Here is a 72,089-nt window from a genome sequence, read left to right on the forward strand (position 1 = left end):
AAAATAAAGGTACATTATACAATATATACATACCTAATAGAATATATATTTATGCCATTATAAATATCATAAAAAAAAATTAATATGTCCACTTTTTGACATAGTTTCATAATCTTTCATGAGTTTTAATAATTTTGAAACAAATTTTTCAACAGAAGTTTTCTTTTTTACCTTATTGCCTCCATCATTGATATTAAACATAGAACTGTAAAATACATTTAAATAATTAAATAATTGTTAGTATAGAAATTGTCATAAAATACCAGTTACCTTTGGAGAAGCTGTAAAATACCAGCCAATTCCTTTAGGTATTAAATGTTAAATACGTAGAATGACATAAACATTATTACAATTGCTTTTTAAACTGCTAGTGGTTCACGCCATAAAAATTGTTCACAAAGACAAAGCATTATGAATTTGACCAAATATTACCTATGCATTTGTTACATTATTAATTATTATTAGGGCTCAGAAGTTGATGCATTTTGCATTTTTTTAGAACTTTTTAGACGATGCTCTCCTGGCCACAAATGTGATTCTTAAGCATGTGAATCTGAACAACTAATTTTTATTTTGCATCTTTTAGTGTTTATTAATATAAGTCATTTTTCGACATTTTTAGGTCATTTTCATTGATTTCATATTTGTTCACTTATTATTATAATGCCGATAACTTACTTAGAACTTTGAAATTACTACGGACTAAGATTAGTAACTATCAAATTTTATCCCACTAATTACAGTCATCATTGTCGTGTTGTAGTGAATATTATTATACCAAAATTTTATAATTTTTTTTTGTAATATTTTATTTAATTTTAAAGGATACTTATTGTAATTTTTATGTCATATTTTGAGTTATTTGTAAGCTTTGATAAATGTATATAGAATTGTATAGTAAAATAGAGTACAATTTAAAAACAATAACTGTATTTTTTTTAAGTCGTTTTTAATGTTTTTAAGGTCACCAACTTCTAACCCTAATTATTATATATATAACATAAAAATAGCAATTAACAATTATATTTAAAATCATCAAAATATCCAAAAGTACTTAAAATTTTAAGAGTACTCTATTAAGCTTTTTAAAATTCAAAATTAGATATATTGCAATGATTTTAGAGATTTGTTCAACACAATACAATTGCTAGTATCAATATTATGACTTATCTCAAAATTACTCAAGAGCTGTTAATATTTAATCTAACAATATCTATGTTGGAAAATTGGGTCTAAGTGTGAGACATTTTTATTCAAGAAAAGAAATTGTGTTTATTTTATAGGACTAAAATCTTACCTGTCTTCTTAGACAAGCTACAACAGGTGTTTGAAATTATTTTTTCATTTGATTGAACTTCATCAAGACTACAGGTGTCCTATAATTTATTTTAAAAAAAATATTTAATTTTAAATGAATTGATAGAAAAATAAAATGATAAGCTATAGGTAGATAAAATATTAATATTAATATTTACTTCAAACATAATAAATATCAGCTCAACATTTTCTTTCATATATCCATGTAACATAACATTCATATTGTCAACAAATCATTGTAGTTATTGTTATTCTTATTGTTGCTTTTAATTATAGCCAGTAATCTTGCTTACAGGTTATTATCTTTACACTTTATTTAAGTTTCTGCCAGGACAAACTTCAACACTGTCGGTATTTTTTATTTAAAATTATTAACTACCGTATCTTCTAAATTGGTTAGGTAATAGAAATGGTTCTTCAAAGACAGTTCCTATAGATATTTATATAACATTATATGTAATGACTTACAACACTATGTTTTTAAAATAATTAATAAATAATAATAAAATCCATACTATAAACAAATATTACCTTGAAGAATGGCCATTCCAATAATATTGTATATATTGGATCACAATTTAAAGTCATTTGTCCCTGTGCAGAATATGTAGTTTTCATATAACTATAAAAACATTTGATTTAATATTAATGTACAAGACATTAATAATTTAAAGGTTTTTCAACAATTTTGCATAGAGGTCCATGGTATTTGGACACTATAAATACTATTTTAGTACGATACAATACTTATAAATTATAATTACTTATTTTATTGGACTTGAACTAATTATCACAAAGTATACATGAATTCTTCATGAAACGAACTTGTAATCAAATTTCTTTCATTTTTTAATTTATTATAGTTTTAAACTAATTAGTTCACTTAAATATTATTAACATTCTACCTTAAGTAGTAAGGTTTATTATTTGGACGAATTGATCTATTATCAAACATTATCTGAGATTTTTAGAATATCAATTATTAAGAGTGTTGTGAATTTTTATACGCATACTTAAATCTTGCTAAAAATTTAAGCACCATAAAAATCGATGAAAAATTGAGAGCGCATACAATTATTCTGAGGCGTTTATGCCATTTGCAGTATATATTATATTTACGTGATATCATAAAATAAATTATGTGATAACATTGATAACTGATAAATAAAAATAAAAATTTTGACGCCGTAATCGATGTCCCAATGATAACTACAGTTAATGATAAGATGATGAATCCTAAAGACCTAAACCGGAAAAGTAACGAGAGCTAAGTTGACTACGTGCTCTCAATACTTGTCCAACTTACTGCCTGCCGCCCAAGGTCTTTAAAGATCATTATATATTATAGAGATATTCAATAATTAATATAGATCTTGATTCTTGTCGACAATGACGCTGCTCATGATCATCGTATTACTACTGTAGGTATATTCTGACTCTTTCTAATATTATTATCTGTACGTTTTACCGTCAAATTGTTGATTGAATTTAATATTAATCGTTTAAAAATTCAAATCATTTTTGTTTTAGCAGTCACCAATTAAAACACAGTTCTGTTTCATCAAGTTCTGTCGTGCTCACTTTGTACATGCCAGAGAAGAATACAATTAGAATTGAACAATGATTTAGTAAGAAATAGCACTGTGGATTGTAGAGTTGTTTACCTGGAGAGTGTAAATGCTACAGGCTATAACAATATTATAATCTCTGTCACTGAAATTAAATTTCACTATTTGTGATAATTACTTCGACGTCACTCTATTCTTGTTTTTATTTATGTAGCGTTGTTGTTTGTTGGGCGTCTATTGCACCACATTATTGATGCTGAATGAATATACAGTTTGGCAGCAGAAGCATCAAAGTAAAATCAAATTTGCATTTCATTGCTATATTAATTAAAATTAATTGTTGGCCAGAAAACTGGTTGAAAGTAAACTTGTGTGCGAAAGAAAAAAAAGGATAAGGAAAAAACCACATTTTTACTAATGATTGGTCTTAATACAAGATTATTGTTTATGCAATTAGATAAGTATACCTACTAATATTCAAATTCAATCATATTGTTATAGATAGTTTTATAGATAAATAATTCTACAGCAAATGGGAATAGTCGAGTAAAATAATAATAAATATAGTTAATAAAATAATATATACTTTTTAATTATTTAATTTTCGAAAAGATTATAGACTACGTTGAACACTTGTTCGTGTGGTGGCCCAAATATAATATTTAATCAATTTTTTATTACATACAATTCTTAAAATAACTATTAATTCATATTAAACTATGCTCTTAAAACTGTTTTGGTTCACATTTGTAAATCATATATTCTTGCTTATTAGTTATTATTTTATAATAAATAATATAAAACCAAACTTTAATTAATAATAATACATCAGTATGTGAATTATTAATTAATATATTTGTTTATTAACTATTAATGAATTAAGTAATTGTTTTCAGAATTTAGTTAACATTTTAATATAGTTATCAGATGGTCTGGTTAATAGTAAATTGTAGTGAAATACAATTTTTTCTGACATATTTTGTTTCATAATTATATACCAGAAATGGCAAATCTGTGACACATGGCCCCGAGTTGGCAAGTGAAAAATTAAAATATTTTTACTATATATAATAAGTAAAAAATATTTTGAGCATACAGCTTTTATTGGTCAATAACAATTATTCAATTTTATCTATAGATAAAATAATAATACACTATGTCTAGTATATTATCTTTGTTTGTTGAAAGTAAGCTGCCAAAATATATATTATATTATTATTATTTAATTTACTGATAAAATTGAATAATCGTTATTGATTGATTAAAGCCGTATACTCATAATATGTATCTACCTCAGTAAACACTAATCAGTACAACTACGTACATAATATTTTTTATTGCACGTTCGAGAAAAAAAAAGGTAAGTTTTGGTATGTAGTATTCAAAATAATTGCCATCCTTGTTATATACAAAAATTTCTTGGTAAAAATGTATATTTTTCATAATAATGATGCTATATTTTTGGTATGTGTGAATTTAATAATAGTCTTAATAATAAAATATAATGTTATTTATTTACAACTGTTTTGAATAATATATTTATTTCAGTGTTTTTCTATCAATGAATCAACCAACAACTACAGTGGATTTAAGATTAAACATACTTTCATCAAACTGATGTCTACAGTAGAAAAATTGTTCAACTAAAAAGTCATTTTAGCTATTTGCCTATTTATAAATAATATTTATAATTTATGGTTTTGCTTAAATATTTGTAGTATAGTAAAGGTAAATCAAATCAAACGGTCTTGAATATGGTATGCAAATACATATTGAGTATATTATATTAAGTATAGAAAAAAATTAAAATTAAAAGATTCGAAGAAGAATTGACTTCTAATTGTACAGGTTAGTTCATTGTATTCATCTGCATGAAGTTGTTCATTGTTCTATAAATTTGATTAAAAGTTGATGAGTTAAATTCTTGCATTTTACCCATACAATACATTGTTATTTTTTCTTAAAATACTATAAGCATATAGGAATGAAAAAATTACTTAAAAAGTTTCTTATCAATTTTTCTATTATTTTCAATTCACATTGAAGAATTTAGGTAAGATATTTGATTAATGCTTAAATTAAATAAATTTAGGCACTAAAATATAAATATAAAGTGATTATTAACACATCAAAATTTAACGATATACTCTGTAAAATTGAATAACATATTATGTCTTATAATTTTATAAACTAAATAATGCTTATGCATTTATGCGTTACATAACTTACATAAATTAAAAAAAAAAATTGATTTTCTTTAAACACAAGGTTGTATATTACATATTAAGTATAATGGAATCAATTTTAGATAAGTAAATAGTATATAGGTACTGAAGTAGGGTTGGGATTTTAATGCCCTAAAAGCTCAAAAAATGCATTTAAATTATAATTATTTTAGCTTAAAAATTGGAAAAAAAATTTAAAATTATTATTATTTTTTTTTTTAATTGTATATTGTTATCGACAGCAACTTGAGGAATTGTCTAGCTATGATAAAATTATTATCGATGATACTACATATAATTTAATATTCGTACCATTAGCAGTTTGTCGAATGTGTCTTGTGAATCGCAACAATTTTTATTCATTTTATGAAGAAATTATAAATATTGCTGTGAAAGCTAAAAAATGCACTAAAATAAAAACAAAAAAAAGTACTTAAAAATAATCAAATCGCCCAAAACACACTTTATACTTACGGACCAACATTTAAAAACAGAAGAAAAAAATATGCCTTTGCATCAAAATCCAAGCCCTACTTATCAGAAATAGTAACTTTATATAATTAGGTATTAATAATCCAGTCAAATAATGTACAAATATTGTACTTCATTGTATACTTAAGAATTCATAATTAAAATTTTTTTTTTTCCATACTTTACTTCTTCTTTTTTCACTTATTATAATTATTTTGTTTGATTTGCAGTCTTGATAAATATTCTGATACTTTAAACTTTTTTTTTTTTGTAGTTTTTGTTGTAAAATTATACTTAAGCTATTGATTTTCATGTTTAACTATTTAAATTTGATTTCCAAAATCGCTTTTTACAATGGTTCTAAAAATGAATAATACATAAGCTTTCATCAAATCATTAGAATAGCTAAATAGTATACCAATGATTGAAGTTTAAGTTGATGTGATTTATTAATATTTATATTATAATAATAAACTTCTGAAATTCTTGAATCTATTAAAATATGACATATGTATTAATTATTTAATTCAAATATTTATAAATAAGTTAAAATACCTATTTATTGAACGTACGAATGTAATAAATTAAAGAAAAAAGTATTTGATAAGTATTTTGAAGACTGTTAATTAGCATAATTTAGCGATTATAGACATTTATAATTGGAGATTGTGCTTAGTAAAATTGGATTGTCAAAATTGTATAAATTAAAATATTTTATGTTTGGTTAGCAACAATATTGTTAAGAGGATTATACCTACGTCTATTGTCACCATCTGATTACTGTGTAACAAAGCAAACATTTTGTTAAAAATCTGTTTAACTATGCAATTTTCAATAGGAACCATGGTTTTAGTTCATATATTTTAGCTTTAAATAAGTTATGAAAGTATAAAAATTAACAAAAGCTTAGAACTAAAAGGTTAAAAATATAAAAATTTTATAGAGAGCAATTTTAAACTTCAAACTGTAATTTTTACTTTTGTAATGAAATATAAAATAAACAGAATTATTCCATATTAGGTAAAAATTGCTTTTGTTTTAAATAAAAAAAATAATAATAACTTGAAGAAAATTGCTATATATAATAGATTCTGTGTTTTCTTTTTACTTAAAATTTGTTTTTTCTGATTACCAAAAAACAAAAATTTGGTTAATAAATAAAAAATAATGTCATGATGTTAAAACCAATGATGTAGAATATTACTTATAAAGTTATAAAATTATTGTTTTGTTGGTAAATGTACTTATTAATGTAATTATTGATAGTGTTCCTTAGTTTTTATAAGACAATAAATATAAAATATTACTTTTTGGTAATCAATTGGTACCTAATTAACCATAATATAGAATGTAGATTGATTCTATTGATTTAACACTATATGATGTATAGTATATGAAGTTGAAAGGTTCTATTAAGGTAAAAACTATTAAATTATTTAACAATTTAAAAAATCGAGTTTTCAAAAAATCAATAAATTCCTTTTGGTATTGAGTTTACACATTTATAAGAAAAGCTAGTTAAGAAGACATTTTAAACTGCTTATTTTATCTTGCTAAAAATCTTTTTTTCATTTTAATTGATCCATCTTATTATGATATGATGAAATGAAAATTGATCAAATTACTAGAAAAATTATTTAAAAACATTTTGTTCAAAAATTACCTATACAGAATTCCTTTTATAAACAAATCATATCAATGAAAATAATTAATCTAAATTATTTAAACGCAAGTGAATGTTGAGAATGTTGAGTTGTATATAATCAACAGTATTCAGTATTAACAAACAATACATTTTGCTCTGAAAGTATTCTATTTATATATTCTTTTATATTGTTAATAAAGAGAAAAATTATACTAAAAATATTGACTCAAATCAGTTAAAAATGTGTTTGTTTTATTTATAAATTATTACCTGCGTCACAGTGATAGTGAAACTTACAAACATTTTAATATAATAACCTAACATTTTATTTTCACTTAATTTTTCAATGATCCTGGTGGTCGTAGATTGTAAATAAGTAGTTGATGACATCACATTTAATATACTGACGATTAAACAATAAAAAAAAATTAATTTGTTTTAACTCCAAATATGAATAGCATAACTTTTACTTAATACACTCGTATTTTTTTTCAAATGAACAGAAAAAGGTAAGCTATTGCAATGAATAAGTACTTTGATGTCATTAGAAAATTAGAAAATAAACTACTTAGACTGACGTATAAATAATAAATATATAAAAAAAAGAATTAAAACTATAATTACTAATTAGTATTAAATTTTTCATATTCGGGTAATATGAATCAATCTATTTACTTGATAGTATCAGACTGACACCGAATACTAAATATTATAGAGTACGGAAAACATGACATTTCTGCAGACATGACTAAATTGCCTTATAAGTTGCCTACTCGAGGCCCCTTATTTATTTTGTGATAGAATCATTATGATCAATAATATAATATACATTTATAAGTTATAAGTTATAACTTATAACATACATTATTTATGTGTAAAATTGAATATTTCAGTTTTAAATATTATTAATTTAGTGTAGTTTTTTAGTGGTAAATAGGTATTAATGTATTAATGCTGCTAAATTGATAAGTGCGTTACAAATATATCTACCAAAATATTTTTGAATTTATTGCATTAAAATAAAAAATACAATTTATATTTCGGGGCTGATAGGCAACATCGGTGAAATTGTGCGCTATCGCCAGCAATCTTAAACAGATCTTTACTCTTTACTTATAAATATAAGATACCATACTGAAACTCTTTATAAGATTTAAAATTACTATCCATAAAAAAAATAATATTATAAAGCAATCCGTTATATTTCTAAAAAAAAATAATATAATTAACACAATAGCATCAATACCAGATATGCTAAAAAAGATTTCGTAATAAATTGATTAAATAAAACCACATCAAGTAGGCATTATCAAATAATAGGTCCAAAAATAATACATAAAATACCTTATGACCTCCTAAATCTTCCTCTTAAACTTAAAGCATTTAAAAAAGGAATTTCTTTATGGTTATTAGATGTAAATGCAATTATATGATAAATAATAAATTGTTATATTATAAATAAATATTTCATAATATTTATGTAGGTATATATTGTATATCAACGTAGTAACGTAGGAACGTAGGTTAAGAAATTATATGACGGTTAGGTATAGGTATAAATAAGAAATGTGTGAATACAATTTCGTTATTAAATCAATGTTTGTATGTATAAGTGATATTTTGACATATTACCGTGAAGATGACATTTGAAGTTTACATATTGTGTACGCGAATAACTTGTGTTGAGTAAATTTGGACGTGTACGACAATAATATTATGTTGCATTACTGCGTAATTTTGAGTGAGCGTTGCAAGAAAAATGTAAGTTTCTGTTTTAAATTAATAGAAACATAATGGTTCGTGTGTTATTTGTTTATTCTTATTATAAACACTACCTTTCTTATTTAAAAAATAATATGTTTGTTACAAATAAATCGTAATATTATACCCACTGCGCCACACTATTATTTTTCTTATTATTTTTTTTTTTAATACATTATTGTAATATTATTATATCTGTATAGACTAAAACAGTAACTGATATTTTTATCTTATAACAATTACATGGGCCCTAAATTAAAAATAATTAATATTAATTGTCTTTTTTTTTACATAATACCTTTATGTACTGTAATTTTTGTGTATCTGTAACACTGGCACCCAGGAAATAGTTTACTACAGTTATTTATTTTAATAAAATAAAAAATATATAAATATTTCTAGTAATCTGCCCTGCTAAACATAAGTGCCGTAAAAACCAATAATATATTAGTTTTGAGAAAAATGCAGTATTGTATTTTTCATTTTTTTATACTTTTATTATTTGTTAGTCTATTTGATTTAATATAAAAAAAAGCCACCTTTATAGTTTTTTTGACGAGAAATGTAATGAAATAATAATTTAAAAGTATTATTTGCTTATTATACGAATAAAAGTTACTTTTATGTTATTAATTTTACTTACTAAGAATAAATGTCGTTAGTAAATTGTATGGCATTATTGCTTAATAGAAGCAAGAAGTAGAAGTATTATGCGTAAACACTGTACCTATCTACAAACATATTTACGACGTTTATGCTTAGTGAGTGTAAGATGTGGCATTCTTACTTAGTACTTCTAATTTTTTTTTGTTACCTACACCATTTTTAAAGAAAGATAGTTGAGTTTATAGACTATTAAATAGTAACTATTTAATGACTCAATGTAATTTCAGGTGTATTTTTCTACAAATATTGTGTAAAACTGATAAACCTATTAGATACCTACCGTAACCGTATTTAATTAATTTTTTTAAATTTTTTTCAAGTTATAGGACTTTTGCTTAAACTAATATGAAAATTATAATTTAATCAATAATATTACTTATTTATAAGTTCCACCAAACATTATAAAAAAATATTTTTTAACAATTATTATTAATATTTGTATTATTATATGTTATCATAAAACTAAATTATACTCATATCAAGTTGAAGTTCTTAATATAACTTTACCATTAATGTACAATGTATAGTATTTATATGTACATATTATAACTGACACTACCTTATTGCTTAATTAATTAAATTCTATGTCCATTTTACTTTCATATTACCTAGTTTATATTTGCAAAATAATTTTTTTAAATCTATTCTATCTTATAAGTCGTTAAAATGTATTTGATGTAAAATATATACACATAGATATTACATAATACATAAATATACAAATATATATCTACGATAAAAATATTTAATAAAACGTATTAAACTAATAATTATAATTAATTAAATTATGATTTTAAAAATGTTATTCTTATATTTTATTTTATTTATTAAGTTTAATAGTATGATTTATTGCTATTTAATAAAAAATATTTTTTTTTCGATTTATTATTGTATATTATTTAGATATTTGGATTATTGGATTGATTCTATAAGATTATAGGTATACATTATATATTACATATTATAATGATATGGATTTTATAAAATCCTCGTCGTATTTTTGTGTCTCTGATGACACATGACCACTTGAACTGCTCTACCTCAATATTGCTACAATAGTAATCTATTTTTAAATAATATTTCATGTACCTAAAGTAACGATACAATTTAAAAATATATTTATTTAACACTGTATTTGATTTGATTTTTAGACATTTGTACAATGTGCACATACTAGCAATAAATATTCGATTATTCAGATTAGGTATGTCGTAACACGTACATTGGTTTTAATACATAACTATTTGTTTACGTCCAAAATTACGTAGATACCTAATTATTTTTTCAATAGCATGGCGTGACGTTTATATGGGTAGGTAACCTACCTATAACCTACTCATATAAAAGTAGATTAATGAAGTATTACACACGCACACATTTTAGAATTTATTAGTTATGACGTATTTTAAAGAATTATATAAATTATCTTTCCTTCAAGTTAGTAGAGAATGCGGCTAAACATTTTGTCGGAAATAAACAAAGTACACAAGCAATTTTTAATAGATGATGGTCTGAAAAATACCATTAAAAAAAGACAATGCAAAAGAAAAATAATCCTAATATTGAATACTTCAGATAAAATAAATAGATCATAATATATTCCATTTTTTAAGTTTCTATTATAAAATGCCATACGTTCAATAAGCACCTGACCTATATAATGCATTATATAATAATCTGGTTGTATAATAGAAAATTACAGACAAATATTATATCGCGCGTGGTGCGCCCGTAGTTTTAGTATTTAAAAAGTATAAGTAGGTATAACTAATTTGTTTTTATCACGGATTTGCTATATTATTCATTGTTACTTGCAACTTGCAATCGATACATACGTACGAGTATATATATTTTTATTTTTAACTTGAAATGCGCATGGTCTGCTCTAAAAACATGAGAGAAGAAATGACTAATCTATAGGCTTGCGTGTCTTATGGATTTTAATTCTCGCATTATTATTAGAATTCAATCCTAAAATGTGATAATGTTGGTATTAGCTGTATTTATATTTAATTATTACAAATAGTGATTATGAGTAGAGTTTGAATTTTCCAAAATCGGTAAATATTTGTCTAAGATTTTATAATATTATGCTTTTTTAATATTTTTTAATACCTATTTTGAAATTTCAAAAAAAAAAAAAAAAAAAAAATAGGTAGCTGAAAATTTAAAAATAAATTTTACACGTTTCTATTTGATTTCGTACCGTATTGATTAGTGTTTCATATTTTTTGCTCTGTCCGAGATCGGAAATTTGTGTTTTATTGTTGTATTAAAATATGTATATATTTTAAATGATTGACATTTTCAAAACATTAAAAGATTTAATTAAAGTATGACAAAAAATTACTGGAACAATATGTGAATCTGATAATCATCATCCAAATATTTGAAAAATTAATATTTAAATATTACGGTGAATGCTACTATTTTACATACATTTTATGACACGCTTAAAATAACGATTTCTCATCAAACAATTTACTTATTCCGTTAAAACTCAAAAACTAATAGCCATAAATAATTGATTTAAATTTCACCAAAATATTTATAGTAACATTTTTTTGTAGATGGTATAATTTTAAAAATATTACGAATCTTTTTTTAACTACCTACTTATTTTTTATTATTTTTTATAGTGTTTTCCTACAATAGAATCAATAAAAAAAATTCGTTGGTCAATAAGTTTGAAAATTTAACCTATAGTTCCTCATAACTTTTCTATGAAAATAATTTTAAAGATATGTAAGCACAATTTTTTATAAATATTTGTTAAAATTTTAATTTTAATAAAATAACGGAAATTTGCAAACTATTTTGTAGTTAAAATGTTAAAAATGACGTATAAGTACTGTTTGAATTCGTATAATTATACAAGGCTTGAAAATGAAAATTTAATAAGACATTTTTAAAGCATTTCAATTATTTTTTTATTATTGCCTAGCTATTTATAATTTATATTGTATCGCTATAAATAGTTAAATAAATTACTATAATAATATATTTATATGAAAATAGGTTAACAAATAGTATCCGTTCAAAATCGTTTTTTATATGCAATGATTTATTATTATCATATTCAAATTTTACACTTGACTCCTGCTTTACAGTTGGGTGGTTACCTACTTTTTCCCTTTTTAATTATAAATTATAAATTATCTATACTTGAGATATTGATATTAAATTAAAATTTTTTTTAATCTTTTGATAGTGATGTAGTAGTAATCCGATTATTCCTTGTTAATTTATCTAAATTTTATTACTTATAATATTAGTATATTACCATGTTATTAGATGGTCGATATTGTAATAGATTTTAATTGTTTAATTACGATGTTATTAGATAATAAATAGTAAACACTATAAATAGAAACTTATAGATAATTTCCTGTTTACCATGACACGTTTATATTATATTTTTGAAGACTACGCCCATATATTTTTATATAAAAATATATGGGCGTAGCTTCATTATTAAATTAGACATATTTTGACTACAATTACGCATGGACCGGTGGACTTGTTCTATATTTAACAACCTATTGGGCTAGTTTTTACATGTCTCAGTAAATAAATATTATTCTTAAACCTTAATGTATGTTGTTTATTTACTTCAAGCAACGCCACTGAAGCACACCTACGACAAAGTGGACTCCGTCGTTAAATCGTGTTGAGCCTATCTTCACAGAGACAGGGTCACTACAGCATTATAATTTACACTCACGGAGCAATTAAAAAGCATTCAACCAGAGCATTTACAGAGTATTCAAAGAGCAACAACTAGGGCCAATCCCAACGACATCTTAGACAGCACGGAAAAATTGTAAGTTATTTGAACAATTACGTGTCTATCTGAGAGCCTGAGGAATTTTTTTTTTAAATGACCAGTGAATGACTAATAGAAGGGGTAAACCTTATTCAGGGATAGACGAATCCGAAGAATCAAATTTATACACATCTATTACAACTACCGATAAAGGGAACGATAGTGACTTGATCGACTTAAATCAAACTTTCCGTACTATCGTATTACCCGCCGTGACCGAAATGGCATATAAACTTAGTTTTGGGGGTCGCAATGAAGGTCATACCCAGCTTTGCGGGAGGATTAGAAAGCCTACTTATAATTTTTATTAACCTATGTGAATTCGTTTTTAAACACATCGACGAAAATGTTAAACCTATTATACTTGACGCAATTGTATCACAACTAACCGATAATGCTAGTGAAGCAGAGAGGTATCGGGAATTAACGTCTTGGGAGGAATTGAAAACACATTTAAGTTCTATTTTTGATAAAACTCGTTCCGTACGATACTTAAAAAAGCAATTAAGCCAAATTAGGCAATATGAAAAAGAAACGGTTTAAGAATACGCCAACAGAGTAAAGAAAATTTCATACGAATTAACAACCGCGTTAGCAGTAGGCAAGCCCACGGGGAAGCTAAAATTATTTCACAAACAGTACAAACACAGGCTTTGAAATTTTTTATTGCAGGCATTCAATATAATATTTGTTTAATTTTAAAAGCTACTAAAGTAGCCACTTTTGAAGAAGCCGTGTTTTAAGCAATTGAAGAAGAACAACTTAAAGAGGAAAACCGAATATAAAACAGATAATCGAAATAAATACGTAAAGAAATTTAATAACAAAAGTAAAATTCAATGTCATCGTTGTAGTAAATACGGACATTATAGTAACGAGTGTTGGACTAGTGATCATAAAATAATAGATTTTAAAAACCATACCGATATTAAGAACTTTAGGAACACATGAAAACTAACTTACATTATTATTTTTAAGGTCTACCATTATTAACTCTACTCTTGATTTCCAAATCCTCTTGCTCCAGATTCAATTTAATAATTTTTATTTGTTCTTCAATAAGTTTAAATTGACTGTCGTTATACCCTGAAAAACGATTAATAACTGCATTAAATTTACTCATACATTCTGCGTTGCATAATCCGAATAACAGTCGTCAGTCGTGCTGTTTTGCTTATTTTATCAATAATGCCACGTCTATCTCTAGTTTTAAAACCTATAGACGAGAACACAAGATCCTTCTTACGCTTATTGTTATTGTAGTAATCCGACTTTTCCTTGTTATTATTACTTTGAGTTGATTAGAGTATTGTTTATAAACTTGAAGTCGATGAAAAAATTGAAGTTCGGTTGTCTAAAAATGTAAAAATAAAAATAGATTATAAAGTTGTTTCAAAGTATTTCTTCGTATTATTTTTATGGATTCTATAATCCTTTCGTCCTTGCAGTTTGCAAGTTTGCTTAAAAAGATCGGATAAAAAGTTTGTTCTGCAGTCCGTTAATATAGAAGTTGGTATTCAGTATATACATACGAAAAATTCAACAAAAGCTTGGCAACTGTTGTTGCGTCAGTGCTAGGGAGGGCCACGGCCAGAGCATAACGGCTCAATTCATCTTCAATAGTTAAAATAAACATATTATTAGTCGGAGTATTGGGTAATGGTCCTACTATATCCAAACAAATGCGCTCAAACGGTCTATACACGATAATTTTAATATTGGTCTCTTTAAAAATGTATTTAAATATTTTCCTTATTCTTTCGAAACTGATTAGTGTAGTCAAACCTTACGTTTTTAAAGTTGAGAAAGTGTTTATTTAGTTATCTATACAAAACCCCTTTTTATCATCAATTATATTGAAATAAGTCTGGGCACTAATTTCTCTACTAGTACTAGGTACCTTAAATAATATGATTAATTAATCGTTGAACTTGTGCATAATAAATTGATTTGAAGCTTCGAAGACTAGGGTCGAAATGTTTTTGTTTGTTAAAATTTCACGTATTGCCCTGTGTATGAAGACTACTCCATTACTGGGTATTGGTAAAAACAGGTTTTCACTCTGTGTTGCGTTCAATATACTTCCGTCGACCTCCGAAAAGTTTGAATTTATGATGACATGTTTTTTCCGTGATTCAAAATCTATAAAACTAGTTTCTGGGCTGGGTTTATGGTTATGTATCATGCGTATGTGCGATAAGCAATCAGCATTTGAGTGTAATGACCCTGCTCAGTAAATTATTTCGTAATCATATTCAGATAATTGGAGGCGGCATCTCATTAACTGAGATGAGGCGTCCTTCAACCCAAACAAGTAGGTAAGTGGTTGGTCGTCTGTAATATTGGAAGAGTTTCGACCATAAAGATAAGGTCTAAAATGTTTAACAGCCCAAATGGCATGGTCAAAAGTTCCTTCTGTATGACGCTATAATTAGTCTAGGCCTGGTTTGACGTTCTACTGGCGTATGCAATGAGTTTTTCGTGAGATAATTAGCCTTGTGATAGCACTGCTCCTATAGCAAACTTACTTGCATCGGTCATTAATTTAAATTTTCTTTTCTCCCAAACTGGGTAAGTTAGTAAAGGTGAATTCATAAGTTTATTTTTTAATTCTTTATAAACATTATCACATTTGTTCGTCCAACAGAACGGTACGTTCTTCTTAAGTAAATAGGTCAATGATTTAGCGATTTTTGTGAAATTGTCAATGAATCGTCTATAATAATTTAATAATCCTAGAAAAGACTTAATGTCCTCGGTGTCTTTTTGGCTTAGGATAATTTTTAATGTATTCGATTTTGTTTGGATCGGGTGAGATACCTGTCTCATTTATAATATGACCTAGATATAATACTTTTTTTCTGAGAAAATAACATTTACGAGAAATTCGTAATGCCCGGATTTACTTGAAAACGCAGTTTTATGCGTGTCCTGTGGGTCATTATAAATCTGATGGTATTCACTCGCTAAATCGAGTATAGAGAAGTAATTTGAGGATCCTAAAGAGTCAAGTATTTCAACTAAGTTAGATAGGCCATAAGCTTCGTTTTCGGTAACCTCGTAAAGTTTTCTAAACTCCACACATATACGTAATTTGGGTTTCCTGTTTTTATCTAAATTTTTCTTTTTTAATACTACCAATGGAAAATTAAACAATGAAATAGAGTTTTGTATTATTTTATTGTCTTTCATTTTGGTAATTTGTTTCCCAATTTCTTTTTGATACGCCCAAGGTAACCTGAAAGGTCGTATATTGATCGGTTTAACTTTAACACAACGAGGTATTTTAATCGAGTGGGTGACTATATCAATGGCAGTTAATTGGTCCTCCTCTAGAAAAAAGATGTCTGAATATTCGATACACAAATTTACTAGCTGTTCTCTTTCTTTAGTGTTTAAATGGTCTGTTTTAATAAGCTCAGTAAGCATTTAAGTATGTCCGTAAAGGTAAGGTCGAAAGTGTTTGATGGCCCAAATGATGGCCAAAAGTTCTTTTTGTATAACGCTATAATAAGTCTCCACCTGATTCAAAATTCTACTGGCGTATGCAATGGCTTTTTACGAGGTCCAAATAGACTTCAATAGCAAATTGATTCACAGCGGTCATAAATTTAAATTTTTCTTTTCCCAATCTGGATAAGTTAACAATGGTGGAGCTTAAAAATAATACTATTGACCAATTTATGAAAAATTATCTTTTAATACATTTTAATTTTGCTGACTTAGGTTAGGTTACTAATTTCGCAGCAATAATGCACAAGAAATTCCCGCGGCGTTGTTGATTACAAACAAAAGGTTAAGTTACAACAAGCACGTTATTAGAAACTATACAAATGGCTAAAATAGGACAAATGCATCCAAGTTATTTATCTCCAAATGAAATTTTAGAACAACTAAGAGATATTAAAATATCTTTACCCAAAAGTACATAACTACCAATTGAACTTGATATAACAAATTCGTATGAATTATTTAGACTCTCAGATTTCACAGTATACTGTTCAAATAACAGAATTGTATTTATCATTATACGTTACCTGTAATATATCAAAATGAATTAACATTGTATCATTTAATTCCAAAACCTGTGTGTAAACTAACAAATTGTGTTTATATTAAACCTAGTTATAATTTTTTAGCAATTAGTAAGACGAAAAAATTGTATACAACATACGACCGATTTCACTACTCTGTATGTAAAACAGCTCTCAATTTCCTTTTATGTCCTGAAATTAATCTATTGTACCCTAGAATCACAAGACCAAAATGTGAAGTACAAATACTATAAGATCCAATCTGCAAAGTACCAAAAAGTTGTGAAGGAAGGTAAATATAGAAATGAATACAACTATTTTCCATAAACTTGAGTTTCAAAACGCATGGTTGTACGTATCAAGTGGAAAACGATTTTCGTCGCATTTGATTCAGACAAGGAATCAAGTAGTCATACAATAGAAGGTGTATTATATATTATCATTAAATGAAACTTGCAAAGGTTACGCAACGCGAGATTTATTAATACCAGGTAGAATCAACCAAGAAGCGTACCCAGACTTCACTACCTAATTCGAAAATTCAAGCTAATAAAAAAATAACATATTTAGCAACAATGGAAACAAAAAACATTCTAAATAACAAAATTAATGACTGATATGAAGTCTTAAACACACATAGTTACTTAAAATGTCTTAATAATAATATAAACAGTTTTGAAGATATAAAACATAAAATAAGCATATATGATTATATTTTAATGTTAATAATATTTTGAAATTATTTCAATCGGAAGTTGTGGATTTTTAATTTTTGCGATAAATTTTAAAACAAAGATAATACAATAGCAAAAGACATAGAGAGGTATGAACCGATGTGTTTCAGTCATGTTTCGAAATGAACAACATGCCACAAAACCGACAGTTTCGCAAACACAGTGAACGGTGGAACAATACACAGACGAACCAGAAGAACAATTCGTACCATACTAAATCCAAAACTGAAAACTCGGAAAATTTTGTTCTGAGAGGGGAGGGATGTAATAATCCAATTTTTCCTTATTTTTTTTAACTTGAGCTGATTTAAATATTGTTTTCGTGTTTTTGTATCTATATTAGATTGTATTTTTTATAATATTACTATATTATTAGATGGTCCGTATTATAATAGATTTTAATTGTTTAATTGCGATGTTATTATATAATAAATATTGTAATATATGGTAAACACTATATAGAAACTTATAGATAATTTCTTGTTTACCATGACGCGTTCATATTATATTTTTGAGGACTACGCTTATATATTTTCATATAAAAAGGGGTGTAGCTTCATTATTAAATTAGACATATTTTGACTAGACTTAACTATTTTAATAGACCGGCGGAATTGTACTACACTTAACAACTTATTAGGCTAGCTTTTACATGTCTCAGTAAATACGTCATATTATTCTTAAAGCTTCATACGTGTTGTTTATTTACTTCAAACTTAATGCCACTGAAGCAGATCTACGACAAAGTGGAGTTCGTCGTTAAAACGTGTTGTTCAAAGAGACGGCTCACTACTGCATTATAATTTATGTTTTAAAAATTATACTACAACTTTTTAACGTAACTAGGAAAATGCTATTCAATTGATTTTTGGAATTTCGATGTTTTTATTTATTATGTGAACAATAACTTATTTTTATAAAAAGTATATGCGTTACTATTAAGTATTAAGCAGTTATTTTATTTTTATTATTTTATTAGACTAGTTGAATTGAAATATCTGTACTTACTTAAATGAATACAGGGAAAGTTTTCAGTGACAATATTACATAATAATGGACTTTGAATTGTAGCATTTATATTTTACCTAATATAAACATAATATGACATAAAAGTTTATACATTAAATTTTATTTTACGTTTTTCTAGGAATTGCATTTGATATTTAAATATGTTTTTTGATAACTTTAATATCATATTTTATGTTATAATGTTATATAACATAGTATTATATTATTATTATTATTATATTGTGTATCATAATTTATAAGACGCTGTATTATACAGTGTTATCTTGGTTTTTATTCAATAAAAAAAGCATTGAAATGAAAAAAATAAAAATAAAATTGTCTCTCCATAAATTTAATTCTAAAGATGAAACGGACAGGAAGTTTAAATTTAAATATTTCTAATGTCGGATATGATGATTAAGTAGATACTGGATAATTTTGGTTTTTCCCAATATTTTTTTCTTTTATTTATCGTCCTACCTGTCAAAACGAAATGGTAAGTGCTCACTGACTATAAAATATTAAAATGACAGAAATGTAAAAAGTTTTCGTGTATCTATTTTATTATGTATATAATATGATGCCTACCTAATTAATAATGAATAACTTTTACAATGAAACGCTCGTATATTATATTATGACGTATTAAAATTTAAAATTATTGTATACGAACATAATATAATACGACAGATATCAAATAGTGTGATTTAGTCTTGAAATTCAAGTAGGAATATATTATATAGTTAGGTATATATTTCATGGAGATTTTATTTGTTATGTGCGTGTGTACGCCAATGTGTATGTTAATATGCAATTTACATTAGGTACCTATAAATTTCTAAACAAGCGCCGTCGTTCTATGTGCGGAACATGTATTATAATATTTACTAGATTATACATACTTAAATATTATACTCGTACGCGTTCAATATGATTGTGTGAACGTGACAATAATAGCACATTATTTGCTAATTACAATGTATGATGTATATTGTAATTGTAAATTAAATACATAATATATATGCAGCGAAGCACGAAAAAAATATTCTAATATTTAATTTTAGAACCAAAGATTAATAGTTAAATAACTATTATTTAGTACACAAAATTTTTTTAAATATATATTTTTAGGTATTAGCTATTATAGCTATATAGGTTTACTACAATAGAAGTACTATGTACTTATACAAAATATCTAAAAATATGACACAAGAATTTGACTATAATTGGTTTGAATACTTAGGGGGTACTAATGTTATTGATTTGATTTTCGTTTACTCTGGTACAACAATAATTATTTTACATTTGACGATAATACAAGCACATTATAAAAAATAGATTAAAAACTCGAGAATTTAAAAACAAATACAATAACTGGGTATAAAAAAAATCAAAATATCTCATGATTTCTCTACTAAGCAATATTTAAATATCTGTCATCCAAATATAACCACATATCTAAATTTATTATAAGCAGCTTATGCGTAGGCGGAAATCCATTGAAAAAGTTGGGGGGCTACGATTTTTTTCATAAACCAAAGCCATTAGAAATGTATTAATTGTATGCAATATGTATGTATAATGGATTTTATTTTCATTTTCATTTAGTGAGATAGATCTTTAAAACTGGAGAGTGAATTTTATTGTTTGAGGTCTTGTTAGATTTACATTGGCTAAGAGAAGTGCAATGAAGATTTTCAGAACTTTATATTTGATAATTAATTCACTAAAGAGTTTCAAAAAAAAATTAAAACACATTTTATTTGGAGTTTTTTTTATGTTTTTCAGCTTTATAGCTTTGTAGTGAGTTATCGATTGAAGAATAAGTTCTGAAAATCTTCACAGCACTTCTCTTAGACTAAGTGAATCTAACAAGACCCCAAATAACAAAACCCGTTTTCAAGTTTCGTTAATCTACCACTCTAAATGAAAATCTAGCAAAAAATAACAATTTTTTTAACTGTGAAAAATTATTATACACGGTGATTCTTTTATCATAAAACACTCATTATTTCAAAAAGTATTCATGTTTTTGAAAACATTTTTTTACATAGTTTCAAATTTTTAAAAAAACAACGTTTTTATTAAAAAATTATATTTTTAAATATTTTTTATCCTTATATTTTTTTAAGGTTTTTATTTTTTTGAATGACAACATAGAGTTTTATTTTCACATTTCAAAGCAGAATAATTTTCTGAATATTTTGATACATAAAAATCGAATTTAGGGCGAGTAGTTTATGAGTTATAAGTATTTAAAATGTATATGCGTGGAGTGGAGTGGTACAGAGTTATCCCGCAAAATATTGGTCTACTACTCCGCTTGTCTAAACATTAAATACGTATAACTCCATACGTATTAACTACTCGCCCTAATTTCGATTTTTATGTATCAAAATATTCAGAAAATTATTCTACTTTGGATTATGAAAATTGAAATTGAAACTCTATGTTTTCATTCAAAAAAGTAAATAACTTAAAAAAGATAAAGATAAAAAATACTTAAAAATACTTTTTGAAATAATGAGTGTTTTATGATAAAAGAATCACTGTATATTGTATTTCCAAATTAATATAATTATATATATTTTGTTAAATTCGACAGACGATAAAACAAATCACTATAGGACAGTGTTCCAACTTATAATTTTAATTTTCGTATAAAATATTATGTAAAATATTATACAAACAAATTTATAATATAAAAATTATTATGTGCTATATTTCTTGTTTTTTAAGAATATAATATATAAAAATGAAACTATAACATTTTTATGTTTGCAAGAATGTTTGATATGGCTTGGTGGGATTTTTTTTTTTTTTGGGGGAGGGGGCTAAACCCCCTAAAGCCCCCCCGATTTCCGCCAATGAGCTTATGCCTATATAAGTATGATAACCTCTGCGGCTTTGCTATAAACATAACACAAATATATTTCTTGGTTATTATACACAGCTTAAACACGCTTATTATACACCCTAAACAGTAAATATTAATATAATATTGTGTATCTACTTTGATTAGTTTTTTTCTAATTAAACGCGACGGCAAAGTTCATATTGTTACCGGTTGTTTGTTTTATTTTTTGCTGTTAATTCGTTACGCACGCATCCCCTTGTTTCCGAATCACCCACCCCATCAAAAAAACGTCTGTTTGCAGTCATGTATATATGAAATCGCTCCTATATTATACCGAAACATTATTATCATTATATGTATACAAATACAATTTACAGGTACTATACGCGTGTACACTGCCTCGATAAAGGGTTGACGACATGTTGTGATGTGTGTGTGTGTGTGTGTGTGTGTGTGTGTGTGTGTGTGTGTAAGATATAGTTTTGGAATAATATATATTAGTGCGTGTATTATATGCATATTATTACATGATAATGTTAATAATAATGACAACGTCGACGCGGCTGAGGTAGAGGTAACAGCAAACGATAATACGCTATTAATACTTAGTAGGTACCTACCTGACTACCTATATATATATAATAACAATAATATATCATATACATTATATACATATACATATACCTATCAAACTGTAGGTCGCATTTCGTTACTCTCCCTCCCCGGCCTAGACATGCACCCTGACGACCGTTTTGCCGATTGATCAAACATCCTTAGCTATATTTTATTTTACGCTCTCGCCCGCGCGCCCCGAACGGAGTGTTTTTTAGAGACACTGGGTCACCCGGGTCGCCTATACGTTCAAACGCATACACACGCACTCACGCGCTATATCGCGTACGTACATTGTAATATTTTAGTACATTTGTGTAGATTAAACTGGTAAGCTTACCTAACGAACAATGTGTACTTATATATAGACTCGGAGACGTATGGCGTCGGCGGTAATAACCACATAGGAACCCATCTCTTTCCGGTCCAAGCCTATTTTACAAGCTCGGAGGAATATTTATCATTTTCGAGATTATGTCGAGATGTCTCTTGTAAAATATCACTGGCTTATGGCTTTTGACACGGACTGTCAATAGCGGATACGTTTTAATAAAACGTTAGGACAAATCATTGTAGGACAACTTTACAGATAATCAACTGTGGCCGGTATTGTACGTATACCTGTCAAACTGACTCACGAAATAAGATTATCAGTACCCGCATAATTGATTCGACTATTTATTTTCGTTAATCGTTAGTCTGTGACAACTATGGTTTTTCTCAAGATATCTTTTAATTTTTGCTATACATTATTGTATTTACTCGAATTATTAAAAATAATTTTAATTACAAAAACTTTTATTAAAAAATTAATATCTGAACTCTGAGGCGCCCCTGATATATTGGCGCCCTGGGCGGTCGCCCAGCTCGCCCACTCCTAAGACCGGCCCTGCGTTTTATGACCAAAAATGCACCATAAACTCGAAAAATATTAACTCCTATCTATTGGATTTACCGTCGTTTAAGCGACATGCGACAGTTTAAATACGTATAACGCTTTCGCGGCGGCCGTATATAATATATATTTTATTGTAAAATATAGTATAATAATTTAAGTATGCTATAAATCATGGCAATCTGGCAATATGGCAATGTTATACATGCGAAGATGGCGTTTACCTCACTGTAAAGACCTCAGGCGAAGACCAAATATTTTTTCAAAACTAGATTGTTCATACTATGGCATGGCGGTGGCGGTGACCTTTGCAATAGAAAGCGAGAAGAACGAAAATTTCCTAATAATATAGGAAAATCGTATCAATTGTATTATTTATTTCATAGTTTGTAATAGGTAATCGACTACTTAGTGTGTTACAATGTTACTGCAGCAATCCTAGTGTTGGGAAAGTTCCTTTTTAAATGGATCTCGTTCCGTTCCTCGTTCAGTTCCTAATATATCAACTCGTTCCAGATCCCCGTTCCTTATTCAAAGAAAGAACTCACTCCAAATTCAATTTCTCTATAATAGGAACTCGTTCCATTTTTTTTAACTTACCCAATCTAGCGGTTTTAGAATATTACCTTTTTATTTTTGATATCAATAAATTAATGACAAAAATGATAAATGAATATTAGAATTTAAATAAATGAATCTAAACAGGAATTGAGTACTAAATAATTGAATTAATATATAAAAAAAAAAATGTATAATAATTAATAATATAGATTTAATTTGTCTTTATTTTATCTGATTTTTATAAACTAAATTAAGTAGAAATTTGTTTTTTTTAAATTTCAAGAGGAACTGTGATTTTCGTTCACGTTCCTCAATATAAAGAATTCGTTCATATTCTTTTTCTTTTATTTTTAAAGGAAGCAGTTCCAAGCTTCGTTCCTACAAAAAGAACTCGTTCCAGTAATCCATTCCTTTCGAGGAATTTCCCCTCGAGTTTCTTCCCCACACTGAGTATTCCACGGGGAAACCTTTTATATGTTTATATGTTATATCTATGAAAGAAATGTATAGGATTTTTTTAAAGTATAATTTACAAATAAAATGAACGATTAAGTTCAACAGTTTTGATGTCAAAAAATGTCTTGTACGGTATTGGACTCCATGTTATGATATACTATAATATAGGCTTATGCCAGTGACGTATTTAGGATTTCTTTAAAGGGGAATATATAATTAAAATTGTCAATGTCAAACGGCTCAAAATTATATTACCACTGATAGAATGATAAACAGGAAAAAACACACAACTATAACCATATAAAAATAGCTAAAAAAAGGTGGGTCAAGGGGGGAGATATATCTCCCTGGTAAATACAGCACTGGCTTATGCTGTATACTTGTGATTGACCATATAATATGTGCGAGTACCGAGAAACACGTCATACGTTTTTTGAGTAAACCACGACTGCCTCAGCGTATATATTAAACTTAATATTTAATTGAATACGAATAACGCAAATATTACGACGAAACATAACTATTATAAGTACATCGTAAATATGTTATACTCGTACTTCACGGTAATAACCAAAGCTATAGGTATAAAGTATGAAATGCACCTAACATTAAAATATATAGATGGGTATTATACTTGCTGACAATACGTAAGGTAGCTGGAAAATTGATGATTCTAAATTATCGATTCCTTTCAAACCGTCATAATAGTCATTACTTATGTAATTCGTTGACTCAAAGTTCTCGGTGATTCTGATTATTTTTTCATTCTCCTTGAACTTTAAGTTGTCGAGGGTTGAATGTCATAGGGGTAAATTGTTTTTGAAAAGAAAAAAAATTACTTTACTCTTTACTTATAAGCAATGGAATAAAATGACATTGATCATTGTTTAAAACCAAAAGCAACTTCATTAATAATAAAATTCTATTTACCTATTTTATTTTGAAAAATTACAACAAGAAATCACATATTTATTATATAAGTAGATATATGACTAATACAAGCAATATAATACGAATATATAATATGAATATAATACGATATTATAGATATACTTAATTAATCTATATCATAATTTATAATTATCAATCATCACGTGATTTTATATATGTATATATGTATAAAAATAGCAAATATAAATTATCAACTATTGTCTATAAGTGTAAGCATGTGAGACGTGAGTTCAGATATTAATGAAGCGATACAATTGCTACCTACGTGAAAATTATCCACTGTTTACTATTTGCAAATTCTGTCTTAACTGTACATAATAATATTTTATTATCATCGTGAGATCACGTGGGTCTGGCCTTACTCGATCTATTGTTTACCTATAGTCTATAATACTAGCTTTATTGAATATGATAAACACTAGGTACAACAAATATAATAAATACTATGCTATATTTAATAGAGAATAGTTGTTATATAATACAATTCGTATATTATTGCCATTGTATGTATATTGTATATGTAATATATATATTATAAATAATCATCTTATGCGAAGGACTTATTTACATGTATTATAATGAAATAATTATATAAAATTCTTTTATGAAAAAAAACCATTATTTACCTTAAAAAACAAGCCATTGAAAGGATTCAAATCTGACATTCTTCTCTTTCCTCTCGTCAACTCCAGTCTTGTAAGAAAATACTTTAAAATAAATATTAAGATACTAATACTAGAATTCGAATAAAAAAAAGTATTAAAAATACGTATAAAATACTTTTATAAAAATTTATTTCACGAATACTTACAAAGTATTGAATACTAGTATTTTTAGTATATCAGTCTAACTGTATAAATATCTATTATGTTACCTACTTCCTATAGATTTTAATAATTTCACAAATAGTACGACATGTCAGACTATTTAGTAGCAAACAAATATTCACATATATTTTAATTATTAATATTGATAAAATTATTAGATTTTCATTTTTTTAGAAAAAATCCAATACAGAACCTTTATAAAATATAGGATGTGTCATTTTTTTAATTTTTAACATTTTTGTCAACTTGTTGTGAAAAATAATTAATAAAACAGACTTAATAGTATTTAAATACAGGACGTATTCCAGCACTTATATTCGAATAATTTACAATACTGGACTCAACTCTTTATATTAACTCTTGATTATAATTACCTAACGTTATTTTATTATTCGGAATATTTTAAAATTATTTAGTAAAACGAATTTAGTTATTTTGTAACTGCTTGTAATATTTGTGTATATTATAATGAGAGTGCCGCAATATATCTTTATGTCATCTTTACGTCACCCAATTATAATATTTTAATACGATATCGAATAATACAGAGCTATTTCCATAGTATAATGGAACGTAAAAATTAATATAAATTTAATGATACAATTGGTAGATAATTATTGTATTTTACATTTCATCACCATAATATTACTATATTAATAGAGATAAGTATAATGTGCATAAATTTTTTCTGAAAATCAAAATATAACCAAAATGTACTCCGAGTTAAATTGTTATTAAGCATGCGTTACTAGCAAAATACAATTTATTCAAATTTAATATATTTTTTTACACTAATCGCTATTAAAATATGTTGTAATAAGATATTGAAAACGTTAATCTTAAAAAATACCATCACAATATAAAATCACATTTTAAAATATAATATTGTATTACATAATTAATATACCTATTTTGAATTTTTATCATGTCGAAATAAACGATAGTCAAAGATGTTTCGATGTATTTGCATAATATTATTATTATGTGTGTTCTTTAATGAAATGTTGATTAACGTATCTACTAGTGATCCAGTGGTCCGGTGTCTAGTTGAATAACCACTTTTAATTGTTGCGCAATAACGAAATTATCGTTCGAAAAAAATACTACGTTTTTGACTTTCATTGGCAACGTTTATGGTTTCATAGGTAGTTAACATATTTTATCTTTTTTTTCTTTAGAAAGAACAGAGCAATTATTAATCTAAATGTGTGACTACATCGACATAGTTTTATTATATATTTACGAGTATATTTGTATAACCTATGGCTATTGGACAGACGATTCCAAGCGGAGTTCGAAATCGACGTCATTCTTGATAAAATTTATTTTTGTGAATATTTTTTTTTTTTTTTTTTGTTATAAAATACAATTTTTATTTTTGATTTAATTTGTACAATACAATAAACATACCTATAACGGAAACGATAAGTTAGAAATAATGAACTAAATTTAGTCAATAACTATTATGACTATTTGAATTTATTATACCTATAAGTATGTGTGTAAGTGCGTATTCCACTTATATGTTTAAATTATTTATTTCTACTATAGTTATAGATCACATACTATAGAATAAAATACTGTTCGCGTAAATACCTTAATATAATGATAATGATTTTTTTCTAATTGTAATATCATATTTTACTTACTTAAATTGTTTATACTATGAAACTGTTATTTATGTTATTTAATCTATGATACTTAAGCAATATTAACTTATATACTTTATAATACCTTATTAACAATAATACAATAAAACCACCTTATGATGAATTTTATCGGAACCAACTTATTTTTCGTTTTAAAAAAGTTTCTGTTATAATAGACGGAGTCTAAAATATTGGGGATATATAATAGGTTATACGAGATTATAAGTTATAAGGCTTTGTAAGCCCTTTTATATTATAAACACATAGTATTAATACTACGAAGTTTTAAAAGAAAACACGACTCGAACGTTATTTTACTATTAAATATTAATACTTAATGAAATTAAAATTAATTTAAGAAATGTATACTTTTATTCAAGATTCAATACTTTATCTATCGGTAATTCATTTAAATGTTAGAAAGTATCCCACTTATGAACAGGAAAGTTATAGTTACACTAGTGATGTTGGAATCCTAATTGTATTTAGCTAGATGATCAGATTTCGCTTAGTTATAGGCTAAATTTTTAACGGAAAATATTTATTTTAGACCACATATTATACGTCTATGTAAGGGGAGTTCTAGAAACAAAAAACTAAATCTATAAAAGCAAAATATATTATTAAGCCGTCATCAAGTATTTTTATGTATGATTGAGGTATAAAGTTATTTGCATGCTGTTATTAGCAAATATAATATGATATCGTTGTACCGACCAAATCTTCTATTTTGTCTTATAGCCCAAAGTAATTATAATATTCGTTTAAATAGTATTATGTTATATTACTATAGCGGCGATGTTTTCCGCCCACAAACATAAAAAATGAATAACACAAACAATACCTATAATAATTATTATTATCAATATTATTATGTAAAAATTACGATAAGATATTACGTATTTTGACTACGATTTAATATTGATAACTATCGTCTCGTGGAATACGACTTATTATACTTGTGATATTTTACAGTAAAACAATTATGCCATTATTAGACACCTATAATAATAATGAATTCGTAAAAAGGCTGTTGATCAAATACACAATTTATTAAAAATAAAAATTTTCAAATTAAATTCCTTTTTCTCTTGGCCTGTATTTATTTTATACAAGACTAAGGTCACAATAACGATTTTTAATCGCGATCGCTAATAATTAAAACACTCTGTGCAGCAACAATAGAAACAACAACTTTAAGACTGTAATTGTGTTAGATTTGTTGTGATACCAATTCATTTAAAATCTTAGTTTGTATTCCCTAGACAAAACGTCTATGCATGAAAAGTGAGGTTAGCGAAATTTATTTCGAAGAGACAGGTTGAGAGTAGTTGATATAGCTCCATAGGAATTTTCTGATTAAATAAATGTCAAATTCACCATATTATACTACTATAGTAGATATTGTCCACGCGATTACCAAAATACAATTTAAACACCAAATTATTATAAATAATGGTTTTTTGAATGAAGCTAATATTGTTTGAACTCCATTAACACATTTAAAACATTCAATATTAACGAAATACACAATTAGTATTAAGATCATAGTGGATTTCCCCGGTCTTTACGTTTCTTTGATCTCATTAGCTTATCTCTATATATTTTTTTACATTTTTATGACCTACATACGCGTTTATTTCCTTCAGATTTCGCACTATTGTTTGTGAACGACTGACTCGTTTGGTAAACCTCACAATAGGGGCACATCAAAGTCTCGCCTGTACCGTTAAGACTAAAACTATAATCTCTCGGGTTCACTTCTTGTAGGCTCATTTTATTAACTTTTATAGGGCTCGTCACGAGCGTAACTATATAATTTCACTTACAGTTCGAATACCTCTTTCGGAACGAGTATAACATTAACACAATACACTTTAAGTAATACGTGTTAAGTTATACCCCTACTAAAACTAAACCTTATTATTAACCTTCGAAACCCGCAATAGAATATATGTTATATATTATTTGAAATAATTGACGGAAAAAAAAACACTTAACGCCGACGGTTTAAAAAAAATATATATATATTTGAATAGTTTTTCTCAAATACTTTACGTACACTACACATTAGTATCATCATTACTATAAATACGCGGGCTGCGGTTTTGCGGTACTCCATCCCGCAGGTTTTTACAGTATTTACTCGACGTCATTATTTGAGTACACATATATTATTATATGAAAAATAGTCGTAAAGGATACAAAGAGTGGTACGGTGTTCGTATAACACAATTACGCGTATGCAATAACATTGTATTATAATATTATTGTATACACTTGCGCGCATGTTATGCCTGTGTATTTTGCATATACTGCTACGGATGTACGCGCGCTCGACGCGGCGGAAGGGTGCAGGTTGATGGGCAGCCGGCGAGGGGGTGTGTAAGTCTCGCGGCGTAAAGTGTGTTTTCCAGGTATAACGTATACAATACTATAATAATTATATCGATACGTGCGCGAGTGATGCGTGAGTAGGTATTACGGCGCGTAGTTATGTAATATATTATAATGTACAGGGTTAATATAAAAACGAATCATTTATATCGACGCGCTCCCCCGGCTAGGTCACCCGCGACACCGTCACCATCGGCGTGACGACTGATCCTTAGTGGGAGGTACTATTCTCGCGTTCGAGATGCTGTGTGCTGGACCGGTCATCGGTACAGTCAATACTGTGTGATGCGAACGCACGACGGAATGCGCAGAGTTCCGACTAGACATACGTCTACCGCGTCGTTCGTGTGACGACCGAGGTCGTTCATTTATTCGATGTCGTATCACGTCATATTGCAATATAACAATAATTACTACGAAACTAAAAATCAAAACTATGATAAGCGTATACCTATTTGGAATCGAAAGAATCGTATTTTTGAATAACCCTATATATTTAAAAAAAAAAAAAATTGTAATAATAAAATCGTAGTCACCGTAGTAGTAGTAGTAGTAGTAGTAGCAGTCGTCGTCGTCGTCAACATGCCGCAGAAACGGGGGAAAATAAATAAATAAATAACAGAAATCGGTTGATAGGGAAAGCTCGCCGCCGCCGCGGTCGTGATGCGCTGCCGAATCAGGTATAGGGGCGGATTCACCGTTATCGAACTACGCGCGTGCACTGTGTTTACGCGACGCGACACCGCAGAACGTTCTGTTTGTCGTCAAACGCGATCTAAATAGTAATAATAAAAAACACCTATCGCACGATATAATATTATTGTTGTAATACGCGTTTATTGTATTATCATAATATCGCCGCACAATCGACGCTGCCGTCGACGCCGTCGTATTATATTCGTTACGTTTCACACAGTAATAATATTAGCGATATTATAATAATTTGTAGCAATTAAATAAAACGTCGTGAATGTGTTAATATTACTATAATATTACGTGCGTTATCGTTACAATAATATATTGTAATGCCGTTGTGGTCGCGTCGCGCGGTTTTTTCGTAAGTTTAACACGTCTTTTTCGAAACCACATGCTTATATTTTTTAATTCATAATACATATATATTTTATTCTTTCTTTCGCGACGTACGTTCGGACTTTAAAATCCGTCCTGTTTTAATCACTATTATCTATCTACCTAACACGTACACACACAACGATGCCGTTCCTATTTCGAACGTCTGCCGGCGTGCGGGACCGGTGACTTGAATACCGGACATTTCAAAAACCAAACGGTAAGACTATCAGCTATGCCGTGTATATTATGTCGTCGATGTATTTGGGAACCGTAAAAAAACGGTTATCCTGGCTGCTGCAGACGACACGCCGCGTACGTGTCGATATACATATTATACGTACGTAATATTATAATATGACGTGTCCTTGGAATCGAATATTATAATATTTGTACTGTTATAAGTTTTACGTCCGCCTATACCAACATAATATAACATCAAACGGTCTTATATGCGGCAATCGCGGGCGGCATATAATACAGGCATAGCGCTGACGTGCACGCGGCCTTATTTCGATATTGAAAACTAAGAAAACATAATGACATAGTCTTGTTTTAATCATAAAAAAAAAAAAATGAGTTTAGTAAAATACTGGGAAGGAATGCATCGGCTGCGAACAATGTTTCGCGCACGCGCCCAGCATAATACAGCCACTGCGCGTCGGTGCAGCTTATAATATAATATATTATGTATAAAATAAGGTGTGATGGGAAGGACAAGCAGTATAATAATACGACTATGCCTATAATAATAATAATAATAATACATAATATATTATGTTCCGGTTTCGTCCTGGTCGTTTCGGTCACTGCAGCAGGCGCGTGCATGTGGCGCGACTTGACACAAAATATAATATCTTGACGGTTAATAATTAATGTACACGCGTAGAGTGACTCCGCAGATCGGGACGGTGTAAACTAGACTCGCCAGCGGGATAGAAGAAAACAATTATTTCAACGGGCGTGGAGATAAGTTTGCTAAGGAATCCCGACCAGATATTATGTGCACACGTGCGGTGCGCGCGAACGTCGTTATATGTGTTTTTTTACTTCGCGTGTACCTATATAGGTTGGGCTATACACTTAGGCCAAAGTCGCTAGCGAAATATCTACATAATATTATGACCATGTTATTATAAATTATAATATATTATTAGGTATTTTGTATTAAATGTATATTTAACCAACCACTGGCTACCGGCACTGTACTAACGAAATATAACGCTATCGTTTCATTTTAGTTTATAAACGTCATGGTTTTAAAAAAATACTTATAAAATTGTACTTAAATACTGATAAAAAAATAGGCATCTATCCATTCAAAAAAACAAAATACAAATATGAAATAGGTATAGTTCTTAGCACACGTTTAAATACTTTTACTTGTTTAATTATACATAGGAAAATTGATTTTATAATATTAGTTATTATCGATTTAAAACTGTAATGATACGTTTAAATTTAAGTATCATTACCTACTTCGTTTTATTCTGAAAAACGAAAAAAAAAGTTATTTTTTAATTCTAAATACTTAAGTATCAATTAAATAATGAAATGGTTATCAATGAAATGCAAACTAAAAAAATATCCAAATAAAATGTTAACTATAAATTAAATAATATAATGACTATCGAAAAAATAAAAAATCAATCTGAAATCTAATGAATAATTCTTTTAAATTTTGAAAAGTATTTACATAAAAGTATTGGATTATTAAATATAAATATGTTCAAAGCTGTATATGAAATACTTTTCAAATGCTTAATTTAAAAAAGTATTCTAAGTACTATACAAGTATGAGTACTTATTTAAATAGATTTACCAAAATATTTTACAAAACTAATAAACGATATTTACAAGTATCTAAAAGATCTTAACAGAACCGATTTATAAAAAGTAAGCTAATAATTTGAAAATTTTCTATTTCGTAACTCAACTCGGTTAATAATCATATACCTAATACCTAAACACCTTGTTCTGCTTCGCTATAAATTATAATACAGTGTATAGTATGTACACCAAATAATTGTACACTTTACGGCGAGTATCCATCAGTCCGAATACCTTAAAAGACCGTAGCTGACGGTGCTCTCGATAGGTAGGCATTCATTTTTTATGAAACGCGTCCGTTGTCTCGGTTCGGGCTCATTTCGTGTGTTTAAATGGATGAGTCCCAGGTCGTATGGTGTACATCATGCGCCTATATAAAGTAAACTTCTATTGGGAAAAAAAGTTGACGATAAAAGACGATCTCGGTTTGTGTAATAACTATATAGGCGCTTGTGTAGTAATATTGTTATTATTATTATGGGTAGTATTTATCCGGGGCACTATTGAGGGGGTTCGTAATTTCGGTGACCGAGGGGGTAGCTGTGTCGAGACGATAAATTTTTTTTTTTTATTTGACTCGAAACAGTAGTTTTTGCTTAACATCCAGGAGAGGGCTTATTTCTATTTATTTGTATTATTCATATTTTAGGCGCATGCGATTCGTGTACTAACTATACACCAAACCAACAAAATAGTACACGGCAAAGAGTTCGAGTCGTCGCAGTGTTTTTATTTGTCCACCATCGTTTCGTGCGTTGCCCGCCTACGATTTACGTCGTAGTGTCGTGATGTAGGTAATACACACAATAATATCATAAATATATATATATATATATACATATTATATTATGCGCGTGCGTGTGTGTGTGTGTGTGTGTGTGTGTGTACGACAACGAACCATTTAATGACCAAACGTGTTTGTTATTGATGATGATAAACGGTCGCATCTATGGCAACGGGCGATGATGTTATACCTATACGCTACCTATATAATAATAATATTACGTACATTATTACGACGGGATACGCAAAGCGAATCGCTAGAATAATAATAACAATGTAATGCGACTATATATATATATATATATATATGTATACGACGTGAAACCTATTTTCCCGGCCGTGAACGCGCGCGTGCGGGGTAAAAAACACGTCGCCGCGCCGCCGGCAAAAGTATACGACATATCCGATAAGTATGACGTTCGGTTGAAGAGTCTTTTTTTTTATCTTTTTTTTCTGTTTTTTACATGTTCTCGAATAGTTTATAATAATAGTCATTGTTGCGATACGCGCACAAATCGTTTCAGCTATACACGATGATGGGTAGCGGGTAACTACGCCAAACGACCGAAGCGCATGTCGGTAGGATTATGTAACCTATATAGGTATAATACATACACAATGTATTGTATATTTGTACGTAAAATATATTATGATAAATCGTGAGTAAACCATACTGTAAATTTCACGGTCAAACGGTAATTTTTTATTGTATACGATATCACTTTAATATTAATAAATATTACACTACAATAATATTTAATTGATTTAACTGTACAGAACGATAACAATAATAATTATTGTCACGACTGTCCGACTGGTTTATATTCCGTCGCTTTTCAAATAATCGCATCAAATACCTACATAATATATTATACTATATCTACCTATCTATATATTTTCAAAACAAATAAAGTCTTTGGCTCTCGGACCTTGTATTTTCTTCAATTATCTTCCCTATGCATGTGGTCATGTGAACATGTGGATATCAAGTACTTCCGAAATTAATTAAGCTAAAAATTAGGCCAATGATTTTAATGTTTAAAAAGTGAATTTAATACCTAAAAGCCCCAAAAATTTCTCAAAAAGATGCACTTTTAGGTTTTTTTTTATTTCCGAAGACATTATATAATTATTAAATTAATTAAATATTTACTAGTTAAAAAAAATGGCTTATGTTAAATTCAAAAAAAAAAAGTTATTTCACTTTTCATGTAATTGCGTGCGATTAAATAAGAAACGAACAATTTAAAAACTTTTTTTGTCATATTCATAGAAATAGGTCAAAAAAATTAAAAAAAAATTTCAACAAAAAAATCAAGTTTAGAACAGTAGATATGCATTTAAAATACATTAACTAAAAATAAAAACACCGTGTCAGACATTAAAAAAAAAAATTTCTATTGAGGTTGGGAAACATTACCATACCATACAGTGCAGGAACGCCCGGGTATATTGCTTACTGGAGGCAAAGTATAAAATGGTGCCCTCTCATAATTCAGCCTTAAATACTAATAAAAATTAAGTAAAAGTAAAGAAAATTGATTTAATCCATACATCTTCACCTTAACTGTATAAGTTTTTGAATATAATAATATAAATTTACTAATCATAAAAAAACAATAAAACATTTAAGAATAAAAAAATATTTTATACTTCTATGCTATATATAGATCATCTTTAAAAGTGTTTATATTTTAAATATTTTCCCTAAAAATTACATTCAGTCGATTTTCAGGGACGAAATAATATATTTATATTCACGTGAAAACACATGTAGTGATAGGGGTAATGCCACATAACTGACACATAATAATGCTCCAATTTCACAGTCTTTTACATAATATAAGGTATAAACTTGTCAATTTCACAAAGATCGGAATTTCCTGGAAGTAAATGCGATATATAATTTATAAGTTTGGTACAATAGTTTATTTACTGATGTGTAAATATATATGCACGCGCATGATACACACGAGGATATATTCAAAGGTTAGGTCATGTAAATTTAGGTCATGAAGCTTTAGCGTGGTATTACCAAGCTTACAATAAATCGTAAGCACCAATGAACTTGAAATACTTAAGTTATTATAAATTAAGCTTAAAAGATTTTTTTTTTCATTTTGTAAATAACACGTATTAACTATTAAGCGTGTGTTTGATATTTTGGTGGCTGACTAGTGGCCTTTTTGTAATTGGCACTTTTGGTTTTCCACTATAATCTGCTATCCGTTTAAAATGTCGTTTAACTGTTGTGTCGGCATTAGGTTCTGTCAATTTAATGATAACTTGAACCGACATTAAATTATAATGGATATATAATATACACAGTACTCGTATTAATCGTTTTCGATATAATTATTAATAAATTAATTTATCTATTATATAACAATAATTGATAAGCATACGTAAAAATTGGGTTCATAATAAATTTCTGTATTCATTAAATTCATCAAAATTACGAAAATTACCTAACTATTTTGTAATTAAAAATTCATAAAAATCTTAACCTCAAGATCTAAATCTCAAAAATGTATTACATGATTCTTCGATTCTTCGTAAGTTTTTCTACCCTGAAAATAGTTTTGCGTAGGACCTCATCCGTTGTTTAGAGTGTGTGAAATTCAAATTTTGACAAAATGGATATTCAAACGTTAAATGGCGATTTATTCTAAAACTTATTCTTTTTAGACTGTTATTTCAAAAATGTTAATATAGACATTTTAAAGTTGAAACATTCTACTATAGTTATAGTTATTAAGCCTTAAATTAACATTTTCTAATATAATTTTCAAAATATTTAATCTAATTTAAGCCATTTTTACCATATTGTATCTATTTAAATTATTCTAGCTTTTAGGCCTTAGGGTATGTCAGTACCTATTGACTATGAATATAATAAATATAATATACGACATAATGTCAAGTGTTAAGATATACACGTTTTTGGTAAAAATTAATTCTACCTACCGCGTATTACTAATAGTAATATAAATAAATTAGAAAATATTTAAAAAAAAATTCTTAGAAATAAATCTCGTTTAGAAACATTTTTCATTAGTAATGATTTATCATTAAACCCAACTTTAACATACCTATCCTATTATTACAACAAACTCAATGGTGAGTTACGTTCACTTTACTATAATATAGTGTATAGCAGAACGAATCCCATTTTCTACGGATTTTTAATACTTGTAATATTATTATTTTGCTTTATAAAATTATTTTTGTTATAGTATAAAATGTAAAATATTATTGTAATTTAATCTTAGTTATATTTTTTATTTAATTTCCTAGCCACATAAATAAGTTGTAAAATGTTTGATCGAATTTGAATATACTACCACCAAGTAACAAGGTAAAAGCAGCTACTCAATAGTTATTGCGTGTTGATGTCTATTGAAAACACACTTCAACTTATTTAAAGTACGTTTAATTGCTTATCAAGAAAAAAAGTGGTAAAAATAAATTGTTTTCTAATTATTGCTTTGCTCTAAAAGAATTTTAATTTTAGAAAACCGTTAAAAATACGTGGAAATTATATAATACATTAGATTTGTAATTATAAACGCTTATAACATGAAATACTATATAAAGAATATAATTTATTTTTTCGTATTTTTAAATTTAAAATGCAAAATAATATATAAACAGTTTTATACTAACTACTTCTACTATAAATATATAAGTATAAAAATATTCATAGAGATGAAAGCACTCAAAATTATTAATGTTTTTTTAAAAATTATATAAATAATAAATATCGTAATCGAATTTTAATAATGAAAACGTATTTTGTTCATCTTAAATTAATTGTAATCAATCTGAAATGAAAAGTTAGTTAATGAAGCTGGAATTTATGATAATCAATAAACTATTATAAAGTTGTGTGTCTATAATTATTTAAACATATATAGTAAAGAATTCATAACATTATGATATTTTGTATAATCGATAACTTCAAATAATTAATAACTATGTTGTAATAAAATAAAAAATATATATTTGAATATTTTGATAACGATTGAAACAAATTTTATTTTAACCATTATCAAGATTCTTTAATGTTAAAAGATACTAAAATACTAAATAATTGACTATAAAATTGATCAATCCAGAAAAAAAGATTAAATACAAATATTTATCCTCAACTTAAATTAAACACTAAGCAGCATTAATAAATTATACAAATTATTAAGTACATATGTTTTAAATTATTTGTTATTTGTGTTTAATTAAATATGTATGATATACAATTGAAAATAACTATCATAAAAATCAGTGTATAATAATATGTTTAAACTATAATTTAAATTAAATATTATCTGTAATTGTATTGTATAAATAATATGTCAACATTTTTAAAATAGCGTTCAGACTGTTAAGTAATAAAAATGTGTTTCATAGGTGGAAATCGAACATTTTATCGTGACATAAAAAACTTTATTTTAACTCATTATTTAATTTTATAAATTGCTCAAATATAAACATATAATATAATATATACTATGTCAATTTATGCGACTTATATAATTATTAGAAGGTACCTATATAAAAAGTAGAAAATAAGAATTTTCTACGAAAACCAAAATCATTATGAGTAACAATATTTTAAATTTAAAAGTATTGTTATTTTGTATGGAAAGAGCCAACATTATTATACTAAATGCAAAGTTTTTACTTAAAAATGCATTATAAACTGGCTATATTATTTTTTTTTTTTTAATGTAAATATCGTTAAATATCAACAACAGCAAAGCTACAAAATTATTTGACTTATACGAGTTTTGAATTTTAAGAGATATCTAAAAAAAAGTTTTTGGTATATACTTTCATAAGTCCATAATATAGTAATAAAACTTATAATATACTATATTATGAAGGTTTTATTAGTTGTACAAAATAATAGAGCAAACATTTATAAAAGTTTCCTTTAGTTTCTTATTTAGAATCGAAATATATATATAATATAAGCGTAAATGCATAATAGAAAATAATAATAAAAACAATATTGAAATCAAAAAATGTCTATATTGTTCCATAGACGTTTTTTTTCAATATATTATTATTAAAAATTAAAATAGCTATACACTCGTATTTTAAATATATTGTGCACACTGTATAACTTTTAAAAGTAATACTCGAATGTTTCCCGAGAGACACAAAATATAGTGGTTTAAAATATTTTAAGCTTATAATAATATGTACAATATTACAGTCATTTCCTACGTCGATGGTTAAATAGATAAATAATATAATTAAGCAACCTGGAATATATTTTCTGAATTTTTGTAAAGTATTAATGATTTAATTCCGAGAATGCGTGTTATGTCGATTGATCGTCTGTGTTCATTGAATGCGTACACATTGCTATAAATATAAATAAATAATTTACTAGTCTGTTTGTTTGAAGGGTGTAAAAAAAATTGTTCTTCATATATTATACAAATGGGTGTTATTTTAACATAATTAAATGTTGACGATTTTCTCAATATGAATAAATAACTTTAAATTTCGTTACTAGTTTTATCCACAATCATTGCATTTAGATGAGTTATTTTTTATTTTGATTAACCGTGAATCGTGATGTGAGAATTTCACCAATAGATAATGAGAAGATTTAAATAAAATTTAATATGATTAAAGATAGTACAAATAAACAATTTCTTGGATTCAAATTTCAAAGATAACTTTTCATTAAGATGAAAATAATGGTAACTAAATAGATTTTTTGTTATTATAGTTACGCGTATTAAAACAAAAAAATATGAATTGAAAAATGTTAGAAGACTTGCTGTTGAAGCCTTAGACTGTGGGTATAATTGTACGTAAAAATAATATGTATAAATCAATTAATAAATATATTTAAAATTTATTTCTAAAATGGTTTTGATGATGTAGATTTAAAAAATAATGTAAGGTTAGTACGCATACTAGTCAAATTGACTTGATTATTCTCAAACGTATACTCACGACTCTGACACTGCTAAATTTTAATGAAATTCAAGGATTTTATGGATTTGATGAAACTTGAGATGCCAAATACATACAAAGTTTACTCGCAGTTCAAAGACATATTGGAAGATTATTCATTAGACTATAATGGACCTATTAAAAATAAAACTTCAATTTTTGGAAAACCCCAAAGTTTAGAAATATTACATTTTTTAAAATTTTAGTTTTTGCGAATGGAAATTTAAAGTATTACCAACAATTTTTACTCAAGTTTACGTTATTCTCGTAGAAGTACTAAATGATATTTTTGACATTGAATTTTTTAAAAAATACTTTTTATACATTTTTAACATATTACAATAAATATAATTAGTATAAAAAACTATTTTTGATATTATATTTAAATTATTGATATACGCTATTATAGTTAAAAAATGTTTTAAAATTTTATTTATAATTTTAATATTTTATGTAATAAATAATTCGTTTAGATATTTTATTATAGTATATTTATGACATATTATAATAAATAACAAAATATACTTAATAATTGACACCTTGTCCAAACGGCTACATCATAGGCTACATCCATTTATCCTAGATCGGAAAAATGAGACCAAAGTTAAATTAGATCGAAATCATTGCATATTTGTTCGATTTAAAAAGAAACGATAAAAAACAAATCAATTGAATGAAATAAAAACGTAATAGATAAATAAACATTAATTTTAATTTTAATAATAATTATTAGTCAAATGAAATATATTTATTTTGAACAAAAAATGTATTTTAACTACCTGTGTTTTAGATTTAAGAGAGGGCGTTTTGTACTTCGATATTGATGAATGTGCCAGCTGTATTGCTTCATAAAATTAGTTTCGTTAAAATCTCGTATGATGGTGTTATTTTGGCTTATGAATCAGTAAATAGGTTGACTCTGGGGATAGGAAATAGGCTTGTTAAAATATTATTATAGGCAGTCGTTCTATATTTTTCCAAGGTTCAAGTCGTTTCTTTTTCGCAACCGATGTAAAACTACTTACATATTTTTCAGATGCCTGTTGACCAGTTCGTTTGTTGCTCTTCAATTCTGGTTTTAACCGGTCAGTGATCTAAAAACTTTAAACAGTATGGAGTACACGTGGACGCTGGTGTCTAACACTGACGATCAAGGTTTAGGCAGTGAAACAAGTCTGTTGAATTGTAATGTTCAAGGACCGCACTCGGGTCAAATATTAATACTCTCGAATGAGTCCAGCACCCAAGCCATACAAAATCAAACTTTACCTGATATTACAAGTCCTCTGGAAAAAGATTATGGAGCGAGCCGGATACATTCAAATGAACCCAGGAAACTTCATCTCATGCATAGTAAGTGTATATTATTATTTTATTAAACTCTAAATATTTTAATAAGTTGCCAAAATTGTTCAAGACCATTTTTTAAATGAAGAAATTATACACGGGTCATTTAATAAAAAATCAAATTAATAATTAAATTAAAATTATTAATAAACAACTAATATTATGGGTGGGTACATTAAAATAAATATATATATTATTATTATTATTGTTATTATTATTATTTTATTTATTTATTTATATCATATAATTTGTAAACATACCACAGTGGTCAATGATTAATCATTTAATAACGATAATTAATTTTTAAACCTACCTAAAATTACTAATTATAAGTATCATTTATAGTTCTTAAATGGAAAGTATATACGATTACTATACACAAAATATATAATATAAGTATTAGGATTATACAATTTTTGACAATAACTTTTTTTATAGTTAGAAATTTTGAATACTACATTTTTAAAACGCGTATTAAATTTAAACCGTATAATTTTAATTACTTCATAAATATTAAATATGAATACATTTTTGAATTCTTAATTTCACTCATAAGTATAATCTTTATATAATTTATTATATCTGACTATATATCCAAAATTTTTATGATTATTATGACTTAATTGTTTACAATTGAACAGTTAATTTTATTTTATTATCGCAATATTACTTATTGACTAAATTATTAAAACAATTTATGATTCACAAATTTATTTTCAATGAATATTGACTATAATTATAATCATTTAATAATCATCAGAGATATTTTCGTACATGATTTTAATTTTTTTTTTATTAACCTCAGTGAATGAACATCGAATATTAACAAATATTTACTACTTATTACTTACTATAATATAATAAATTTTAAGTTTTATTAATTTAAATTTAAAGTATCAACTTATAATCCTTTAAAATATAACTACCTACTTTACTTGCCATTACTAATGCTTAGAAAAAAAGTTATACTCACATTATATTTTTTAATTTTTTGTTGTGTGATTATATAAAAATAAAAATAAAACTGAATTATTATATCAATGAATTATTCAATACCGATGTGCAATCGACACCTACAACACAGCACAGCAGTAGCTATTTTTTGTTCACTCTTTATATGTTATGTGTAATTTTTTTTTTACAGATAGGAGTGATTTTGTAGGTGGTATTGATAACGAAGCATTGGATTTCAGTCATTTGACTGACGAGTTCATTCAAAATAACAACACAGAAGCTAATCAGTAAGTATAAATAATGCATATATTATATACATAGTAAATAGTTTATATTATATATTATATTGATTATATAACGTTTTATAATTCTATGCATGCTTAATATGAGTAGTGTGCCATTATGTCGATACGACAAATCAATAATATTTAAATACAAATTATCTTACGTTACAATAAGGTGATGATAGCAGGTGATACTTTTAAATTAAAACAAATAGGTAATTCTGATAAAATATTCATTGAATAAATAATAAACGTAATAAATTATCGTTATTATATCATTTATAAGCCTACCATATGAACGAATGATTACAAATAATAATAATAATAATTTGGATTATAAAAATACATCAAATAATAAATTTAGCGTCAGCGTGGTATTCAACTTATATCAGTTCAATATTAGCAAGTTGATACACGACTAACGTGTTTTGATTAATTATTAGTTAGAATTTTATCCCTAGATCTGACCCTAACTATTATGATTGTACATTAAATATGTAGTGTTAGAAAAAGAATAAGAATTAATTATGACCGATATAAATAATTGCTTACCTAGTATATTATATATATATATATTAAAAAAACCTAAAAAATCGATTGCAGGCTATAGTTATACTCACTTATACTGAGTATAATATTATCATCCCCGGCGTAAATAATGAGCAATCGTGTTAAAATTATTTTCTCTTGATGTCTGATTTTTGTTTTCAAAGATTCTTCCACGAAACCGTCGACCAAAACGATCACGTGATGGTTCGAATAAATACACCGTACCAACAAGAACAGCCTCAGCTCTTCTTGAAAAACGCGTCGATACCGCCAATCGCCGACTTGTCGTTCCACGCTAACACTGTTTTACCCAACGCCGGTTTGCCTAGTAAGCCAATCAAGGATAAGTCACACAATTACACCAACAGGTTCGGTCAGTTTTTATACGCATTCACGAAAATGTACTATTTTTTTTTTTTTTTTTTGTATTCCTTCGCGCAGGCACAACTTACCAGAAAGTCCACCGGACTCCGAACCACCGTATTCGCCGGCCGACGGCGTTGGCCAATCACCGCGTAAGACATACGATTTTATTCGATTTCTTCCGTTTACCGTTGCAAACTCTTGTTTCCAAAAACTGAAAAGCATTGTCGTATTTTTTCCGATTTCTAGACCGAAGAACGCCGAATTTGCAATGTCTCATTTCGGCCAATAAGGGTCAAATGCCGATGAACCCCGGCGGCACCACCGGGCTCTATCAAAAACAACCCGTAGTCGCTAAAATCCCACACCCGTTGTCTGTTCAACCGTTGATGATAAATCAACCAGGATCGTCGTCTCACGTCACACATTTAGGTTGGTACGACTAAATTGTATAGTTTGGAAGTCGGTTTTCAATCTGACGCCTAAAGCGGTCAATAATAATTAGTATTTACGTTTTCGTTATAAAATGTCCATTTGTCGTCGTTGACGTTTTCAGATTTTAATCAAATGCCGCCTAACGCTAGGGCAATAGAAATACCCGAGCCCGAATACACGGACTTGTTAAACGTAACTGTCTCGGAGAAGAAGCGAAAACTTTGTGCGGACATCGTTGGAGGAAACACCGGCGGTAGCAACGTCCGCGTCAAAAAAGAAACTGGTAAATAATTAAACAATTACATAGTCACACAGTCAACCGTTTTCGACTATAATAAGCTATTATAATAAAAACGATCGACTACGACGTTTGCATCTTATGCATATTGTTTGCGTTATGCTTAGAAAATTGCGGTAAAAAACCAATCACTCACGTGTCGCCGTCGGGAAGATCGGTTTGTAGCGAAGACAGTTACACGTACCAGGATAGCTGCGAGTCGGGTCTGTATAACGACACGAGTTTTCAGTGTATCCGTTTCCAACCATTTCAAGAATCGTCGTGGAACACGTTATGCGATCACTCTTTAAAGGAACTGTACGTATATTCATTGTTAAACGAATATTTTGTACGATTGTCATTATTATATTATTCCCCGTAAAAAACTTTGCACGTATATGTATACATTTAACTATATGCGATTTTTATTTCAAAGGATATAGTTTATAGCAATAACTATTATTTTTTTATCTTTCGTGGTCTTATTATGGTTATAGTTCAACACTGGCAGTATTTTAAAACCTTTATTAAAATCGAAAAAACCTTCGAAAAATTATTTTAAAAATCCTAAAAGAGTATAATTTTTTTTAAATTTACATATCAAAACAATAGAAAAAAAATCTTATTTCATTGTAAAATTTATACAATATTGCTTCACTTAAAATATAAAATATACATTTTGTATTTAGAACAAATACATATTTTAGTTCTATGTGGTTTTTTCATGTAAAATATATAGAGAAAATCGAGTAACTAAGACCATTGTACACGAAAAATACTTTTGTGTAAGAATAAAATTTCTGGGACTGTATGATTGATGTAAATTAGAATAAAACGAATAGAAGAAAGATAATATTATTTGTAACCTTGTAAGACGGTTGTAAACTTTTCTGGTGATAAATTCTCCCGGGTCTACTTTAATACTACCCTACGGGCGTCGGGCACATATAAACTCTTTTAGGTCTATAATAACTTCATTTATATAGAAAGAGATTTATTGTTTATAATAATATGAATAAACTAAGTATATAAAATACATTTTATAAATTATAGTAAATAATATAAAAATAATAAATCAGAAGTACTTTTATATTTTATATTCTTAGTTACTTAAAATTCAGGAAAGTTTATCATACAATTAGGAGGGTTTACCACTGCCCTATTCTCATACTATAGATAATTATGTTTATTTAAAAATATTTTTTAGGCCAGTACCACATTATCGAGTAGATGCAGATAAAGGCTTTAATTTTTCAAACGTTGACGACGCATTTGTTTGTCAAAAGAAAAATCATTTTCAGGTAAATATTATATTTTAAAGAATTTTTTTTGTAACAGTTTTAAACTGAAACATGAATTTACTATTCAGATTACATGTCATACACAACTACAAGGTGACGCACAGTTCGTCAGAACTACGGAAGGAATCCATAAAGTTGGCAGTTTTCATTTACACTTTTACGGTGTTAAAGTCGAATCACCTGGTCAAACAATTAAAGTAGAACAGTCTCAAAGTGATAGAAGCAAAAAAGCATTTCACCCAGTCTTGTAAGTATAAACAACTATTGATATTCTAACATTATTCGTTTTATATACCTATGTAAGATAATAAATCGAGAAAATTATTAAGTTTAAAGTTTAAACAATTTAAAAATATCTTCGCATTACTTATATAGGATAAGCTAACCAAATTTACTATTACAGTATATTTTGCGTTACACGTATAGCGATCACTAAATAATATTATTAAAGATAATCGAAATATAATTATAAAATTCATACCGATTTAGTCGATAGACTCAATTGAAAATAGTATTTTAAATGTTTATGAGATGTATTTAGTCTGATATTATAGATGTACCAACAATTTAAGGATTTATACTATGAAACTTATAAGTAATAATAATGATAACACGCATAACACGAGTCGACTAAATTCTAACCACAGAAATCTCATATAGGAAACGTAAATTATTGTTGGATAGACAATATTAAAATATAATACATTCTTTGCTCTATTACTGAATAGCAGTTGACTACATTGATTTTTAAATATTGTTCGTTTATTTCTGAAATAATTTCAAATAAGAGATTTAAAATGTTTGTAGAAGCCTCTCCCCTGCATGTTCACATTACTGTCATTACTGGTAGACTAATAAATTATTGTAAAACCTATTTGTGCCATACTAATGTTTATGTGCTTATTGTTGTGATAGGCTGGACTTACGCGAAGAACAAGTGTCCAAGGTGACGGTGGGCCGGTTGCATTTCAGCGAGACTACGTGCAACAACATGAGGAAAAAAGGAAAGCCGAATCCGGACCAGAGGTATTTTTACCTGGTGGTGGGCCTGCACGCGCACTGCATCAACGACCACGACTATCCGATCGTCTCGTACGCGTCCGAGCGGATAATTGTCAGGGTAATCCAAGTAATTATGCTAGACTGATTATAATATTATATGTCGCTTACGACCCGCCGCGACGGGAAATGGCGTTTCGAAATGTGTACGGCGGCCAGTGGCATTTTTTTTCTTGTTTTCTTTCTATCACCAAAGGCTTCGAATCCGGGCCAGTTCGAGAGCGACGCGGAGCTGTGTTGGCAACGGGGCACCACACCAGAGTCGATTGTGCACACCGGCAAGGTGGGCATCAACACGGACCGACCGGACGAGGCGCTGGTCGTGCACGGAAACGTCAAGCTTACGGGACACATAATTCAACCGTCAGACATCAGGATCAAACAACACATACAAAAAGTGAGTTCCAAACGATATAGGCGCAAATAGCGTTTCGATTTTTTCCTCGTGGCGAAATACTGATCAACCCATATCATTTCGACGTATTATATTATGTCATAGAAGTAATGAAAACTTCTTAGTAGTTTTTCTTCGCTCAGTTCACAGATTTATCACTTTATTTTTTAAAAATGTTAAATCTTGAAATATTAATAAAATAACATAAAACCCAAAAATAATATCATATTGTTTGATCTCGTTATTTAATTGGTTATAGGTGATTCTTACGTAATGAAGTTGACATAAATTATGATATTATAAACCATAAACCATAGGTACTGTTATAATAGTATGAGTATAAATAATGTGCTTTATGTATTCAACTATTTACAGCAGCCATTGGTCAAATATTTGTAAATATTTCCGGCAGTCTTGATTAATTTTAAAATCCTATTACTATTATATTAATCCATCGTTATAATTTGTACCTACCAACTCCATTTGCGAAGATTTGAATGGTGTTCGTTAGATAAAGTATAATAGGTGTGGTAAGACAGTGAGGGTACCTTAGATATATATGTTATACTGACAGCCCAGGTGGAGTTTGGAAGGAAAAATATCTGATATAGATTCGTTTAAAAAAATAATATGTAATTTGGGAGAAAAATATTTATAATTTTAATTCATACCACAGGTAGTTGTATTACTTATATCAGTTTTAAATCTTGTGAAGTCATGATGTATACATCGTAACCACTTCATAAAATTGTTGTTTTGATGAAAACGGGTTTTTCACAATATTCGCGAAATAGTAATACATTTCATGAAATGGTGTCTCCACTTGACATCGCATGATTGTTTTTAAAATGCCGCCATCCACGTTATGACTTGTGTACTGTATGATAATATTTACTTTGTATAGCTATTATTATTAACAATTATTTATGACATATTTAATACCATAAAACGATATTACATTGATAAATGTAAATTATATTTATTTAAAATTAAGTTAATATTGCATTTTAAATAATTTAATCATTGTATTTAAGTAACTTTTACACACAAATGTTTTTTTAACGTTTACAAAAAAAATGACAAAGGGATTAATTATATAATATATATATATTATGTTTTTATTTTTATTTAAAGATGTTGGAGTTATGACTAACTGTAGTTCAAAGCCGTACCTAAGGGGGGATTTTTTCGTGTTATATTATGTGGTTGTAAAATAACCTAAACATTTTTTAGCTTAAAACAATAAGACCCCTCCGGAAATTAATTGTCTGTTACGACCTTGTTGTAGTTACACAAAGAGGATGACTAGAATTCTAAAAAATACTATTTTTTTTTTTTTGTAAATAATAAATAATAATTTTGTACTTAATGAAATGTTATAAAATTATTTCAATTTTATGAAATGGCCATGGCATAAAAATATGTAAAAACATATCTCTAGAGATAATCAATAGACAGCGAATATTTAGTGAAAATTTAAAACAACCCGTGAACAATTTTTTAAAAAAAATTATTTATACCCTATATTTACATGGTTGGTACATTATTTTTTATGAATAATTTAAGATTGAATATTTTGCTGTTTAAATTATAATATAAAAGAAAAGTAATAGGTATTCATCAATGTAAAATTCATCAAATTATTCTTAATACATTTTAAGATTTGTTATGTAACATAAAAATATATATTGTGTAAAAATAAAAAATGGATCCAATAATTGAAAAATGTTAAAATAATATGAGAGAATAATTAATTTAAAAGTATATATACTTACGTATTTTTAATCACAATTGCCTAATAAAACGAATAATGCATTCAGTTAAGAGAACGTCGTTTCGGCATGTGTTTTCTTTATTTAACACGGATAATAGGTACTGGATTTTTACTTCAGTTAATTTATAGTTTATATTAGATAAAATTTACTTATGATCGGTAAACCGCAATCGAGCGAGTATTATATTTTCATATTTTCATTTTAAAATGAGTTATAAACACTAAAATAATTCATAATTACGTATATATATAGGATGTATAGGTAACTCTTTTTAAAATTAAATCCAGTGCAGTAATGGACCTACCCACAAATTTAAAATATTTGAGCCAATGGAATTATAGAAACTATACATCGTATTATTCAGTTTATAAACGATGTAAGCCACCTTCACTAAATATTAACTAGATGGCAACACCTACACCGTTATTGAATTTTACAGTTTTAGGTAAATAGTTTTAAGAATAAGAATGGACAATACCACAATGGACATATTATGATTAATTATTAAGGGTTAGTCCGTTACTTCACCGAAGTGCTCAGTTTATATTTTCCACTACAAATTTGACAATTATAGGTAAATAACCTATATAAATAAACTGTAGTAAATATCCCGTAGGTACGTACGCGCGTAGATTTCCTATGTTATGTGCGTGTAAAATACAGAGACGACACACGACTCAAAATGTATCGTGGACGTTCTATCAAAATGAACGTATCGCAGATCAGTCAGAAAAAGATATACTGTGTATCGCCGTATCGGTACCTACCCATATCCTCATTGGCACCTTAGAATTACAATTATTACAGATACGAACTGCAATCATATGTATATGTTTTAAAAACAGTGCGACACGAGCGAGCAGTTGCGGAACGTGCAGAAAATAAACGTGGTCCATTTTAGCTACAAGCCGGAATTTTCATCGTTGTTCGGGCTGTCTCTGAAGGAAGCCGACACCGGGATCATAGCGCAGGAGGTGCAAGCCGTATTGCCAGAAGCCGTTACCAACGCCGGCGGCATAGCGCTGCCCAACGGGACTGTGTACGACGACTTTTTGGTCGTCAACAAAGTGAGCTACGTCGATTTGACCACAATACGTATTATCGTTATAATATATGGCAGTGGTGTTCTCACCGCGTATAGGTACCGCATAATGCTTACGAGCGGTACACGATCTCAACATTTTGCCAAACGAAATTTTTTTCTTGCATACAGCGTCGTACTATTTTCGTCGAAAAAAAAAAACAGAAATAAAATTTAAGTCCTACTACACTATTAGATTGGAAAATGTTTTTTAAAATATCAACATTCGACATTTTTTTATTATAAGTAATAGTATAATATTATGTTAATTTTATTCAGTATATTTTGAAAATTGTACATATTGTTATACTGGCCATATATTTACGGATAACAATTTACACTAACGATTGAATAAAAATGTGTCTCGTTAATGAATAATTAAATACTATTATTATGTTAAATTTTTATAATTTCTTTTATCGCTTATTTTTCGAGACAATAGTACAAGATGGGTAAACACTCAAAATCAAAACTAAAGATTTTTTCTTTAACGGTAGATCAAAGGTTAAATTAAAATCATCAGAAACAACGCGTAGTTTCGGAAATAGCACGTACATTTTTCGTTGGTACCACACACTTAGTAATTTATGAATAAAAAAATCATTAATCAGTGCCAGGCTCGTCCCGTCTGTCTTCTGAATGATTTGACGGTTAATTTAGAATACTGTCTGAGTGAGTTGACTTTGAAATTGCAACTGCAACGGAAATAATATGAAATATTATAATGTGGATATTTTGATAAATATACTTTGTCAATTTATTTAAACCATTCATTCTTTAAATTTCGCTTCGTACAGATTTAATAGAACAATATTTATGTTGAATTTTACTCGTATTCCTAACTTAATAATCATCAGTAAAATATCGAATATCTATGATCGGGGACTCAACGAACACTTTTAAATGATTTATGGGAACGTCACTGGATCTATATAATTCGCTCGTATACAAAATCCAACACATACCACGGGCCGGTGGTAAAACGTTTATATAACATATTTATTTTTAACGTGCAGGATCGGATTTTCATGGAAAACGTCGGAGCCGTAAAAGAGCTGAGCAAGATCACCAGCCACTTGGAAGCTAGGATCAGTGAGCTCGAACAGGACCATAAGCGTTGTTTGTTGTTGGCAAATAGTCATCCAGGCATAGCGCTATCGGATTTATCCAGTAAGTATTGATTCAATTCATCACGATTTAAAATTAGATCGACAATTTAGGTTTTGAATATTTATTTTTTTTCTAATGGAAAAATGTATAAAATAACAATAAAATAATAAAAAAAAAACTAAAAAAACTACACGATTCACAATGTAATATTAGCTTGTCTAGTTAAAATTACGTATTATTAACCGAGTTGATATTTAATATGTCCCAATTTCCAGTTTGTCGTATAAATATCAATATTACGAATTACGTTTATGGATAACACGTAACTTCGAGAATTTATTTAATTTCATATGATATATAATAAGGGTACAACCTGTATAACTTATTAAAAATCAAAACTATTAATCCTATATTTTCCATTACAGTTAATTAGAGTAGTATTATAAAGTTCACAATATTATTAACGACAAGCGTATCTAATTTTTTATATTTGTTTAAGAATCTTGAAAATGTTCATTGTTTATAATTATTCGTATAATATAATATGTAAACATGTCACATGCTATCGCGTGCATCGCACTGATTGAAATATTGAATCAAGAGTTGCATTTGCGAACAAATACAGTAATTTGTGTAATGCGTTGTACATAATAGTGCGTCTGACATTTTTGTTCAATTTTCGTATTATTATATGTTTCTATTTTAGCTACAACCTACTCTAGCAAGCATAACGATTACGATGCTACCGTTGAAAAACGTAAACTGTTAAAACCGACGAATTCGAGTGATGTTTACTGTGGGAAATTTGTGCAAATTTCAATTATATCTTTAACTGTTGTTATTGCGAGTTGGTAAGCAAATGTCCGGTTTAATATCAATTAATACCAATTCATCATAATACCTTCATTTTCAGTTTAATTTTTATAACTGGACTATTTTTTATGGAACACCATTACAGAAATCAAATAACATTCACAAGTGAACATGAACTGTAAGTACTCGATTTTTAATTTTTACACATTTTTATTATTTATCTCTTTTTACATAACGCGTATCAATAATAGTTTGTAAATATTTGAACTTCACCTATACAGTAATGATAACATGATATTAAATAAAATCAAATGCATTAAATAATCGAATCGACAGGTACCAGTTGTCAATTGTACACGTGTTATATATTTATATGTATACAATATATTATTATTAATTACATTTATTATTCACCGGGTATTATTCTACAGGTGATTTGAATACAAAAAATAATATTGTTTAATTTTTTTTCTTATTACCCAATAGTATCGTCAAACCGTTTAATATAAATGCAATACAAGCACACGAAAGTATTCAGCCAAAGGACACTGGTCAATTACCGTTGGAAATAGACGGGTTTCTCGACAAAGACAAACATTTGACTTGTATGCGGCTCAGGCGACTTGTAACGAACAGCAGGAGTTGTGAAGTATGATAATACCTGTATAAGAGATACAAAATTAACATTTTATAACATGTCTGAATAGCTAATTGCCAAATTTATTTTGCCCAATATACTTATCTATATTACAAGCCTATAATAGTTTTCCACTATACACGCCAATCGCCAATGACTAGTCGTTGCCGAAATAATATTATTTTTAATTTTTATTATGTTATTAATATTTTAAGCCAGTTTGCCTATGGTTTGATGGATAAATAACCATCGAATATTTTATGAGTTTCTCCGATTTTCAACTATATCTGACGTGTTCAGAATGTGAACATATAAATACACATTCTAAATGATGAAAATATGGTTTTTGTATTGATTATAGTACGATAAGATCAAAATGAAAATGAATAAAATCACGGGGAAAAAAAAGGAAGAGGGCAAAAACATCAACGAGTTTATTAGTTTTATCGTCAAAATCGATCGTGCAGTGGGTACGTTTATTTTTGTTATATAATGAAATTATATTTTATCATATTATTAGTATATCAATATTAAGAATAAGTCGTTATTAATAATTAAAAACGGTCGGTTACTTTACTTATAAGTTCTAGTTAGTAGTGGCAGTTTAATTAGTACACTTATACATTGGTGTATTTTGTGTAATTTTTCAGATAATTTTTGGATTAATCAAACCCGCGGAGGGCTCTGCCCTCCAAAACCCCTATTATTAAAACTAGTCACTAACTTATTTAAGTATAATTTAAACTAAAGAAAATCTTACCAAATCAACACTTGATTATTTTTTATAAATTGTAAGTTTTAGATACACATAAATTATAGTAGGTTATAATAGTACCTACTAAAAATAACTGTAAATAAAATACAAATTCATTGTATAAATCACAAGGTCCACTGAACTTTGATCAACCACAAGGGCACCTAATACCGATAACATACTAGGCACTTACTGAATAAATTAAATTATTGTTCCCAACTCGTTTGTTAAATGAATATAAATCTTTTATTAAGTCATAAGAAATAATGAATTGGCTTAATCGTTTAAAAGTTGTTAAACAAATTTTTAGGACAATCCCCGCCCCCACCTTCCTCTAAAAAAAAATCACCAATTTGAGCTTTGTAGCTAAAGCTTTTTTTGTTCGATATGGTTATTAAATAACATTAAAATCGTAGAGTAGCAAAATATTCATTACTGCAATTAGAGATTGAAATATAATATTTATATTGGTTTGAATATGGTTATATACATGAGTCAATATTTCCTGTGATAATTCAATTTTCAAAAAGTCATCGTGTGTTGAATGAAGGAGAGAGATGAGGAAAATACCGCCACACAGTCGTTTCGGGACCGGACCGTTTCAGCTTTTAATCAATCGGAAAATACTTTTTGTTTAGACATTGTATACAAGGACGTTACGATCGGCGTGTATGGGAGTTACAGCAACTTCACGGCAGAAACCAACGTGACGGACGAATGCAGTCGGTCGGAACTGCTCCAACAGTGTAGCGACAAGTCGCTGTTCGTGTACGGGTTCCAACTTCCGGTCACCAAACAACGTACTGACTACTTTATCAACGTGTCTTATCGGCAAGTCCAATAAACATAAATAATATTACACGTTTATACTTGTTTTATACATCATTGTGTACGTACCTGTACCGTAACCGTAGGGTGTATGACTTTCCGTTTTTTGTGTCGGTATTATGGGAAAACGGAAAATACCGCATTTCGTCTACATGTATATTTAATATTATAACGGTTATAAAATTATTTGACGTTCCAAAAACAATACTGATTTTGATAAGAAATTCCGCTACGCTAATATAAGATGCGTCCCATATAAACTACTAATGACTATTTTCAAGTTTACATTAAAATGTCATTAAATTGACAAAGTTTGTACCGTCATAAGACACTCCTTCAGATGGTATACACATTTTAATTATTTAATATAATTCGAGGAAAACAAAGTGAGCAATTAGGTATCTAATCGCTCTATTATAAAATTTATCAAGTTTATCTCGTCTTTGCGCAGGTCACTGTAATGTGTTAAATTTGAATTCAATATGATGAATCATTGTACAAGAACAAAGATTCGATGAGATGGTCTAAATTACTAAGCATATTTTATTATATATTTAAATTTATATTATAGTATTAAATCGATTAAAGTTCTAACCATAACCAATTTAACAGCTAACACCAACACTCACCCCCAAAACAGTACGTTTACATATTATTATGGATCGAAGTCACTGATGCACGTATATGAATTTTATACTTGACTTGTGTATACAAATAAGTAATAAGTAATTAGTAATTACAGTCTATGCTCTAACACGTTACAGCATAAGCAAAGGCAACTTGAACGATTATCTGACAAGCATGTCAGTGTCGATGACTTGTCCGTCGGACCCGAACACCAGTCTATGGGCGGCGAACGGCACCCGATGGAATCCGTCAGACACGTCATACGAATGGCAGACCGACAAGTATTCCGTTTCCGAAGACTCGGAATCGGTAACCGTAATCGTCCGGTACAAACCATGGCCGTACGAACGGTTGAAGGTAATTGAATTCCATCTCTCGTTTAGCTATAGTTTGTTTGATTTAGTGTATAACATAATAATGTATAAGCAGTAAGCGCACTATAGAACTTTATACAACGAGAACATGGCACGTCTTGGGGCCGTGAAAAATAACTACTATTCATAACTTTTTATTCTGTATTATATTTTTTCATAGAATAAAGGTAAAAAATTAAAAAATATGATACATTATTGTGCTCTGAAATAATTATCATTACAAAAAAGGTACAAATCATAAATGCATTGTATTGTATTAATACACTAAAAATATGAAAAATATACTGGATAGGTCCTAATCTATTATTTTATTGAAAAAACATTTAAATTGATTTATTGTAGAAGTATAATTTCATATTACATTTAATAGTAATAATCATAGTAGGTATGATGAATATATTTGTATGTAACTGAAATGCATTTTATTCACAAATCACTTATCGGAAAAAAAAAATAAAAAAAAAAAAGCTTTAACCTACTTTTGTGTGAATACAATCATATCTATTAATGTTTAATATGATACGTCTTTTGATCGAACTATGTAATTGCATGCGAAATAGTTTAAATGTTTATCAATATATATGTTCATTTTATGTGCATGTATAAACATAATACTTTATTATCATAACAAATAAATACTATTCGGTCAGTTTTCGCAAAATAGAAAAAAAAGTTTTCGTAATGTTTAAATTCTTGAATACTTATATTTGTGTGTATGGTAATGTAATATGATTCCACGTCTCCTTCCAAATATATTATGTCAAATACATACTTACGGTATGCAAATATGTAGCTACTCGTGGATATTTTACGATCGATTTTTTTATTTATAGGCGTCGTGCAGGTCAACCGAAGATAAACGGACTTTAGCCGTCGTCGAGTATACCGTCTCTCTGCACAAGGATTTCAGCGATGTCGTGTAAACCAATATCAACATAATGATAAAATGTAAATGTACCTACCCGACATATTATCTCCAAACATTGCGATGAAATGATTGAAAACGAGACGGAAATAATTATTTGCGTAGCCGTTTAATCGGTCGCCTCCGCGGGATGTTGTCAAACTATTAGAAATAATTGCAGTCTATATTATTTTGAATTTGAATTCTTTTTTAATATTCATTCTGTAACGACTCTTATTTTTGGAATCATAGATCTAAGCATTCGTTTATCTCGTTTTCGTCGGTATTGTTTTCGTTTTATCTATTAATGTAATTATTAAAAAAAACAAAAAAAACGTCACAGACGGCTCGTGTAAATTTGATCTATTTCGAGATTTTGTTTCACATATCAGGCACATCATACGTTATCTTATTTACCTTCACACATCGTTTTTTTTTTTTACTCACCTTAGTGATTAAAAACTATATAGTAATATTATAGGTACCTAAGACACCTAACGGTACGCACAACTTTTTTTCGTCTTATAACAGTCAACATTCGCTTTTTACACATAATATCTATTCTCATTTAATATTTAAAATGAACGGCGTGTTTTTTTTAATCGATTTGAGTTCGCACACAATACAACTGACCATATAAAAAAAAATTCTTAATTTTGTGATTTATTTGTTATCATAATAATCTATATATATGTAATAATAAACCTATAATAAATTTCACCAAAACGAACATTGGTAAACTGAGTGTTGTAGCGAAAGAGCCGTTTATCTAAAATAATAAATGTATTGTTATGTTGATTTGCATATTTGTCGCCATACGAAATGAACGGCTTTTAGAACTCGGGATATTTATAAACGTAATTTTTTTTTTTCATTTTTTAGTTTAGAATAATTTTTCTGTAGGTTAATATAATATGTACAAACTGTTGTTTCGAACAGCATTATAATATTACGTTGTGTGAAAGGAGAAATCCAAAATGTTGTTTTAGTTGAGTTTTTTTGATCATGTTTTTCTCTTTGTTATTTAAAAAAAAAATCTAAATTGATTTTTGACATAGTACTATTATACAAGGACACAATAATATGTGTAGCTTTAGGAAATAAAAAAAAAACATATATACATTTTTAATCTGTTTTTGTTTTTTTTTTTTTTTTTTTAAATAAAATATTGTATTAAAACCCAAAATAAATATTATATTGTGATTTATTCTCTTACTAGAATACGATTGTTAATGTATTTTATGTATTTTCAACAGTAAGTCTATAGATAGCACGCATCATTTTGCACGTATTGGCATATCAAGGTACATGTGGGTCAATATATAAATAAAGTACAAGTATGAAGTAACAGAAAACAGCATTTTAAAAGTGCAAGTCATCAGTGTAAGTCTGAGTATTTTTTTTCTCTAATGAAGTTCTTAAAATTTTCTATTGTACTGTCACAATTGGACGAACTGATAGGACTGGTTTGGTATAAATATACGATTATTATACATGTTTAACTTACAGAAGGTCAGATACGAATAATGATACGAATATGATGAATTAAAAATTCTCAACGTGTAATTATATCATTATCTATGCCTGTATTGTACTTAAATTGTGCTGACGAATCTTGTGCGGACGGAATACTGCTGTTAGAATCTTTAAATGATTTGACTTTAATACTCGACAACTAGGTTATAGTTTATTCGGACATGCACTGCCTTAACAGCGGGACAACAGCATAATCAGATGTGCAATACGATCACAGACGGAGGCCACACGTTGAACATATTATATCGTATATTATTTGTAGTATTTCGTAGTATATAATATTTCGAACGTATCGTACAAATAATTAGCGAAAGCAAGTAGAGGTAGTTAGCAAAAAATAAAATTATAAATTACAACTGAAATCTGTGATTAGATGGAGTGGACGAGATGCGTGTTAGCACACGGCGCCCACCCCTAAATTCACGTATGTCACACGGTTGTTTCGTTAAAAGGTTTTAAATTGCAATTTTCATCCGAGACCCATGTCTGTCTGCCGGTGACGTTTCGACGGGAGATACATACATCGTGGCCGATTCGATTAATCATCAGCCCCTCGTGCAGCACTTGGTCACGACCAACTGGCATCTATATACATATGCGGTATGATAATTGATGACTAAAACTGCACGAGAGAGTGCATATAAGTGCATTAATTATCGAAACGTTTGACGATCACACAGTTGGGAATTATACATCACTCCTGCACGGCGTCACCACACATTCGTGAGCCCCATCATCTGGGTATTGGAATTCGGAACATGCCACCAGTTCGACCACGAGCTACTTATCGCCTGCAACGTATAATATCCAGTATTTTAATATGTTTAGGTACTTGGGAAAATACGTACTTTTTAAAAGCATTCTGACTCTATTGGCGATTCGAAGAAAACCTAAATAATATATCTACGTTATATCTTCGACACGTATTTGAAAGTATCTATATATATATATTAATATCTATATTTGTACTTGTATCTACATAAATGCCTTTTTACAGAATATTTTTAAAAAAAATACCTTATAAGTATCTGTACCTGAATGCATTTAAAAAGTATCTTTTACAATAATATATATAATATTGTATATTAATGTTCTTCATTATAGCTCAGAATACTGAATATAAACTTACTGAGTAAGATTGGTAACAAATCAGCATCGGATGAATTGTAATTGAAATTGTAGGGAAAACAATTAATATACTCGCAGTATTGTTGCTCGTTGCTACAAGTGGTGGAGTAACATTATATATTTGATGGCGAACGTATCAGTCTCTCTGTTTCTACCTCGTTAATTGTACCTACAAATAATTATCGTGCTCAGTACAATCTGAAAACAATAATTTTATTTATCATTTTACTAAAAACATTTATTAAAAAGTAAGATGTAGAAATCACGATAGTAAGAGCGGATTGATCCATAACAGACAACTAATTTGATTTTTTTTTTTTAACTAAAAATTAAGTACAAAGTTATAAAATATTAAATCAAATAATTAAACAAATTTTGTTTATTTACGCACAATGCGTTTGTATATTCAAATCGTAACCATAAATAATAATAAAAAATAAAAATAAACAGGTACCTACACTAATATGTATTTAAATTACCTAGTCATTTATTTTCACGGGGTTTACTATTGTCACTTACTACTGTTTGGCATATTAGTAGGGTGACACTTGTATTTTATTGATTTCATATTTTCAATAAATATTAAATTGTTCAATATCCAAGATTATACATAAAATGTTCAGTAAAAACCTCGTAGTTCAGCATACATGACACTGCATATGTATTCGTGTATACGTTTACTTAATGACGTAGAACATAAATATCGATGCGTATGTACGCTTACTAAAGTCCAAATAAATAATAAAATGACAGTTTTCAGCTTTTATGAATGGTAAATTGTTATAGCTAAAATATCTTTACATATAGTAATCGATTTTTACGATAACATATAAACATATTACATATAGACTTATAGTATTTGTACAAAAGCTTAGGAACTGTATTTCTGTACCATGTAATACGTTTAAAGCTTCAAGCTGGATAGAATTTAAGATGTATCAATTTTAGTTTATATGGTACAACTATAATATTTAGGTCGTAACAAAGTATTAAGAGATTGAGTTAAACGCAGAAAAATTCTTATTTTAGCTTTCGAAAATATACTGAAAAATACAGACGTGCAGCAACGATATTTTGATGGGGTTCATAACACACTCGAATCGAGTGATTCCAAATAATTATATAGATATTTAATTAAAAACGATCAAACTTTTTATAAATCTTTGACTATTTTTTATAATATAAATAATATAATATAATATTATTAATATTTTAATCTTATTTAATATCGACGAATGACGATATATCATAGTAAATAGAGCACTTCTTCGAATATTGTATAACAAATGCGACGATTTACCATCGATTGAAAATCTATAAATCCTTTGGGCCGCTACATCGTCAATCACTACAATAATTAGTGTTGATTTGTATTTCGCGCTATTTTAGACATTATTCACTGTAGGTATGACGTGAATTTACTAGTCAACGTTATAATAATATGAACACTTAAAGCAAAACGATTCAACGTCATATTATTGGGATCGACCGGCCGATCGGATCCGGCGCCGCGAAACGAACTTAATATCGACGGACATGGTTAGCTAGCGCTTATACGTATAATATCGACGTATATTACATTTTATTTAAACAAAATAATATACATTATATATTATATACGTATATAAATAATAATTTTGAAATATTTGTGCGCTACCGAAGTGTCGAATTTCACCTCGATGCTGAGACGATATTCCGCGAACACCCGATCGTAAAAAGTCAAAATAATTCGTGAAATTGTTATCGAACCTCTAGATTTTATTTTATTTACATACATCAGTCGGCAGACTACCACACGTCCACACAAATCAAGAATAGGATTTGTTTTCTGACTTTGAATCTACAACGTAAACGACTGCAGCGTCGGTAATTTAAACAGTTTTCGCCTCTCTAAACCGATTTATTTGCTTTAACCGTTACGATGTAATAATAATAATGGGTTTTTTCAGTATGCGTGTTTAGTAGGATTGCGCTGTACGAGACGGTCAAGACAAATGTACCCATTGGAGGAAACAATATTAAAATGACTGCCAAACGATGACCTCTGAGTAATATCTATTAGATATTTCAATATTATTATTTATATCCGTCCGATCGGATGAATCGACGCGATTCAAGACAGTCGAATTTTCGGATTAATGTTTTATCTATTAAATGTTTGACTGTAATCGTCATATGACTGTCGCGTTCGGTCAGGTGCCGCGGGTTTACGCACGTTTTCAATGATATGAAACGAATGAACGAGTACCGATCGGTGATTAACGCCCTAACGACAAACCGCTAGCACGCGGCTGTCGACGGGTAGTGCGCAGACAGAAAAACGGCGTGTAAGAAATTTTATACCGCGACGTACAGTATTCGGTTGCGGCGAAGAAGATAGGCAATATGCGCGCGAACTCGTTTTTCGAAATTATTTCGGGCGGTCGAAATGTCAGATTCGACGTCGCGCGCATATCCGTTGTAACCGCGTTAATGGCTTTAACTTTGTCTGTCGTATAGTCGAACGTTTTCGAACTCAAATCTCGGGGGTTCCAGAAACCGTCAACGGTAACGTCCGCCGATATGAGACAACACGAAAGCGTACAGAATAACGAATGACTGGCGCGATATGGTTCCGGTGGTGTTGATTACGACGGTTCGCGCACGCCGAGCCATTAGTCCGTACACGCTGTCAAAAGCGACGTCTCTGGGAAATTTTATAAATTTACTCGTGTTCAGTATTGGACTTCGTCAACTGATCGAAATCAAACATAGCGAACACTGCTGTACCAAAATCGCACATCTCCGCGTATAACGTTTATACTACGAGTACATAGCCATACACGATACGAATCTGACATCCGAACGTAACACCGTCGATCGACGTTTTCTTATATTACTCGTTTGCGTGTCATTCGTGTCACCGCGCTCGTCATCGAGCGTGGTATTTGTCAAAATATCGTTAATTTTTTTTTTTTTGTTTATGATGAGCAGGGCTCGGGGCTTAATGCATTTGCATATTTGTTCGGGAAGTAAATAGAATAAACCTGATCCAGTACAAATTTTTGTTGTGGTGTTTGGAGTTAAAGTTTAAAAGTTTATTGTGCATAAACTTGTTTGCATATTTTGGAATTTTTTTCTACAAATGCATATTATTAAGATTAATTGATTTTTATTGTATATTTTAAAATAATTTTTGATTATTTACTCTTATATATTTTTAGTAAATTAATCAATTTTATCTATATGATTTTGTCGGTAATAATACCGATAAGGCGATAATCAATAGCGTTACTGAAACCCATTTTATTTTTAGCTCTGAAGACAATATTATTTTTACTTACCTAACGCAGGTAAGTACATAATTAGAATTATAAAACGATTATTTTTGAATACATACAAATTGTAATTGCTAGATATAGAAGATGCTGAGTGTTGAAAAATCCAAAGACCTCCCATTCAACAATTTGACATTTTTTTTTAATAATATAGTATGTATAAAATATAAAATTTTAGAAATATGTACAAAATATGTATTTTTTAATTAAAAATAAATGCATATTAAAGCGCATATTTTAATACTTTTAAGATTTTAAGTCCCGAGCCCTGATGATGAGTAATGGCGCTTTTAACGAGTCAATTTCATTCTATAAACTAATTTGCTTCAAAAAAATATAATGATATTATATATAATAATGTTGAACTGATCGAATTGTCAATAAAGTATGTTTCCAACAAATAATGGGATTTTTGATAGCCATATGATATAAATTTTCCATAAAGCTGCTAGCGATATAGTATAAAGTCCGTGCATAAAATTCTATTATAAAAATTAAAATATAATTTACTTTATTATTCATTTTCGTTCACTTTCATGTATCAACTTTAAAAAATATCAATCGAAAATATCAGAACTCGAGTTGGATATTATCTGTTTACTGTGTGTTCAGCATAGTATGATATCAAAGCGTCCCAAAGTTCACGTTCAAATACTTTTAATAATTTATAAAAAAAGGAAAATTTTCCTTTTATTAAATAACAAATTGATTGAAAGTAAAATATGTTAGGTAGATATCTTTTGATGTTCTACAAAAAGGAAAAATATACTCATACGAGTATGTTTTTATTTATATTATTAATACATTTTTATGAAATTTTATTTTATAAATTATGATTGGGACGTGCCGAGAAAAAAAAATATTAACACGGTTATCAAATATTTTAAGTTAGGATTAAAATGTTATATCAATTATAATACATTTTCAGATTCATGTGTTAAAAAATAGAGATTACATTTTTCGCAGCAACTTAAAATATGTACATGTATTAGGGATTTTACTTTAAACAATGATATTTAAAAAATATGTAGACTAATTATAATAGATACTATAGTATTTATTCCATGAATTTATTTTTATTGTTTTACAGTGAGGTGCGGTATTGATTTAAAAAAGTTAATAACAGTAATATAATAATATGTTATAAAATAAATATATATACAATAATTAAATTCAAATACTTACCTATACTATAATAAATTAAATTTTTTCGAAAAAAATTAAATCAACATACCGTAATACTAATCGTAAAATAAAGTACTTAATTCAATAACAATTTTAATAAATCATATCATGAACTCAGTATATAATATAGGTTGCCATTTGAAAATCAAAAATTGATAGTAATTTCACTATTAAATATTATAAGGATAAAAAAAAAAATAAAAATGTTATATAGTTTTAGAAAAGCATGAAACTAAACATTTTGAAAAAAGTCAACACTTTTTGAAATAATGAGTGTTAGAAGATAAAATAATCACCCTGTATATAGATTGTTTTTAAATCTATCTAAGTAAAGAGTAAACATCCCTTAAGTAGTCCGTGTTTGTTGTAAAATCAATCATTAAAGTGTAAACGCGACATTTATAATAGTCGAAAGACATTTAAATTTCAACATAGTAATTGTTATTGACACGTCAGGTAATAAAAACGTATTATTATTATTTAAGAAAGGAAAATTATTGTCTGGTAGTCGAAAATTACGTCCTTTAAGTAGAACGTATAAGGGAGACTCTGTGACAAAGCATAAAATATAAAGTTCACATCTAATAAAAAAAAAAACCAAACTACTGTTCGACGACCATTAAACTACAATGACTCAATCCATGAAAAATGCGGAAACATATATAATATGTGTTGACAACTTATTTTATCTACTTACCTAGAAACAGTAGAAACCATTATTTTATATACATTCGAGTTCACATTATATTGATGTTTTGTTATAAATTACTCAAGATATTTATTTTATTACTATCGTCTGGTAAAATGTTAACATGATATATTCACTTTATCATTTTGAATGAACACGTCATATTATTATCATCATCACCTATTTTATTTACATATTTTATACCATATTATATTATGTAATTTATTTTATAAATTGATACCTATAGACTAGTTCCTACCTAAATAATATGCTATACTGTTGACAAGTAGATGATATGGGTTAGTGATATTTTTATAAAATTTACCAATTTTAAGAATGTGTTCTACAATGGATAATATACAATAATAATAATAATAATAATATACATATTCAATCATCAGATATTAATTTCAAAGAAGTAACTGGAAGTTAGTTGTGGTTTTTTTCGGGTGGGAAGTGCAAACACGAAAAATAAATTTGATCCTGGTTTTGAATTAGATAAATTTAATATTTATTTCTACATTTATTTAAAAAGTTTTTGCGTTAAATATATTATTTAGAGTTATGAGTGTTCATATTCAGCGTAAATACATAGAACGTACATAACAGAAAAACAATATTCAAGTGTAATCAAAAAAAAAAAAAAAAAATTGTAGTAATATACTAATAAGTAATAATCGTTTAGCTCAAATCAGGAGGCCGCGAAATAATAGCTTTATCTCCAATAGAAAATATCAGAGAAAAACGGTCACCTTCGCCTCCCCCCTCCCGGCCAAAAAATACGCCTATAATCGACTTAATCCGAAATCAGTGATTACCCGTGATAATATTATGGTAATTATTAAATATTAAATTATGTAATTTTGTGAACGTATCATAAATCATAATGCAGGCACGATTACTACAAATTCGATGTACAATATGTACCTACTTAACAATATAACGTTAAATAATTGATGAAGCTTATTGTACCGACACTATTCAATTCGATTGTTTAATTAACTCGATGTATAAAACGAATGGCACGAGTTCTGGAAGAAATTGACATCACAATCAAGACTTTGAGAACTTTATGGATAGCCGAGGGAAGCTCTTATCTGATCAATTCCTCTTCCGGAACATAGTTTCGGCACTTTCGAACATTCTAATTCAATTATGTGTATGATATATATATATATTATGTATATTATTATATGATACGAATATCTAATAGCGAAGCTTACAAGTTTTCATACGATCTTCGCAAGCCGAGAGAACGTTGTTGTGTGATAATATTATTATTATTACCATGTTGAGTCTAAAAGCAACTATTATATAACATTCGGTCGATGATTTGCCGCGATACTAAGTTTTCTATAAGACACATGATGGTTCTATGGAGTCGACGTACAATGCATGTGACAACCCAAAGTAATAAATACACAAGTATAGTCATAATATAGGACCTAAATCAATGAAAGCGTATTGACATTAACGCATCGCAACTAGTTCACGTGATATTTTGATACGATTTATGCCAGTAGGCGATAACTTTTATCAATAACGTGTTATTATGACTTACGAAAAATTGAATTACGACTCGATACGGTCCCTTTTATAAGACCATAAAAGGTTGGGAACCACTGCAGCAAGATTGTGTCATATTATATTATATTCGTTTCGAAAATGTAATGCAACAACAGCGCTGGATAGCCCGGAGCATAAGTCCCAAGGAAACATATCATAATAATATTATACAATTTATTTATATGACCACCCGTCGGGGCACTTAAACTCAGCGAATGCGGAATGGCGAAATACATCGGTGCAATGAAACAGACGGTCGCACAGTGCCTCAGATAGCGCTGGTTTTTATCATTGACACGATATTATAGTGTTAATTGTAAAACTTATAGGAAGTGCCGAATTAACGAATTTGACGTCCGGGATGAATTTTTTTGGATTAAAATGAGCAGATCACATTAAATATCGCCAAAAATTACGTAGATGACAATAATAGCAATATTAAAAATGTATTAATTTATAACTTATATTATAGTGGTTAAATCACAAAGAAATTATTTTTATAAAAACGCGGTAATTCACAAAGTACGCTCAACTTCGTATTGTCTGTATAATGATGAATTTAAAAATCTGATTTTCGAGATTTTTAAGTAAATTTAAGGATCGTATTATTGAAAACACAAATTTTGATACCGATTAAAGAGTAGTGATACCAAATTATTTTTTTTAGACAACAATTGAAATTTTTCTTGTAAATTGATAAGAAAATTACTTTTTTGAACATTTAGATATATTTATAATGCAATTTGTACGAATGGTTTTTGAATTACCTATTTAAATTTTAATGTCAATGTGTTTAAAAAAAAGTTGTGTCATACAGATATGAGAACAGCTTTATTTATGTGAGAACATGTATTTAATTTTCAAGAAATTTGACTTAGAAAAAACTTTTTATAAATACTTCAAAAAGGGTAAACATATTTAGAAAATTATACTATGCTTATGAAATGTTAACATGAACGTATGGTTAAAATTTCTTCGGTTATTGGTTTTTTTAATTATAATAAAATTTTGTTGAAAATTGGTTTTATGTAAATATTCACGTATTTCATATTTCATTCAGATTTTTTCTTTTTATTTTGAAAATTAATTGGAATTTTTTACTTTAGAAAACCCAAATTACGCATAAGATTCAATTTTTTTCCAGAAATCATCACTAAAATTGATAGTTGAAGCATTTTAATTGCCCTCAAAAAGTAATCACAAAAAAAAAACACACATCATTAACCAATCCATTAATTGCTCCGTTCAACATTTAAAATATTTGTTAACTGTATTAGAGTTTACAATACAAAAATAAAGTTTCTATTTTTTAATTAAAAATAGATCTAACATACTTACTAAATATACACAATTTGTATCCTTTTGTTTTGAATTTTTTATAAACTTTCCATAGGTATACCATACAAAGTTGAATTAAAAATATGAATATTTAACTGAGTCAGTTATTAAATTATTAAAATCAATTAATTAGACAAATTAAAATTAAAACCATGTGTAAAAACAACTACCTATATTAGGTACTATTTTTTAAATGGAAATAAAAAAAATTATGTATATTTCATAATATTATATTTATTCAAGTGATGACATGTTTTAAAAGAAGATAATTATGCGTAAATCATTAGGTATAAAATACTAATTATTAATTACACTATATTAGTGTTACATTACTTACATTGAATACTAATTCCTATACCAGCTCAATAATGTTAACACAATAAAACAAATTAATATTACATAATACATAATATATATATACAGTAAAAAAATACATTTAAAAATAATTTTAAATTTTCCAAAATGTATGTGATTATATATAACAATGAGGTTATTATTGTTTTTTATTTTGTATTAAAACAATTTAATAGTTGAGAATCTATAGTATAAATGTTATACTGACATAAATAATATTGTATGACGTTCAAATAAATAATTATAAGTTAGAAAATTAAGATCATATTGTGATAAATTTGTGGAATATAATATTATAATCTATATTTATTTAGAAGAATTTTAATTAAAAATGATTAATATTTATGGATAGTAAAAATTACGACTAGGGAAAGTCTTAGTAGTATTACCTCACCCAGACACACATATATATAATACGGACTTAATGGACTGCGCTAAAGTAAAATAAACAATTCAAAACGTTTTGAATTTTTTATTATACAAAATTTTTTTTTAATGAATAAAATGCATATTTAAAGTAATATTCTAACTAATTCGTCAACAATATAAATAAGTGAAGTATATGATAAAAAAATAATAAAACCAAACAAACCATCATAAAAAGTTTATTACAACTCAATATTTTTTACTATCTTACCAAGATTAGAAGGTTGATTTAAAAATGTACAATCAAGTTAAAAAATGTACCTATATAAATACATACATACAAAATATTTACAATGATAAATCAGAGTTAATTATGATACGCACCTCCTATTTGTAATATGTACAGTGTACCATTCTCGATTATCCGCGGGACGGGGTGGCAGGGCACCCACGGATAAGTGAATTCCGCGGATAATCCGCAACATTAAAATTACAAAAATGACGCAAAACCCTTTAAACACTAATGCAAAGTTCTATTCGATACGTGTATTTGTACAGTGGGCAAAAGACTAGATATGTATACACGCGTTATTAGTGATCAAATGCAATTAATGTACAATCCACGTTGTCGCGTAATCGGCTATGGCAACCCAATCAAACCGATAATGATGACGTACAAATTACAATGTCTAATGTATTAAAGGAATATAACAACCGAAATTGCGGTATTTTGATTATTAAGCTATAACTTATAATATACTACCGCGTACCTTCACAACCTAATTAAACCGATTATTATGTATAATGCAAAGGTGTTTATTTTTTTTAGTTTACATAATATTATGTCATATTATAGCAGGGGTGGCCAAACCACGGCTCGCGTCATAGACTTTTGCGGCTCGCATCTTGTCGTAACATTTTTACAAAAAAAAAAATTTTTATATGAATTTATGTATGACCTTTTTTTTTCATTTTGTCTCTTCCATATTTATTAATATATTTGGTGGCTCACGAGTGTCTTCTCACTTGTCACCCCTGTCATATAGGCATGCAGACGATTCCGCAGAAGATAACGGTTAATCGAGAGTACACTGTATTATATTTACTAAAATTAAATTCTATATTATTATTGTGAAACTAATCAACAAGATCAATCGATAAATAAATATTATTAACTAGTAGGTATTATTTATAGAAACTAGAAGTTTGTCTGTTTTAAATAAATGTATACTTAAAATGTAATGATATGTTGATTATATTTGAATTTTTGTGTATATAATATGAATATAAATATAATGAAGAATATAATAATCAGATCTGTTCTTAATTTACAAAATAAATGTAAATATACAAATTATAAATGTTTATACAAATGTTAAATTTATTATCACATTCCAATAAAAAATTTGAAAAATTAAATGTTTAATAATTCCCAGATTTTTTCAAGATTAAGTAAAACAAATTTAGCAGCACAAAATATATTTTATTAACTAATTCCTACATCATCTGAAAAAAAAAAAGATTTTTTTGAAAACAGTTTGCATAAAAATTTCGTTTTTTGTCGTATATTTTAATAAATACAGAGAATTTTCTACCCTTGACCTTTTCCCTCCTCCTATAAGTATAAAATAAATCCAAATTATTATTACATTCTCCTCAAAATTAAAAAAAAAGTATTTTATTTCTCCGAATAGTAATAACAGAAACGCATACAAACATTAAAAATTAAATGAATACTTTCGTCATTCTACACTCAATTAAAAATGTAGAGAAAACGGATTAATGTCAGTGTTCTAGGTATCAGAAAGACTATATAGTTATCGTAATTTATACTTATACACCATGACGTAACAAAATAATAAACGTCCTTGAAATTGAACCCACTCTGGACAGAAGTGTAATGAATTGCCTATGTAAAGTGCCGTTTGTATTTATTTTAATACTTATTAAAATTGTTGAAAGCGCGTATTAAGTATATTTAGTGAGCTTTCGTTAAGTTATAAAATTATAAATATAATCTACCAATTAATGTGGGCATGCTAAATATCATTTATGATATCGAATTGATCTTCTACACGAAAAAGCTTTAATAAGTTTATTGTAAGTAGATTTAATATGTTTTAAATATTAAAGATCAACTACAATATTTTGAACGTAATATGTTTACTAAATCTCTTGTGAAATATAAATTAAAATTAAAATATTCAATTCTTAGAAATAGAAAAAAATGTTTCTCTCCGACAAACAAATCTTATTATTGACAAGAAAAAATTAATTACGTAATGAAAAAATAACCATGCTAATTCCATAGGTACTTTAATATTTTATTCGTATTTTTACCATCAAAATAAAATCGATTTTTCATACTTTTATTTGACAAAAACAAAAAATATATTATTGTATTCATCGATCTTATTTTACCTAGTTGAATTCAAATAAATATTTCAGTATAAAAATATACAAAAAAATAGTTTGACGGACCAGTTCTTAATTGTATCGATATAGCTATTACTAGTCCGTAGGTATACGTAACATTAATACCGAATAAATTGTATATTAATTATTTATTCGAATGATGGAAAACCACATAGCACAAATGTTCTACAGTTGTTACTATTATTATCATTCAATGAAGAATAATAGTAGGTGAAATACATTCAATGGGGCGGGTACAGGGTAGTAATTTTTTTTCTTCATAAATTACTTAGGCGATACGGCTAAAAAAAAGGCGAAGTAATGTGTGTTTGAATAATGGACTAGTTGGGACTGGGACCATCATCTACAGGGAATCGGTCGGGCGGAATGTTTTACGCGCGTTGGATAAACAATTCGTCGAAATCCATTTAGCGTAGTCTTACCGCGTTCCCGTTATACAGCACGTACCCCGACGCTATTTCGTAACCATATTGATGTAAGAGATTTTGACAAAAATGTTAAACCCACCGTCGAATAGCGTTGTTTACCGACTGGCTGTCATTATTAAGTCGATAATAAATTATATATTTGGATATATCGTTTTGCGTTCGACTGAAGAACAAGTATTTTACTCGCGACGAACGCTGTCGATTTCGTGCACCGATAATATAGCTGCCGTGTCGTTAAGCGTTTTGTTTTTACTCTACTGCTCCAGTAAAATCGCTATTTTTTTTTTCTACCTATAAATACTGTAATAATGGTTTCACTATTAAAATAAAATATAATATACAGGACACGGGACATATAATTATAAAAAGTGACAATTTATAATCTACAATCTAGTAAAAAATGTTTGGATATAGTATATTTTTGTATTTAATTTAGATCGCTCTATATCGACTGTTTGTCGTTAATTCCGACTCGGAAATTAATCCCAACTAATAATATTAAGCTATCAATGGACCACACATAGCGTTTGATTACACAAGATCAATTATTATCAATGGTAGTAGGTCGCCGAAGTATTTTCTTCGAGATAAAGTAAATGTATTATTACTCGCGTATAACTTGTAAGTCTTCCGCTGCAACAATAACAAAACCATATGCTGTTTTAATTAATTTTTCCATCAACTCTGAATTAAGTTAAGTATTTTTATTAGTGTTGACATTTTTAAAGTGGTCCAATTATTGAGTTATTTATGGTGGACATTTGAGAATTGGAGCTTTTAAGATTTTGAAATATTTCACTGGACGTATAAACATTTAACCCATCTTTAAATCATTGCGTAAAAAGGGACTTAACTGGTAACAACATTATATACAAATCCGATTAATCCATACTGCGAGTGGTAGTAGATTATTATATTTCCGAATAAGTACAAAAAACCATACGGATTAACGTTTTCAAAAGTATAATATTTTTTATTTAGTTAAGACTGTATGTTGCGCGTTATTTAATTTACTATATTGTTTTAAATTAATAGTGATATTTAACATTAATCGCGACACCAATATAAATATTTTTTTTCTGAAAATGTTTATCTGTTGTGTAAAAATAAAAAAATAAATTCCTATTATTGCCATTTGTGTGGTGTTTTTAACTAAAAGTTGAGTAAAAACGTTATCGGACGATAAAATATCTGTCTCGTCGTTATTGCTGTTATAGTGCCATATAACAGATAATAAATAATAAATATTATAACGATGTTATGGTATTATTCGATTATAGTAAGCCCAAAATGTTATTGGATGGCGCACGTGCAATATTATGAATAAGTAGTTCTTAGTATTAAGTGTTCAAGGGTTAAATACCGTATTTGCCGATGGAAAAATAACATTACTATACTAATCATAAACTAGATAATTATTATACTAGAATAAAATAGAGATCTATGGAAAAATGATCGGAAACGACTACTCGCACTACTTAAACATCAATTTTTTTTCGAGACATCTGATCTGTTGACTGACTATTATCTGTTAGCGTATAGTTGACTGACGTTTGACGTTTCCATACAATAGGTTAGTAGATTACATTGCCGCGGGTCCAAGTAATTCTCACCTATAACAACTTAAATGTCATAAAATAATCATTAATTTATCAAAATTAAATTTACCTAACCGTGTTAATACAAATATGTTGTAATTATCTTAAAAAATAATAAGTGTTCAGTTTTTTTGATTTTTTGAAGATATCCATAATATTCTCGACA

General features: G+C 28.0%; 1 protein-coding gene and 1 long non-coding RNA gene across 3 annotated transcripts; both read left to right on the forward strand.

Annotated features, from left to right (window-relative positions):
• The first annotated feature begins 2,583 nt into the window (after positions 1 to 2,583).
• Positions 2,584 to 3,617, forward strand: LOC113560187. The gene is made up of 3 exons (XR_003406083.1): positions 2,584 to 2,738; positions 2,851 to 2,945; positions 3,100 to 3,617. It is a non-coding gene; the product is annotated as an uncharacterized LOC113560187 (long non-coding RNA).
• Positions 3,618 to 31,593: 27,976 nt separating this feature from the next.
• LOC113559784 (myelin regulatory factor-like protein) lies at positions 31,594 to 56,954 on the forward strand. Of its 2 annotated transcripts, none has more exons than XM_026965537.1 (21): positions 31,594 to 31,751; positions 41,154 to 41,470; positions 42,609 to 42,705; positions 43,416 to 43,619; positions 43,693 to 43,766; positions 43,864 to 44,046; positions 44,171 to 44,332; positions 44,455 to 44,644; positions 45,534 to 45,627; positions 45,696 to 45,874; positions 46,543 to 46,756; positions 46,883 to 47,083; positions 49,701 to 49,922; positions 50,953 to 51,106; positions 51,753 to 51,897; positions 51,960 to 52,037; positions 52,346 to 52,508; positions 52,858 to 52,966; positions 53,889 to 54,081; positions 54,843 to 55,062; positions 55,913 to 56,954. In XM_026965537.1, exons 2-21 carry the CDS (start codon positions 41,230 to 41,232, stop codon positions 56,000 to 56,002), a joined length of 3,213 nt encoding a protein of 1,070 aa, XP_026821338.1. In that variant the 5' UTR covers positions 31,594 to 31,751; positions 41,154 to 41,229; the 3' UTR covers positions 56,003 to 56,954. The 2 variants fall into 2 exon arrangements, with proteins under 2 accessions (XP_026821338.1, XP_026821339.1); XM_026965538.1 differs by having other exon boundaries at positions 46,543 to 46,747.
• Positions 56,955 to 72,089: the final 15,135 nt, after the last annotated feature.

Source organism: Rhopalosiphum maidis, chromosome 3 (assembly GCF_003676215.2).
Source record: "Rhopalosiphum maidis isolate BTI-1 chromosome 3, ASM367621v3, whole genome shotgun sequence".
Taxonomy (NCBI): domain Eukaryota; kingdom Metazoa; phylum Arthropoda; class Insecta; order Hemiptera; family Aphididae; genus Rhopalosiphum; species Rhopalosiphum maidis.

Bases quoted from the DNA above. Each gene is read 5' to 3' on its own strand.
- LOC113559784 (XM_026965537.1), top strand. From the start codon at position 41,230: ATGGAGTACACGTGGACGCTGGTGTCTAACACTGACGATCAAGGTTTA. The intron at 44,333-44,454 runs GTAAATAATTAA...CGTTATGCTTAG, and splicing joins CCGCGTCAAAAAAGAAACTG to AAAATTGCGGTAAAAAACCA. The intron at 44,645-45,533 runs GTACGTATATTC...AATATTTTTTAG, and splicing joins GATCACTCTTTAAAGGAACT to GCCAGTACCACATTATCGAG.